The 72,089-nt window shown below is 40.8% G+C and overlaps 1 long non-coding RNA gene across 1 annotated transcript; it reads right to left on the reverse strand.

Moving 5' to 3' along the window:
- Positions 1 to 15,468: 15,468 nt before the first annotated feature.
- LOC138838686 (uncharacterized) lies at positions 15,469 to 38,530 on the reverse strand. The gene is made up of 3 exons (XR_011375716.1): positions 38,447 to 38,530; positions 25,676 to 25,726; positions 15,469 to 15,508 (listed from the first exon to the last, which is right to left on the reverse strand). It is a non-coding gene; the product is annotated as an uncharacterized lncRNA (long non-coding RNA).
- Positions 38,531 to 72,089: the final 33,559 nt, after the last annotated feature.

The raw sequence follows: 72,089 nt of genomic DNA on the forward strand, positions 1-72,089 counted from the left end.
AAAACTGGAGAGAGTGGACATCCTTGTCCCCTTCTTTTTTTTTTATTGTGAAAATACTTTACAGAGGGGTTACAATTACATGGGTAAGATAAGGAATACATTTCTTATCAAGCATTGTAATCTCCTCATTTGTTTCCACTTCTCATCCCTACGCATCCTCGCCCCGCCCCCACCCAATTCCCCCCTCCCCGGCACCAAAGTTGTAAAGTTCATTTTCAACATTAAGACTTGTACGTCTCATTGTTGCAATGGGTACACCTGTATCCCTATTTAAACGAATTGTTTTTCCCCTTCCCCTCTACAAATTATACCGACATCAAATACAGTGAAAGCAGGGGTTATACTGTTGGGGAGGGACATACAAAGCAACAAAGAAATAATTTTACAAATGTGTTAGAAACAATCGCATGAAGGAAAAAATAATATTTGAATACATACCTTAGGGTTCATTTCCCTAACATTAAATTATCTGATCTTTTCTGTTTGACTCAGACATATACTAGATACTGCTAATAAGGGAAACTATGGGACCTATGTTTCTTTGGGCCTGGCTTACATCACTTAATATAATTTTTTCCAAGGCTTTCCATTTCCTAACAAATGGGGCAATATCATTCTTTATGATGGAGGCATAGAATTCCATTGTGTGTATATACCACATTTTCTTGATCCATTCATCTACTGAGGGGCATCTGGGTTAGTTCCAGATCTTAGCTATAGTAAATAATGCTACAATAAACATAGTCGTGCTGGTAGTTTTAGTGTGGTCTTGTTTGTGAACATTTGGGTAAATGCCGCATAGGCTGAAATATTCTTAATAGAGACCCAGAAACACGACAAATCAAAGAAAGGTTGGACAAAGGGGATTGCATGAAATTGCAGAGCTTCTGCATGGCAAAGGTCATAGTTAGCAAGATCAGTAGAAAGCCCACGGATTGGGAGAAGATCTTCACTAGCCATACAATGGGCAAGGGTCTCATATCTAAAATATACCTGGAAATCAAAAAATTAAATCCCCCAACAACAAATCTTCAAATAAACAACTGCCCAATAAATAAGTGGGCTAAAACCTTAAATAGAAACTTCTCTGAAGAGGAAAGAAGGATGGCCAATAGATATATTAAGTAATGCTCAACCTCCCTAGCCATAAAAAAATGCAAATTAAAACAACATTGAGATACCACCTCACTCCAGTTAGAATGGCTAAAATCAAGAACTCTAATAACAACAGATTCTGGAGGGGATATGGACAGACGGGAACCTGACTGCATTGTTGGTGGGAGTGTAAATTTGTTCAACCACTTTGGAAAGTAGTATGGAGGTTCCTCAAAAGACTCCACATAGAGCTTCCCTATGACCCAGCAATCCTTTGTCCCCTTCTTGATTTAAGAGGAAATGGCTTTAGTTTTTCACCATTAAGTATAATGCTGGTTGTAGGTTTGTCATATACAGCCTTTATTCTATTATGAATGTTTCCTGGATTCCTAATTTTTCCAGAGCCTTCATCATAAAGGGATTGTTGGATGTTGTCAAATGCTTTTTCTCAAACAATTGTGATAACCATGTGGTTCTTATCCTTGCTCTTGTTGTTGCGATGTATTATATTAATTGATTTGCATATATTGACCCAACTTTGCATCCCTGAAAGGAATCCTGTTTGATTGTGGTGTATTATTTTTTGGATGAATTGTTGAAGTCAACTGACCAAAATTTTGTGGAGAAGTTTTGCATCAATGTTCTTCAAAGAAATGTGTTTAAACTTCTCTTTTTTGATGAGTCCCTGCCTGGTTTTGGGATGAGGGTTTTAATATCCTCATTGAATAAGTTCTGTAGTGAACTTTCGCTTTCAATTTCATTGAAGAGTTGGAGTAGTATTGGTGTGAGCTCTGCGTTGAAGGCCTTGTAGAATTCTGATGTAAATCTGTCTGGTCTTGGGATTTTTTTTAGATAGGGATTCTCTTATTGCTGTTTCTATCTTAATGCTTGATATTGGCCTGTTAAAATGGTTTAAATCATCTCGGTTTAGTTTCAACAGCATGTCGATATTTGCTATGAAAAGGTCCATTTTTGCCAAGTTCTCAAACTTATTAGCATAGTTTTGAGAAGTATAACCTTATAATGTTCTGAATCTTGGTTGTTTCTCTAGTGATGTTTCCATTCTCATCTCTGAGTTTATTTATTTGGGTGATTTTTCTTCTTTTTCTGGTAAGATTTGTTAAGGGTCTTACAATTTTGTTAATGTTTTAGAAGAACCAACTCTTTGTTTTGTTGATTCTTTCTATTTTTTTGGAATCTAATTCATTTAATTCTGATTTAATTTTAATTATTTCTTTCCATCTACTGGATTGGTGTTTATCTTGCTGCTCTTTTTCAAGGAGGTTCAGATGGCTCATTAAATTGTTGGTTTCATATATCTCCAACTTGCCCCTGAGTACTGACTTTTCTGTGTACCAGAGGAGCTGGTAATTTGTCTGCTGGTTTTTGTTGAATATCATGAACATTTGAATTTCCTTTCTAATCTCTTACATGACTTACTCGTGATTCAACACTATGTTGTTCAGCATCCATGTGTTACAGGACTTTCTTTGGTGGCTTTTGGCGTTGAATTGTAATTTTATTTCCTGTGGTCTGAAAGAATGCAAGGTATAACTTCAATGTTTATGAATTTATGCTTTTGTTTTGTGACCCAAAATGTGGTCAGTTTTTGAAAATGTGGCATATGCTGCTGAGACAAAGTTGTATTCTGATATTGCTGTGTGAAATATTCGTTAGATGTCTGTTAAATCTAGTTGATCCTTGGAGCTGTTTAGGCCTGAAGTTTATTGTTTTTGCCGAGTAGATCTATCTAGTGTGGATAGTGGTGTGTTAAAGTCACCAACAATTAATGTCTGTGGATCTACGTGAGCTTTGAAGGAAAGTAGTGTTTCTTAGATAAATTTGCGTGCTCCATTGATTGGCAAATAGATATTTAGAATTGTAATATTTTCCTGAAGGAGCAATCCATTAATTAGTATGTAGTGACCTTCTTTTTCTCTTCTCACTAATTTTAATTTGAAGCCTATTTTATCTGATATTAGGATTGCAACTCCCACCTGTTTATGGGGGTCATTTGCTTGGTAGATTTTGTTCCAGTCTTGCACTTTCAAAATGTGTTTGTTTTTATTGGCAAGTTGTGACTCCTGAAGGCAGCAGATGGAAGGATTTTGTTTTTTAATCCAACTAGACAATCTACGTCTCTTAATTGGAGAGTTAAATCCGGTAATGTTGAGAGATAGTACTGAGAGGTATTTTTTTATTGTGGAAATGCAGTACAGGTGGTTTACAATTACATGGACAAGATAATGAGTACATTTCTTATCAAGCATTATTGCCTCCTCCTTTGTTTCTGCATCCCATCACTTCCCAGACTCACCTTACCCAATCCACTCCCCCCCACCAAAATTGTAAAGTTCAATTTTCAACATAACGACTTGTATATTTCATTGTCGCAATAGTTCCACCTGTATTCCTATTTAAACAATTTGTTTTTTCTCTAACCCTATTCAAATTATACCAACTATAATACAGTGAAAACTGGAGTTGTTTTTTGTTATGTAGAAAAACGAACATTACAACTTTGGCCAGGGAATGGGGGAGGGAGGGAGTGGGGATGAGTGTGGGGGGGAGGTGAAAGGGATGTGAAGAGGAAACAAAGGAGGAGGCAACAATGCTTGAAAAGAAATATATTCACTACCTTGCTCATGTAATCATAACCCCTTTGTAGAGTATTTTCACAATAAAAATCTTCACTTATTATAATTCAAATACCAAGCAAGAGTAATTTTATATAATCATTACAAGTATCATTTTATCACTATCATAAAACAGAATAAAAGAGCAGTCCCAATTATTACCTACCTATCATTATGCTTAATTTCTAATCATTACCTAAATATCTTAAACAATCTAAATAGTCATGTCTTTAACATAGACATAAATATTCTATAATTTTACCTAAACATTTCCAGGGTCATACATTCATGATTCTAAGAAATGTGCACAGCAGTTAAAAAATGCTTTTGTGAAATTAATGTGAGACATGTTGTTGTTGTTGTTGTTTGCAAGTCCTGGGCATTGTCCCTAAGCATTTTTGTGCTCAAGGCCAGCACTGCACAACCTGAATCACAGGGCTAATTTCTGTTTTTGAATGGTTAATTGGAGAATAAGAAACTCAACTGTAGTTTTCTGTTTGGGCTGGATGTGAAAACAATTGTTAGATTTCAGCCCCCAGAGGAGCTAGATTTACAGGCGTGAGTTACTGGCACTTGGTTTGATGATTTTTTAATTTTAATTATGTTTTAAGGTGTTTGTTTCACTATAATGCACATAATTCTATAGATAAATTTATATATATATGACGACAAATTCCCTCTAAAAATGTATGACTTTCTACACATAACATTTATACACACACACATATAGATGTTTCTGAATATATATACTTCCTCTAAAACTTTTATGCTACTATTTTTTTACCCTTTTCATTTCAAAGATATAGTCTATTTTTCCAAAAGTTTCCTAGAGTAAAATGACTAAAGTTTCAATAGAAAGTCGAACATATTATTTTTAAGGTAATTTTAGATATACACATGATATAGTAGTAATATTTATAGTATATTAATTGAAAAATTCTGTTCAAACCCTTAAATATTTGTTTGTAATGGCAGGAAGAGGGGAAGTTAATTCACACTGGTTAGAAATGTGCAATGCTTCTAAAATCTGTTCAATAATTTGTTATAATCACATAATCAAGCTACCTGTTATGATTTAGTTTTTTTTGTTTCTTATTTATTCAAAAATTTAACACGGATGCATGCACAGTGGTAATAATAAAATTATTAATAAAATACAAATAATACAAAATCATAGGCACATACCAGATTTTCAATAATTAGCACTTAAGATCCTAATAATAATTTTGTTGAAGATGATGATAAGAATGACTTTGATAATGGCAATGTTATAATTGAAAAGGAATACATTTTAGACATCTTTGAATTTAGATTTCCCACATTGAATACATAATAATAAACAGTGTTGGATTACATACAATAAGGAAGCAGTAGGGAGGTTGTCAAAAGACTTCACATAGAACTCCCCTATGACCCAGCAATCCCACATTTGGGCATTTACCCAAATGTTTACAAACAAGACCACACTAAAGCTACCAGCACAACTATGTTTTTTGAAGCATTATTTACCATAGCTAAGATATGGAACCAACCCCGATGCCCCTCAGTAGATGAATGGATCAAGAAAATGTGGTATATATACACAATGGAATTCTATGCCTCCATCAGAAAGAATGACATTTCCCCATTTGTTAGGAAATGGAAAGGTTTGGAAAAAATTATATTAAGTGAAGTAAGCCAGGCCCAAAGAAGCATAGGTCCCATGGTTTCCCTTATTTGCAATATCTAGTATAGGTATGAGTCAAGCGGAAAAGGTCAGATAATGTGATGTCAGGAAAATGAACCCTTAGATGTGTACTTTAATGTTTTTTTTTTCTTTCATGCATGAGGTTCTAATGCATTTATAAGATTATCTCTTTGTTGCTTTGTATATCCCTCCCCCACATTATAACCACTGCTTTCACTATATTTGATGTCAGTATAACTTGTGGAGGAGATGGGGAAAAACCAGTTGTTTAAGGATACAGGTGGACCTGTTGCAACAATGAGAAGTACAAGTTTTCATGTCCAAAACTACCTTTACAATGTCGGTGCAGGGGGGGGGAAGAGAAGGATTGGGATTGGGGGGAGGGGGGAGGCTGGGAAGGGATGTGAACAGTAAACAAAGGAGGAGGCTGCAATGCTTGGTAAGAAATGTATGCATTATCCTGCCCACGTAATTGTAACTCCTCTGTACAGTATGTTCACAAATAAAACAAAATAAAATTAAAAAAAAAGAATAACAATAGGAGAGTTTCAATATCAAGAAATAACAATCACATAATCATGTGAGACAGTAAATCCCTAATGTTATTCTTGTAGTCTCTCTAATGTATATTCACTTTTCTTGGTGGTATTGTTTTCTTATAAATAAAATTGTTTATTTTCACGTTTATTATCCCACATAGATAAAATATAATAAGCTGACTGCTTTGTTATCAAATGATCTTGTTTGTTCTAGCCTTGGGAACTTAGGAGAAAGCCTTTCACCACCCACATAGCCAGTGGCTTAGTTATATATCCCTAGAAGGTAACAACACATGCCACAAGCATGCTTCACTCATTAGGCAGAAATCCTTGGTCAGTTTTAGTTTCTATCCAGTTCACTGAAGAAAATCTATGTATAAATTTATGAAGCACACTTGGCAGCACATAAAGCAATAAGAAAATTCTGATGGACTAAGATTAGTTTTCAACCTAGTGTGATTAGTTCAAGTAACTTCTCATATACATACTATTCAATAACCAATGTTTTTCAGAGATATGTTGAGTATGTTCTTCAATACAAATGTAGACACATGACCTACTTTACATAATATCAATTACATATCTGTGGTTGCCTTAAAAGGACACAGCCCTTAGAGCGAGGAGGTAAAATTTATTTTTATTTCTGCATGAAGCAATTTGTGACTTCATACCAACAAACTGAATTTGACTCTTTCCTTATTTGTAAGCTAAGGTGGAAAATGTAAGGACTCTTCACTTTTCTTTTTTCTTCCTCTAGGAGTAAGCAAAGTATTCTTCAATATTTCTGGTAGATTACATCCATTTATAGATGAGAAATGTAAGGCCAACAGTCAATTTAGTGAGTAAATAATGATACTAGAATTTGTGTCTGAGCTCTTCCCTCTGCACACTTAACAAGGAACAGTAATTTGTTGATGGAGAGGACCAATATGAAAACACTATGTGGAAAAAATATACTTTGTAAAAAGTTGTTTAAGACTAGGTGACCAGTGATGAGTACATGAAACAGACTTGTGTCAGGGGCATAAAAAGGAGTACATAGAAATCATATTAGTGCTGGGCACCAGTGGCTCATGCCTGTAATCCTATCTACTCCGGAGGCTGAGATCTGAGGATCATGGTTCAAAGCCAGCCTGGGCAGGGCTCAATCTCAGGTCCCGGGATGGACCTAACCCTCTATTGGCTCACAGAATGTTGTACTCACCATGACCCATTCATCACTTTGGTTTGCTAGGCCTTGAGTTAAAATCCCAGAACTGTCAAAAGATGAATACTGATGTGAGAAGCCAAGTGATCTTCCTCTTTTCCTGTGCTGTGAGAGTCCTGCTTCTCAACTAGGAATGGAACATTCTATATAGGCAAATCTATAGCCATGAGAACAGGTTGACATCCATGTCAGCACAGTTATACCTGGCACCATACTCAGTAAAGTACACAATACCTCCATGAATTAGACACAAATTAAAGAGAAGTGCACTGAACACAAGATGCTGTCTACACATGTATATCAATAGAGGTCCTATGTTTAAATTATGAATTTATGATCATCCTGGCCCTCCCTGGTGCTCAATGTCAGGTCCTGGAAATGGTCTAGCTCCTCAGTTGATCACATTCCAGTGTCCTCACCTTGACCCTTTCACCAATTCGGCCTGCTAGGTCCTGAGTTCAAATCGTAACACTGTCAAAACATGAATCCTGATGTGAGCAGTACATCAGTTCACCTCCTTTCCAGTCCTGTGAATGTCCTGGGTCTCATCTAGGATGGACAAGGCATATGCTACTCTATAGACATATGAATATGTTGTCATGCATGTCAGCACATTTATATCTATCATCACACTCAATAAAATACCAAATTCATCTCTGACTTAGACACACAACAAAATAAATAACTAAACTGAAAGCATGATGCATTCCACACATGTATGTAAATAGAGATCCTATGTGTAAAATAGGTAGGCATATGATTTTTGTCAGTGTTGGGCTTTAATTCAGGCACTGGGATCAGGCCTGAACATGTAGTCTTCAAGGAAGGTGATGTTCCCCTTCTTCCACAGTGCAACAGAGTTACCCAGACCTGAGTTTTAATCCCAGCTCTGGCAGTAAAATGGGGAGTATTCGGACTAGGGTGCTTCCTTCATAATTTTTTTTAACAGAGTCAGAGGTTGAACTCAAGTTGTGGCAACTCTGATCAGTTCCGAACATCTTAGGCTGCAACCTCTGGACCTACAACCCATCATCGGATCCTAGGACCCCAGGGCTTGCAGGAACAAAAAAAATAGCCGCGAAGGGAAAAGAAAAGTTGCAGGAAGTTCCACCTGGCACTTTTATGTTCATTTTCCTTTGCATGGTGATCATGCTGGGTCCGAACTCAGCGGCCTGCAGAGTGAAGGTGACCTGGAGTGGCTGAAGGTCTGCTGGCTCTCGCGGAAGCCCAAGGGCATCGGGGTATCGGAGACCTCAAGGTCGAATCCGAGTCAGTCCCCCTCCATTGAGGGAATGGCAGGAGATCCTGAGATACTCTTTTCCAGCACTTGGAAGGGTCGTGGAATTTGATCAATCTCATCTGTGAATGAGTACTTTTTGCAGGATGCACCTAGGAAATGATAAGCAAGACTCATTGTGTATAGATTATTTTCAATGAAGAGTTGATGAAGCTTGACCATAATCATCACAGTCATGAAATGGAGGCATCGGGGAAGATCCAAGAATCGGTAGTCATGGGGTATATTGGATTCCATCACAGGTCGCCATCTCTCCTAATGTATGCAAATATGCAGACTACCTTCAGCTTATGAAGGGATGAGTATTGTGCTCTCCCTCTGCCACTCCTGGGGCTCAATCTCAGGTCCTGGGAACAGCTTAGTTACTTTTTAGCTCTCAGCATGGTATCCTCACCTTGACCCTTTCTCCTGTTGTGTTTGCTAAGCTCTAAGTTCCAACCACAACAGTGCCAAAAGCGGAATGCAGATGTGAAAATCCAATACATCCACTTGTTTTCCTGCCCTGTGAAAATTCTGGGTCTCAGCTAGGATGCAGAAGGCTTAAGCAATGTTACAGACATGGGAATTAGTTCTCATCCCTGCCAGCACAGTTATATCTCTCATCATAATCAATAAAATACAAAATGCATCCCTGACTAAGATACACAATAAAAAGAATAACTACAGTGAACACATGATGCATTCCAGACATGTATTTAAATAAAGATCATATGTTTGAAATAGGTGGGTATATGAATTTTGCCAATGCGGGGGCTTCAATTCAGGCCCTGGGAGCAGACCTGACCTTGTAGTCTTCAAGGATGGTGATCTTCCCCTTCACCCACAGTGCTATAGTGTTACCCAGATCTGAGTTGGAATCCTAGCTGTGGCAGAAAAAATGGCAGTGCATGGGAGAGCTGAAGATGTCGGCTTCTGTGGTCAATGATCACAGAATGAGACTGAAATATTCTCTGAACAGCTGCATGATGTGAACCTTCTGCTCAAGGAAAAGGCCAGAATCTTTGATTACCTGGAGCAAGTAAACTCAAAATTATAGGAGGAGCTGGAAGTGCTCTGGACAACAGGAAGAAAGGAATCTGCAAGTTCCAACAAGCACTGGTGGGCATGAGGTACTGAAGAGACTTCTGGACAACTTGAGCTGACTGGTGAGCACAGTGAATCTAGAGAGAGACATCTTCACAGAAGACCTGAGCATTGAGAGGTCCACGTGGAAGGAGGAGGCCCGGCTGCTGACCCAGTGGATGAACGAACTGACAGAGGAGAAGGAGCAAAAGGGAGAGGGGCGAGGCAGGTGTTTGGCCTAGAGAACAGGCTGGAGGAACTATGGCCCATCTCAGGTCGAGTGACAGTTGCAGGCCCATGCCTACTGCACGCACATGGAGTTGAAAAACCAGGAGGAATAACTTCACATCCAGGTCCAGGAAAACCAGAGGCTCCGTCTCCAGAACCCGGAGCAGCAGTAGCAATGGTGGAGACTGGAGGAGAAGGCCAAGGATTGGCAGGAGATCCCTGAAACCCTATGATGCGCACATATGTGTGACGGACAGCTGGAGGAGCAGCTGGCCCTGCTGAGGGATGCTCTCCACAGGGTGAGCGGTGAGAAGGAGGAGCTTGGGAGCATCCTGGACACAGAGCAGCAGGTGAAGAAACACCTGCGGGAACAGCTGGTCCACACAGAGGAGAAGATAGAGGAATGGAAAGAAGTGGCTGAGATAGAAAGAAAGCCAAGCATCTCAGGACCAGCAGGAACAGTCTCTGGCCCAGCTGCAGGAGCTCAGAGCCACCTGTGAACAGCACAGCATCTCCAATTAGCGGCTGAGCTCCAAGAAGGAGGCCCTGCAGCAGCACCTAGAGAGGCAGACCCAACACCTGTAGCAGCTGAAGCAAGTGCACGGCCCGACCAACTGGGGAGACTAGGTGGTGCCACCAAAGTGGCAGGACACTCTCAAGTGCTTGAAAGCAATCAGACCACAGGAAGAGGGGCGGCAGGCCCAGCTGAGCTTCCTGGCTTTCCCTGGGGAAAGGGAAGTCAAAAACCCTGGAGAAGCAAAAGTTGAGGAGTCGACTCCCCCCATACACATGAACATTGCAGAGGATGGAGACATTCCCCAAATTGATAGGGATGTGGATTTGTGAGCACTCTTAGTGGCTGAAATCCACAGGGGGAAACTCCTGTAGTGGGAGTGGCAGGCCTGCTGTGGGCAACCGGTTCACCTGGCAGCTCAAGTGCCAGAGAAAGCTTGAGCCACAGGCCCTCCATCCCATGAGCTGGCACCACAGCCTGTGTGGGGATGGGAAGAGGGACACCTGGGTGTCCGAGAAGAAAATATACTTTGTCCACGACCTACCTGATGAGATGGACTTCCATAGTCCAGCGGGTGATCCTCAACATAGATACAGCCAGCTCGGCACACATTGCACTGTTGAGGAGTCCCTCGTGGCATGTAAAGAGCAGATGTTCATTCTGGCTGAGCTGTGTCAGAAGAAACCTGAGCGTGTGTACCAACTGTCCTAGGAGAAGATGGAGAAGAGGAGAGAGCTGCAGGACCCGCTGTCACTCCTCACAGGGGAAGACATGGACAACGGGCTCCAGATGCCAGCACAGGCTGAGCCTCCTGTCGCTGCCGCCGCTTTGGATGCCTCCATGCTCCAGGGCGGGCGAAATGAGGGGGGAGCAGAAAAGTTTTGAAGAATTACCACTTCAACACAGTGTGGAAACTGCAAGAGGAGAGATCGAGGTTCCCAACCCCATAGAGGACTCCCCCACAAAGCACATCCTGCCGCGGCTGCCCCACATCTAGAGACACCCACAGCTCATGGGCTCAGGTGAGGAGCACTCCCTCCCTTTCTTCTGTAGAGTGATGCAGATGATGACTATGTGACATGACTCTTCAAGGCCTCAGCAGCCAACATATGTAGGTGGCCAAGTGGCCTTCTCTCAGGCCTACATCTGCTGGGTCATGGTAATGGTAAACTGCGGTTTGGGTAGGGCAAAGGCTTCTGGGAGGTGGCCCAAATTCAAGGGGCATCTAGTGGCCTATTGGTGGCCAGGGAAGAGGGCTATGTTACGCTTATCACAAAGAATAAATTGTTTTCAAAGGAAAAACAAGCCTCCAATAAAGAAGGCTGTGTGCTGAGTTATCCCAATGGGTGCAATATGCTGCATCCTTGAGAAGAGAAGAATGAGGAGAGTGCTGTCTGCCGAGTCCTGTAGACTGTTTGCTCTGTACTGATTTTCAAATGGTGCTGTGTGCTGAGTTCTTCCACAAGGTGTTATGTGCAGAGTCCTTCAAAACTATGCTATATGCTGAATTTTTAAAAGGGTGCTGGACACTGAGTGTTTTACACAGGGTGCTACATACTCAGCCCTTCAAAGTGTGGTGTGTATGGAGTCTTAACACAGGATGCTATTTGCTGAGTCCTGGGAAAGAGTGCTACGTGCTGAGTTTTTCAAAGCGTGCCATGCACTGAGTCCTATACACTGCGTGCTATGGACTCCCTCATTCAAAGGGTGCTGTGTGCTGAATCATCCCAAAGGCTACTATATGCTAAGTCCTTCAAAGGGCACATTGTGCTGAGTCTATTACTCAGGGTACTTTGTGCTGTTTTTTGAAGTATGCTGTGTGCTGAGTCTTCTCAAAGGATGCTATGTTCTGAGTCCTTGAGTCTGAGTATCTCTCAGTATCTCAGTCTCTCAGGCTCTCTCTCTTTCTTTCTCTCTCTCTCTCTCTCTCTCACTCAGTCACTGTGCACGTTCTTGATATGTGGAGTGGAAAGGCTTGGAGGAGTGTCTCCTCTAGTAGTGGAGCTGAGGGGAGATTCGATCCCCTGAGCAAGTGCTAGGGTTGGTGGGGAGTGATGAGCTGAGGTGAGGCGAATGAAATGGAAGGTAGAGTGTCAGATACAGAAGACAGAATACACCAACTGGACCAAAAAGTGACAGATATGGAAAAATCACTCAAATTAAACCAAAGGAAAATTCAAGACCAAGCAGATAATGCCAAGAAATTTAACCTTCGTATAATTGGAGTGGAAGAAGGTGAGGAATTCCAGAGCAAGGGAATGCAACACCTATTGAACAAGATAAAAAAATTATACACTATGAACAGGTAGGCTTCATCCCAGAGACTCATGGATGGTTTAACATACATAAGTCAATAAATGTAATCCAACACATCGACAGAGCCAAGGTGAAGAATCACATGATTATCGCCACAGATGCAGAAAAGGCCTTTGATAAAATTCAACATTCATTCATGCTAAAAGCTCTGGAGAAAATAGGAATAGAAGGAACATTTCTAAAAACAATAAAAGCCATTTATGACAGACCAATAGCCAATATTATACTTAATGGGGAAAAGCTACAACCAATTCTCCTAAAATCAGGAACAGGGCAAGGATGCCCACTCTCTCCACTCCTCTTCAATATAGTCCTGGAACCCTTAGCCAGGTTAATAAGGCAAGAAATAGACATTAAAGGGATCCGCATAGGGAAAGAAGAAGTTAAACTACCACTTTTTGTAGACGACATACTATACCGTCACGATCCAAAAAACTCCCTCCACAAACTCTTAGAAATCATTAATCACTTCGGCAAAATAGCAGGATACAAAATAAACCCACAAAAATCAGTGGCCTTCCTGTATACTGACAATGTACAAGAAGAGAGGGAAATAAAGGGAGCATCCCCATTCACAATAACCTCCCAAAAAATAAAATATTTAGGAATTAACCTAACCAAAGGTGTAAAAGAACTATTTAATGAAAACTATAAAAAGTTAAAGAAAGAAATTTCAGAAGACACTAGGAAATTTAAAGACCTCCCATGCTCTTGGATAGGCTGACTTAATATAGTAAAGATGGTAATACTTCCAAAACTAATATACAAATTCAATGCAATTCCTATTAAAATCCCAATGACATACATCACTGAAATACAGAAAACAGTCCAAAAATTCATATGGAACAACAAAAGACCTAGACTAGCCAAAACAATTCTAGGGGATAAAGACAATATGGGAGGGCTATCCATGCCGAACTTCAAACTCTACTACAGAGCTATAATAACAAAGACAGCATGGTACTGGCACAAAAACAGACCCGAAGACCAATGGAACAGAATAGAAGATCCAGAAATAAATCCACAGGCCTACAGCCAGCTGATATTCGACAAAGGAGCCAAAGACATACAATGGAAGAAACACAGCCTCTTCAACCACTGGTGCTGGGAAAACTGGGTGGCCACATGCAGAAAACTAAAAGTGGACCCCAGCCTATCACCATGCACCAACATCAACTCAAAATGGATTAAAGACCTTAACATTAAACCTGAATCTCTGAAACTACTGCAGGACAGAGTAGGAGAAACGCATGAACTAATAGGCACAGGAAGGAACTTCTTGAACAGAGTCCCAGGGTCACAACAAGTTGGAGAGAGACTCGACAAATGGGACTACCTTAAAATAAAAAGCTTCTGCACAGCTAAATCTATCGCAACTAAGCTAGAAAGACAACCAACTAATTGGCAAAAAATATTTACCAGCAATATATCAGACAAGGGGTTAATATCCTGTATATACAGGGAACTCAAGAAACTAATCCCTCCCAAACCTAACAAACCAATTGCTAAATGGGCAAGGGAACTAAAGAGGGACTTCTCAAATGAAGAAATAAAAATGGCAAAGAAACACATGAGGAAATGTTCATCATCCCTGGTGGTGAAGGAAATGCAAATAAAGACAACCCTGAGATACCACCTTACCCCAGTCAGAATGTCCCACATCCACAAATCAGCCAACGACAAATGCTGGAGGGGATGTGGAGAAAGAGGAACCCTATTACATTGCTGGTGGGAATGTACACTTATACAACCACTTTGGAAAGCAGTCTGGAGGGTCCTTAGAAAGCTAAAGATTGACCTCCCTTACGACCCAGTCATACCACTTCTAGGCATCTACCCTGAACAACGGACACATGCACCTCTATGTTTATTGCAGCACTATTCACAATAGCTAGGATATGTAAACAATCCAGATGCCCCACCACGGATGAATGGATCCAAAAATTGTGGTATCTATACACAATGGAGTATTATGCAGCCATTAGAAATGACAAAATAATGGCATTTGCAGGGAAATGGATGGAGCTAGAAGGAATCATGTTGAGCAAGGTAAGCCAAGAACGATGAGACAAATGGTACATGGTCTCCCTGATAAGTGTATGCTAAATCCAAAATGTTAGGTTATACGACAAAACCAACAGGACTTAAGAAACAAAGAACTCCCACTCATCTGGTCGAACCACTACTAAATAACCCATGCTGCTGATCACATGTATGGTGTATAACATGTGAACACCGTTATATGTTACAGACTGTGATAGACAATTTGCTCCAGGAAAGTTAGAATGAACCTATGACTTTAAATGAGCATCATTATTCCATAATACTGTGAAATATGGGAAATTATGTAATCACTTAATCCCAATAAAAAAAAAAAGAACCTCGGGGAAGGTAGGGAGGGAAGGGATGGTAGAAGGAAAACAATGGAGGAGGTAACAATGCTCAATAGGAAGTGTACTCATTACCTCACTCATGTAACTGTAACCCTCTGTATAGCATCTTTACAATTCAAAAAAAAAAAAGTTCTATAGTTTATAGGCAAACACCCGGGGAGATTTTCTCCTGATAGCGTTATGCAAATTGGAGTGGTATCTGTCATTCCTTCATAATTAATTGTTTGAGAAATCATATGAGAATTAGAATAGTCCTCCAAACCCCCTAGCAGGTCACTATTATTTGTCATTACCTGTATTATATCCTTATCCCTCCCATCCCACGGGATGTAGAAGAGGAGGATTAGGAACATAAGTCCAGTATTGTTCTCCTGAAACAGACACTGCCTGCACAGCAATAATGGCAAGCATAGCAAGAAACATATTTTCAACAGTGATAGTCTTTCCTGTAGAAACAACAATCTCCTCCGCAGAATGGTTGAGCTTCTTAATTAGTTCCCAGGTTGGTGGTTGGGCTTCTTTTGTTGTCTTCGCCTGTTCAGGAGAAAGGTGAAGAATTTTGAGCTTTTGCATCGCTTTCTTCATTTGCATCTTCTGTTGTTTTTTTTTTCCCCTGGGTTTGTGATTAATTACAAATAAAGCATGATGGTTTCTCTAGTTAATAGGTCAGCCATCATATTTCCAAATGAAAGAAGACCTGGTAAATTTGTATGTCTCTTATGTGTTCAATAAATAATTTTTCTTTTCTAAGTTGAATTAATTTTTGTAACTGATGTAACAAGTCTATAATTTTTTATTGTCATGATAAAAGAGCTGTCTCTATGGCGGGAAATAAGTTAACCACATGCTTACAGTCTGTGTAAATGTTAGGCTGCTGGGGAAATATGGTTAAAGCTAAAATTACAGCAATAATTTCCGCCTGTTGCTCTGAAATGTCGGATGCCCTTTTAGTAATGGGGAAGTGGTCTGGAATGTATACCACCGAAGTTCCATTTGAGAACCCATCAGTAAAAACTGTTAGAGCTCCTTCTAAAGGTGTTCTTACCACTAACGGAAAATGGTTTTTATCTCTTCCACAAATTTTAATAAAGGATGTTGAGGAACATGAAATTTTTTTTGTCCTGTATAATTTAATAATGCTAATCCCCAATTCTCATCATTCTGTAATAATATTTTAATTGTTTTTTATAATAAGGTATAATTATATTATTCATTTCTTTCTCAAATAACTCTAGGCACCTACTCCTTGCCTTGGCAATGAGTTGGCTGCACAAATATACAAAAGAAGCTATCATTCTTGTCTGACTGTGAGGCAAGTGAAGCCATTCCAGGAATGCATCTTGCCATAAACATCTTGTATGGGTATAAGATGTCTTTAATATTATAAAATCCCAGTCATTATTATAGTCCAATTGGACCACTTTTGCTTGTAACTTTTATTCCACCAATGAAATTTTTCTAACATTATTGGAGTGAATCGTCTCTTAGAGTTAAGATTAGAATCACCTTTTAGGGCTTCAGACAATGGGTGTAATTCTCCTGTGATAATTTTCAAGTAGGGTCTAACCCAATTTATGTTTCCTAGTAATTTTTGAAAATCATTTAATGTTTTTCATTTATCTAGCCTAATACTCATTTTTGTGACATGATGTATTATTTTTCCTAAATAATTTAAAGGTTTATTATGTTGAATTTTATCTGGAAAAATAAGCAAACCAAAGTTGTTTAATTGCTCAATGGTTAATTGTTAAAATTTGTTCTGTTAAATGTTTACTTTCAGCAGCTATTAAAATATCTTCCATATAATGAATAATATAAGCATTAGAAAACTCTTCCCTAGTTTTTTGTAAAGCTTAATCCACAAATTTTTGACACAATGTAGGAGAATTTTTCATGCCTTGTGGCAAGACCTTCCACTGATATCTCTGCCAGGGCCTTTTCCAATTACATGAGGGCACACGAAATGCAAATCTTTGAAAATCATTAGGATCCAATTTTATTGTAGGAAAAATCCTGAAAATAAATGATTATTATATAATCTCCTTTAGGAAGAGCCACAGGAGATGGAAGTCTTGGCTGAAGAGTCCCCATGTCATACATGGTGTTATTAATGGCTGTGAGGTCTTGTAACAACCTCCATTACCCAGATTTCTTTTTAATTACAAAAACTGGAGTATTCCAAGGGCTATTGGATTCCTCTAAATATCCTTTCTGTATTTGCTCATTTACCAATTGTTCTACAGCCTGTATCTTCTCTTGAGTTAGGGACCACTGATCAAACCACACTGGCTGATCATTTTTCCATGATATTGCATCAGCAAACTTCTCATCAGCGGCCCCTATGAAAAATTTTGTACACTAATGTAATCTGCGGTAACTAATTTTAGTTCCATGTTTTGCATAATGTCTCTGCCCCATAATGTAAGGGCAAAGAAGATATAATATAAGGTTGAAAGTTTCCAAATCTATTTTCACACTCCCACTTTAAAAATTTTGAAGTTTGAGCAACATTGTTAGCCATATCCAATCCCATTAATGTAGATTCTGTCTTCATAATTGGCCAGGAGGAGGGCGAGTCTTTTCCTGCAATAAATGTTGGGTCTGACCCTGTGTCCACGAGACCTTTAACAGGCTTTGTATCCACTTTTTTGGTTTTCATGGGTCCATCCTTAGAAATAGATTGTACCCAGGCCACAGTTTCTGTGGAACTGAAACCTCCTGTACCTCGATCTTGTTTTAGGATTTCATTTCGAAGATGGACATAATTTAAAATTAAGATTTGAGATAATCTTTGATCCATATGTATTTACATATTTTCTTTTAAAAACCTTACCGTTACTTTAATTTCCCCTTGATAATCTGCATCAACTACTCCAGGTAATATCTCAAAGTTTTGTTATAATTTGAGCTTCTACCAATTATCAAGCCCACAGTTCCTTCAATTACAAGACTGTAAACTTGAGTGTTTATTAGCTGAATACCATACATGATAGAGACAATGTAATCTCTTTTTTGCTGCCAGATCTAACCCTGCACTTCCTGGAGTAGCTCTTGGCAAATCCCATACTGCAAATGAAGGTGACAAGAGATTTAATGGAACTGATCCCTTAGGGGATTTTTGTGTAACAGTAGGTGCTTCCCCTCTTTCGTTTACGGGGCTGAGGGAGCACCCCTCTTCTTGTTTTTTGTCTCCTTTTCTTCTTCTGTTAGGAGAATTCTATCCTTATGATATTTTGATCTACACTCATTTTTCCAATGATTGCCTTTATTTCATTGTGGACAAAGTCCAGGCGCTTTACCCTTTTTATTGTTACTAGGCTTATTTTTCTTTTGTTGAAAATCTTTACTCATGTGTTCTGACTGGTCACATGAGAAACAGACCCCATTTCTGGCCTGAGGTCATTTCTTATGTAATTTTTGTACATAAGCACTGAAGGGTTCTCCTTTCATTGCTGCAGCATGTGCCATTCCTTGAATGGCTGCTGGTGAGGCATCTATGCATGCTTTAACATTATCTTGCAATGATCCTGTCAGTAATTTTAAAGTACTTAATTCATAACTTTTCATACTTCTTACCTCCTCCCTCATTTTTCTCACAGTTTTCCTTTTCCTCAATACCTCTCACAAGTTGTTATGTACATTTCCCCTATATTGTCTTGTGAGCATTGCTATTGCATTGGTTTGCCTTTTGTCTTTTTTCTCACCATTTTGTTTTTCCTCTTCCATTCCCTAATTAAGGTAAATGTATACACAAAATACAGGGCACCAAAATCAAATACAGCAGGGATTAAACTATAGGGAGAAAACCCAAAGCAAAATAGAAATCACATACTACATTAAAAACAGCAAGCTAATAAAAAAGCCTCTGTTTCCATATCTTGTAGTTCATTTTGCTCGGCATTAGCTTCTATGGTAATATATATGCATAACAAAGCCACTGGAAAAGAATAGTTGCATGGACACTATATCATAAAAACAATGTTAGCTGTTTCTGATGGTAAAGGTGGAATTAGGATTGGTGAATTCGCGATTCTGATAAAGGAATTTCAAAAGAGTTTTACAATTATGACAGGTAAATTTTAATTCTTCAACATTTTTAACAACTTAGCCTATTAAGAAAATTTAAAATTGTGGAGTTCCAGGAAGATGGCGGAGGACAAGCTGGAGGCTAAACAAGCTCTCACATATTAAGCAGTTTTAGAGTTCCAGTGAACAGTCCTAAACCAGACAATCACGCCAAGTGTGCCATCACACAACAGAGAGTTAGGCCAGAGAGGAAAAATCCAAGCAAGGGGACAGATCTGAGCTCTTCCCAGCAGCTGCCACTGCGGCAGCAGGGGTGGTGGCGGCCTTACTGCCATACCTGAAATAGTGAGAGTCCAGGAGGAAAGAGCCATACACAGCGGGTGAGCAGATTCTACTCAACACCAGCAAGAACCGACAAGGAGCAGACATTTTCATCCTGCAGTTCACAGACCAGAGATGATCCAGGAACCAAGATTCGGCAAGAGTTGAAGCCTGATGTCCTCACTCCTTCTTAGGGAGCAGAGGAGGGAAGGCCACCCTTCCCCCCTCCCCAGTACCGGAGACTCCATCTTGGATACCGACAAAGCTTGGCAGAGCTGCTAGCTCCAACTCAGGCCTTGGAATAAAAGGAGTCATTTAGCAGGTCACAAGAACTTAACGGCGTGACATGCCAGACTCAGCTCCACCCAGGGAAAAGTCACCCAGTGAAGAAAGCCACTCAACAACCATGAGAAGGAATATTACAGAGCTAAGCCCTGGGATACACAAGTATGTAAAACATGACAAATGAAGAAAAACAGTAATACGTATGTAATGCAGACTTATATGGGTAGGTATTTTTAATGTTTAAGGCTATGAACTGATTGTGTGATGACCTAAAATTAAGAAATTGATAGGTTCAACTATCCTTTGGTCCAACCATAGCTGATAGTTTAAGTGAAACGGGGCCACAGTAGTGTGCCTTGATTTACCAAAGTGAAAATAGGCCAATATTTGGAAAGCTACCATTTGGACATGTGGTTGGAGTGGCAATTACTTCAGTTTGTTGAAGTGTCAGTAGAAAGCTACAGTTTTAGCCCAATGATAGAAAACTTTCAGGGATCTGGTAGATTTTCCCTTTGTCTTCATTTTCCCTTTTTATCTGCGAGCTAAAGTATCATTACTGGAAGCCTGTCCAAATTGTGCCTTTGGCAAGTTAACAGATAGTCTGTCACATGCCAAATAAAAGAGAATTGGAACAGGTCTATATTGAGCACCACAGTAGACGGGTCTCTGGACATTCTCAGGAAGAGCCTTCTGCCATTGTGGGATAGATAGGACTGGATAATATGCAAAATAGACACCATAGATTGAAAGTATTCTGCTAAGTTGACACTTGAGATATCAGATGTAATGCATTGTATTAATTTTTATGAATCAGTTAATCAGATTCATCATACCATATGATGTTACTAGACTGTCATATGCATGCTTATTGCATTTCCTTTGTATAACATATAATATGTTTTGAAATTTGGTATAAAATATTTGCATTTTCACTTATTTATTTTTACTCTGCATTACTTTAGTTCTCATGAGTAGGGAAATGCCCTGGAACTTTGTAATTTGTTGTCATATGTAATTTTTTTATTCTTATTTATTGTCTATTACAGCACCCGGCTATGTGTAATTTAAACTGTAGTTTTCTTCAAGTGTATCCTCCTACACTGAAGTTTTTTTTTCTTACAAGCTTTCTAATAAATATGTAATCTATTCAATTTTGAAAAGTACTGCTGTACCTCCCACTTATATGTGGCATTTCTGAAATCCAAGTTCCTCTGTGTGTCAGAGTGGATACTTTTGCCTGTAACAGTTTTGTTATTGAATACATAAAATCTGGCTACTTAGGGAACAAAGGATGTGAAGCTACAGTATTCCAATAAAGAACTTCCAGGACAATTCAAGGGCAACTCATGTACTCTCTGTGTAGGTGAATAGGAGCATAGAAAAGAAATTCTTATACATGAAAGTGACTGGGAGTGTGTGCACATAGGTGTATCTGTTGTTATAGTTTTACATATTCCCTATTATTAAACGATATTTCATATATATGAATACACACACACACACACACACACACACACACACACACACACACACACACACACATATATATATATATATGATCACAATTTCCAAAATCCAGAGAACCACATTCATGGGCATTGCTTTCCTATGTTGCTCTTTGGGTAATAAGAATGAAACCTGGTATTGTCCTGTGGTAGAGAAATAACTCAGAAATTCAAACATTTTTCTTTCAATATGTTGCCTGTTCCTACATCTAAAATTAGGAAGTCTTTTAATACATAATACATGTTATAATATATTTAATATATTATATAATGTATAATATATTCTATATTATAATATATATTATATATCATAACTGACAGTGTTATATATTTATAAGGAAAAATACAACAAAAGTATCAATGTCCATACTTTCCTAGCCATGATTAGGTTCAGTAGAGTCAGGTGCATTACATCTCAACAGGAAAAGTCTACTAAAGTTCTGATGACCTTGAGCTAGATTAGGAGAATTTCTGTAAAAGGAACCTCTCTTCAATTTTGAGAAAAGATAAGTTTGGAGGTTGTTTCTTTTGTTTGATTTTATATTTTTTTGTTTTTATTTAGGCCGGACAAGGGGCCTGAACTTTGGGCCTGAACACTGTCCCTCACCTCTTCAATTCAAGGCTAGTTCTCTACCACTCGAGCCATAGCAGCACTTCTGGCTTTTTCTGCTTATGTGGCACTGAAGAATGGAAACCACGGCATCATGCATGCAAGGCAAGCATTCTACCACTGAACCACATTCCCAGCCCAAGTTTGAAGTTTTTGAGAAGAGGAATTTGGCATTTGATTTGCATCCTTCATTAGTAAAAAAATAGATATCATTTTGCCCCAAATTTTGTCTCCTTTTATGTTCCCTAAACAGTCACACATGATCATCATTCCATCGCATATCTTTAAGTCCTTCTTTTATTTCTTTTATCATTATTGTTTCTTGTTGTTTTGCTGATCCTAAAGCTTGCACTCAGGGCCTGGGCATTGTCTCTGAGCTCAAGGCTCATGCTCTACCACTTGAACCACAGCACCACTTTTGGCTTTTTCTGCCTGGGCTTCCTTTGAATCATAAAATTCAGATCTCAGCCTGCTGGGTAGCTAGTATTATAGGTCTGAGCCACCAGTGCCCAGCAAGTCCCTCTCTTTTAGATATTATTCTAAAAGCCTCCTATCAAAGGTCACTCCTAAGATAGTAAATGGACCTATGCCAATAGATCCTTCATACTCTCATCTCTTCTTATGGCTATGGTGTGTCTTTTCCATTGTATCCTGAACCTACTTCACTGTTGCCTTCCTAATCCATAATTCTAGATGTATTACTAATAATTACCTAATTTTTTGTGGCTATAAACCCTAAATTACTCAACTATTAATTTATTTTAATTTTTTTCAATATGATTGTTTTTTCTGTACAAAGCTTATATTCACTTCTTGCATCTACCTCTTGGCATGAGGAGAGCCTGGGCCTATTCTACCTTAAATGCAAGAGGTTAGCCAAAGAATAGCCTACAGTATTCCTGCCTAGGAGTCAGGACAAGTAGTTGAGTGCCTGAAAGAAGCAATGCATTCCTGACATGAGAGGGGGTCAGAGACACAACAGCCTAGAGAGCAAACTGGCATTCACAACATTTAACAACTTCTCCTTTGGGTAACTGACCTCCTGCAAAGTGGCAGTGAGATAACTTACCTAGTGAATTTTCTTATATGAAGGAAGTTGTCATGTCTCACTACACAACTCACTTGTAGTCAAAGAGAGGGTCATTCTTTTGTTTCTTCCTTAGGCCCAGTCTCAGTTTATCTCTATCTTAGATTTTGCTCAGACTCTATTCCTACCAGAAGGTCCCTGATGAGGAGGAAAGTGTGATCTCTTGGTTTCTGACTGGCCCTTTGGGACCTGAGGTCACTTTTAGTTTTCAACCTGTTCCTTCTGACAATGGGAAAGCTCATTCTTTGAATTGTGCCCTAGTATCAAAACTTCAGAGAAAGTCAAGAAATGACAGATTCTGCCTGAGGGAGTGAGTTTCTCCATTTTCAAAGATGTCAATTAATATCTGATTCTGAGACCAAGGTGGAAGTCCTTTACCAGATCCTCCAAGCTGGAGTGGATGTTAGCTCAGACTCCAAGCCATCTTCATCTTTCTCCAGCTCTTTCTCATGAACCAAAATGTTACAGGAGTTTAGTTCAGAAACAAGGAGAAATGAGAGTAGCAGAAGAACCATTGGCAGAGTGAGGAATTAGAAACTGTTGGTGAAAAAAAGGCCTCAGAAAACCTAGGATCAGGGGGCTGGGAAAGTGGCTCAGTGGTAGAGAGCTTGCCTTGCATGCCTGAGGCCCTGGGTTTGATTCCTCAGCACCACATAATCAAAAAGAAAAAAGCTGGAAGTGGCTCTGTGGCTCAAGTGGTAGAGCGCTAGCCTTGAGCTGAAGGGCTGAGGGACAGCGCCCAGGCCCAGAGTTCAGGACCCACCACCGGACCCCCCCCCCAAGAAAAAGAAAGAAAATCTAGGAACACTCACATCATTTGGGAATCACATCATAAGATTAGGGAATAAAAGTAATAAATTACTACCTAAATTACTAACTCCACTACTCTACATTACAAGTGTTCTGTCAAAAGTTAGCTGTCCTAGCTCTATTGTGATAAGGAAAACGGAGCACATTCTTTCCTCACAAAGTTCTACTGAGTATCTTTATCCATACCCCAGGTTGTTCTTACTCTCTACTTCTCTGTTACTTTCCTTTGCTGGATTAAATCAATGACACTTGAAAGTGTTAGCATCTTCAGACATGTAGTTACACTTTCTTCTAATCCATTTGTTATAAAGTAAAACAAATTATGGGGAAACGTATAGCAATGGTACATTTTCTTCCATGGCATATTTATTTGATATTATTAAGTATTATTTTAATAGTTTCATTGTTAAAACTTGAGGAAAATGTTTTACTATTAGCAGTAATTACTTGCACATTTTTTGTATTTTTCCATGTCTGTGTATTTGTTAAGCTTCTAACAACATCTTTTTCCCCAACTGTTGCCTTCTTAAAATTGCTTCAAATCATAAACTATATATGATGGTACTCTATATGTTCATTGATATATTTAAACTTTAATCTAATATCCACATATTATAGGATATCTTCAACCTATTGTAACTAGTCTGAAAATCAATATGGACATTCTTCCTTAAAGCAAAAACACAATGCCACAAAACGTCGTGAAAGTAAGATTAGGTATATATTCAAAATATTTAGCAATGATACAGTAGAAACATTCACTTCTCATATATCAGAACATGTTTATAGCTATGAGTAGCACATTTTCTTCATTCCTTCTTTCTGGTGCATCTAGGTTGATTACACAGCTTGGTTGCTAGGAATATTGCTGCCATAAACATGGATGTTCATGTTGATTTATATTCCTTCAATATGTATCCAATTGCGGTAAAGGACATCAACACATCTGTCTTTTTGATATTGTGTAAATTTCCATTAAGGTATCCCTATGGTTTGCGCTGGTTTACAATGCCACAGAACCAGATATAGTTCCTGATTTATTTCAACCTCTCCAGCAGTTTATTTATTTGAGTGGTGATAGCTATTCTAGTGTGTAAGATAGGATCTCAGTGACTTTCCTCTATTTTCCTTTGTATTTGCTACATGGATATGAATCTCAAACATTGTATTTATTTATTAAACACTTACATTTGTACTTCATTCCTGATTAGTGTCTTTCTTTTTATTTTAGTACTTGATCAATTTTCAAGGTTTGTAACATTTGATTTTTCCCATTACAAATACTCATTTTAGTTTAAAAAGATTTTTTTATTAGAGTGGTGCACAATTAACTAAAAACAACAGATAGTACATTTATATCACTGGATGTTTTTGTTTGTATTTACAGCCAGGAAATTGTTTCAATAAAGATACTGAACTTCTTTCACTGATATACCTGAAAGTATAGTATCTCTTATTCGCCTAAACTAATCTCAGAATTAACAGTCACAGCCTGGGGCACCACAGTCTGGGCTAAGTAAAACCATTAACACAGCACAAACCATTTAAACAGAGCAATGGGCTTCATACAAGTTAGAATAAAGGCATCACCTTCATGAAGCCAATGTTGAAGTTCACAGGCAGACCTTAGGAATCTGAATATCAAGAAGATCAAAGGATAAATGTATTTAGAAGGCAACTTTAGAACTCCAGATTGGGGAGGTGGGACAAACAATAGATACCAAAACTAAATGCTGAAGGGAAGAAGTATTTTATCCCAAACTTCACCTCTGTCTGACTCTCTCACACAACACACACACACACAGACACACACACACACACACACACACACACACACACACACACACACACACCAATTAAACCCTCTACTTAAAAAGAATTTTGTAGTATCCTATAGAATATGATATTACAAACAAAACCGAAATATTTATTTGAAGTCTAAACTCTAATTTAGCAAGTTCTATAAAGACCTACATTAGATGAACTTTGCTATTCCTCCAGGTTTATGCTTTTGTAATCCTTCATCTTTCCTTGGAATCTAACAGAATGATGATTACTTTTTCAAATTTTGGATGGGAATAATGAACCATTTTGCATCTAGGAATATTCTGTAATAAAGAGAACATTTAAACACAACTGAGGATGATATACCAGTTGCATTTCAATAGAAATCTTGGCTTCTCAAAACATAATGAAGAAATTAGCCCAAATTTCCAACTGTGTATTCCTTTCTTGTTTGGTTTATTTTATTAAGACAAAATTATACTACCTGGTCTAGGGAAGGTATCAGTAGAAATTCCAGTCCCTAATCTCCTGTCAGTCTGAGTGCTAGAATTCAAGGCTTGTATCACATTGCCCAACCATAGTTTCTTGGTTTATTTATTTTGTTTGTTTGTTTGTTTGTTTGTTTGTTTGTTTTTGGGTCCAGTAATGGGGCCTAAACTCTGGGCCTGTGTGCTGTCCCTCAGCCCTTCAGCTCAAGGCTAGCGATCTATCACTTGAGCCACAGAGCCACTTCCGGCTTTTTTCTTTTTGCTTATGTGGTGCTGAGGAATCGAACCCAGGGCTTCATGCATGCAACACAGCACTCTACCATTGAGCCACCTTCCCAGCCCCTTCTTGGTTTATTTAATCTAGATACTGACTAGCAATTCTGAACTTCTCTAGTGATATTATCTGCTAGAATTCTCAGACTGTTCATGTACTATTTTCAAAGATGTTCTAACATTTGACACAGGGTATGAACATTTTCAAGTGCACCTGCGGGGTCTCTGATTCATTCCTCCATGGATCCAATCCTTTTAATATTGATTACTTGACTCTCTTACTATCTCTGGTCCCTACCTCTCTAATATGCTCAAACATTTTGAAGAAAGTTCACTTGAGGATTTTCTAATTTTAAAAATTAGCACTTGATTCCAGTCTTACTCAGGACATATTTTCTATTGTTTTCTAACTTTTCTACATATTTTGAGAGTTGCTTCATTTTTGTATATGTGTGTGCACATATAAGTGCCTCTGTGTGTATGTATATGTTTATATGTATGTATGCAAAAGCCTCAAGCTCTTATTCATCATTCTTGCTCATGACTGTTATTCCATCACCTGAGCCATTTTTCCAATCCAGATTTTGGGTGGTTAATTATAGATAGTGTCTCAAACACTCTTCTGCCCAGGCTGGATGCAAACTGAACCTCCTAGACTCCTTTACATTCTTAGGTTTCATTTATCCAGTAGAATCAACTTTTAAACTACAAACATTTTTTGAGTTTAAAGTCTAAGCTGTAGTCCAGATTTTTAACTCAAGATTTCATATGTAGATAGATGAATATACAAATTACATATGCTGAGTGTACACTGTTAGAAATGTGATCCTAAGCTACGTTGTGGTGAGATCTGAGGATTGGGGTTCAAAGCCAGCCCAGGTAGGAAAGTCCCGGAAACTCTTTTCTCCAATTTACTGCAAGAAAACTGGAAGTGGCACTGTTGGCTCAAGTGGTAGAGCATTAGCCTTGAGCGGAATAGCAGAGGGACAGTGTCTAGGCCCAGAGTTCAAGTGACAAGACCACCACCAACAAAAAATATATAACTAAAGGAAAGAAAAAATGTGATCTTATCCACCAGTTCATGGCTAGTATAATCCCTGCTCTCTCAAGATGGACTCTTTTTTTCCAGACAAGTCCATGCTCTTATATCTGCCTTGCATTGGAAACAGAATTATTCTTCCATTCTTCTTTCTACAAAGATGTGTCGTTAGCAAGTGTGATTTAGAATACACTTCGTGTTCCACGTAGGAGTAATGCTTTCTCTATATCACACTCATAAATCTACATACTGGATTTGGCTTTATTGTTTCAACGTGGTCTTATTTGTAGAGTCTTAAACACAGAATTTCTCTTTCTCTTATTATTGTTATAGTTAACATGAGTTAACAAATTTATGTAAACTTGGGAAATAATGCGCAGCATATACACTCAGAAAAAAATTATCTGAGAACCATATTCCCCTTTAAAATTCACCTTAATTTACAGAGAATTTACAAAGTTTGAACTCAATATACTCATGGATAATGTATTTATAAGAAATGTCAATTTCATATTTTCTCTATACTAAGTTGTCTCTGAAACACGTGTTACCTCAGGTCCAAAGGTGTCCTTGGGTTATTTCGGTGAAGCCAGAAAACATTCATTATACCTTAGACAGCACCATAGATTGTTCCTGGAAATAACTATTACTGGATGTGGAAACTGATCCCAGGAGAAGAATGGAACATAGAGGATTGACAAAGTTCAAGTTAACTTGTGCTTTCCTTTTTACTGTAAAAGAAGAGAATCCGAAGGCTTGAAGGAAACTCTGTCCCTGACTTTTTTTAGTGTGTTTTTACTCATATATAATTTTTCTGTAAACTTCTAAATTGAGAATATTACAAAAAGATATAATGTGCCATTTGATGGCCAGCATAGAACAAAAGGAAATAACGTTGTTTTAAATATGTTCTACTGCAGGGACTGTGAAGGTGGCTCAGTGATAGAGCATTTGCTTTGCATGCTTGAGGCCCTGGGTTCGATTCCTCAGCACCTCATAAGCAAATATAAGCCATAAGTGGTGCTGTGGCTCAAGTGGTAGAGCGCTAGCTTTGAGTTGAAAAGTTGAGGTAAAGTGCCCAGGCCCAGATTTCAGGCCCACGACTGGACCCCCCAAAAAATCTACTGCAAAGAAACAAAGACATGGAGGTTTTAAAGTGTTTTATGGATGGATATTTTACCCCTGAGATGATTCTTTTGTTGCAGGAGTCAGTTATCAATTCCTTTTGTTTGGTCCTGAGTTCTCCAGAGCAATAAGGATTCCAAAAAAGCAACCAGTATGTATGAACAGCAAAAGGAGCCATTTCTCACACCAATAGTCCTTTAAGGAGGGTTCCAATGAAATATCTGTTTTTTTGTTTGCTTTTTTGTTTAGCTGGTGTTGGTTCTAGGGCTTGAACCCAGAGGCTGGACCCTGTCTCTGAACAGTTTTCTTTCCTGCTCACCTAGTCCCAAAGCTAGTACTCTACTGCTTGAACCAAAACTCCACTTCTGGCTTTTTTCCTGTGTAATTACAGATAAGACTTTGACAGACTATCCTGCCTGGTTTGGCTTTAAACTAAGATAGTAAGAAAGCCAAGTGACATCAACTGTATAGACTTCTCTTTTCAAACGAGAAATATTATATGAATTTTATTGTAAAGCTAATATTTGACAATTTTTACTTCCTTTTTATTGTGAGCATACCGTACAGAGAAGTTACAATTACATGGGCAAGATAACCAGTGCATTTCTTATCAATCATTGTTGTCTCCTCTTTGTTTCCCCTTCCCATCCCTTCCCATATACCCCCTCCTCCCAGGCGACCCTCCACCCCCCACCAACGTTGTAAGGTTCGTTTTTCAACATGATGACTTGTACATCTCATTGTTGCAATGGTTCCACCTGTATCCCTAGTTAAACGATTTGTTTTTAAAGAATATGTCCAGCATAGAATCCATAACATAACTCAGCAAAAGTAGGCCCACTGAATCATTTTGGAATTTTTTTTTTGCTTGGGAAGATTATTGATCTTGTCGTTCCTTTTGGGGAAACTTAAAGTCATATTTCACCTTTTTATAGGTTGTGGGGCTTGAACTCTGATCCTGGGTGCTCAGCTACAGCACCAGCTCTGGGTTTCTGGTGGTTAATTGAAGGTTACGGTCTCATGAACTTTCCTGAACAGGCTGGGTTTGAACCACAATCCTCTGGTCACAATCTCCTGAGTAGCTAGGATTACAAGCGTAAACCACCAGCACCTGGCTCATATTTGCATTTATGTGCACTGAATGACACAGTGTAGACAAAGAATGGAAATTTTAACCAAATGATGACATTAAAATTGAAGTCCTCCTTTTCCATTTTCCGACATTAATAACTCATGAGCTATGGGACCCTTACATTAGCATCCTCTGCCATCTGTATAAGTGTATTTAGTATCAGGAAATGTTCATAGAGAAATATAGAAAGAATGAGATTTTTAGAAAGTAAAGGAGATAAGGTATGGAAGAATAGCATAGGCGATACATTTATCACACAGAGATGAAGAGCTAGCCTAAGAGATTTGGAATTCTAAAGGCAATGAGGAAAAGCCTAGTTAACAACTAGTTCTACAATAACCAAAAATTGTTTTCAAGACCAGTTTCTGGTATACCTTAATTACTATCATTTATTCCTTCTATCTGGAGTTATTCCTTATTTTCTGTCACAACTATTAATTAGCCTCTGCCTTTTTGGTGCCATAACGGACCAAAAAAATTTCAAAATCACACTTAGCCTACCCTTCTTTTTGTGATTTTCAGTGATGACACAAATCCTGGAATCGTTGAATTTCCAGAATTAAACTTTACCTGGCATCTAAGCACATTCCTAGTATTAATTGCTGTGACTTAATGAACAAAGCTTTTTTCAACACAGTATCCTCATATAAGTAAAGTACATGAATTAGGGACTGTTGTCAGGTGTCAGTATGAAAGGAGCAATTATATATTCCAAGTATGGGTTCTTTATTTTTGATTTACTAACTAAATGGTTTATTTGTTTTGTTTTGTTTCGTTTTTGTTCTTTTTGCCAGTCGAGGGGCTAAAACTCAGGGGTAGGGAGTTTTCCTGAGCTTTTTTTTTTCTTGCTCAATGCTAGCTCTCTACCACTTGAGGCACAGCACCACTTCCAGTTTTTCTTTTATGTGTTACTAGAGGAATTGAACCCAGGCTTTTATGGATGCTAGGCAATCACTGTACCATGAAGCCACATTCCCAGAGCCCTAAATAACTTTCTTAAGATGGCATTACTTTTTCATTCCATAACTACGTATCATAATTTTGGCCAGGTGCTAGAAAATGATGTAGAAAGCAATACAATACGTCTAGTAAGGCAGGAGGGACAATGAATAACTGTCACGGTCTAGCCAGAGGGGCTTATCCCATGGAGCTGTTTCAATAACTGAGCGAGACAGCTCCTGACCCACAGCCAACCTCCAGAATGAGAGGGCCACCTCGGGTTCCAGCCACATGGGGATCAGTACTTTTGAAAGAGAGAGAGAAAAAAAGTCAGAATTACAATTAAGTCTGGTGCTAGTGGCTCAGAATTCTAATACTAACTACACAGGACGCTGAGATATGAGGATCATGGTTCATAACCAGCCCAGGTAGAAACGTCTGTGAGACTCTTATTTCCAAAGAACCACCAGAAAATCAGAAGTAGTGCTTTGTGCTCAAGTGGTAGAGCACTAAATAGCCTTTTGCTGAGGCTTTCGGGAACAGTGCCCATGCCTAGAGTTCCAGCCCCACAACTGACAAGAAGTGAACTTCCTAACACAAGAAGTGGACTGAATAGCATCCATTCTCCTAGGGAGCAGGGTATCAAAGTCAGGCAGAGCTTCCTGTGAAATTGAAGTCATAAGTAGGTCAACTGGCTTCTCTGTGCTTTGGTTTCACCAGCTACAAAACTCAACATAGTGAAGGATCCTCTTCCTCATGGCGATAGGGTAATGATGAAAGAGAGCCATGTTTTGTTTCATAAGCCCACATCTGTTGGACAATTAATAACAGGCCCCACCTGAGCCCTTCCCAGCTATCTTCCTGTCATTTGCTCACAGAATTGCGGAGAAACTTATCTGAAGGCTGCTCCCTCTGTGCCTAGCCATGCTCCAGAGTTCCCTCTGTATAAATCCCTTGTTTCCTCACAACTGTCCTGAGAGGAGAATGAGGTCTGATGGTTGTGACCCTACCCAGAGCTTCACCTGTGGTCAAGAATCATCTGCTGTGATTATTCTGCCTGCTCAAACTGACTTAAGAAACCATTCAAGCCACAGGAAAATCAAAAACCACAAACAGACCAGAGACTGCAACAAGAGACAGCTTAAGGACACAAGGGAGATACATTATATTACCATCCCCACCCAAAAATATCAAAGAACTCTTTTTTTGTACCTTTATAAAAAATGTTTTTCTAAAAGTTTTTTTTTTTTAATTTTGAATTTTTTACTTTAATTTTTTTTGTTTTTTGTTAACATTTTTTTCTTCCTCTCAGAATTTTCATTTTAGGGGTATATGTGTGTGTACTTTTTTCTCTTGTCTTCTTAAAAATTTTTTTGTTTAGCTCTACTGACCATTTGCCCTTTGTTTCTTTCCTTCTTACTCTTTTCACTTTTTCTTCTTTCCTATCTTCTTTGCGTGACTTAATTGTTACTCTGCTAATCCTCAGATATGCCAATAGTCGATTATTAGACCTTAGCCCCATTGTGTACACCCTTAATCCAGAAATTTCTCAATTTAAAACCTCTTAGCCTTAAATTTCTTAATAGCAGTACTACCCTTTTTACCTGTATAATATTTTAAGAATTTTTATTTTTAAGTTTTTCACATCTCCTTTCTATCCATCCCCTTCTCTTATTCTATCCACGTTCTTCTCTGAATATTACGTTTTCATTTTGCATAATTTTTAAGTGTTGAACTTCTTAATTTTTATTTTTTTGTTTTTCTATTTTTCTTGTCTTTTTTCTTTCTCTTTCTTCTTATTTCTCTCTCTACTATCATTCTATCCAACCTATTTCCCGCTTTGAGATTAGGATTGAGTTAAGTTAACTATCCCACTGCCTTTCCACATACTTATGTGCCTATTTTCACCCATATCTCTCCCTAAACTTAATCATTTCTGTTTGCCAAATTCTTCTTTGCGGTTTGTAGCCCATTAATACATAGTTGTTTGATGTTGAATAGGTATATCTGTAGAACTAGATTGTATCTGCAGATTTTTGAGTGTGGAACTACAGACTTTGGTTGATGCTTGCCTTAAAATAGTGTGCTAGCACAAAACTGGCATTACTTTCATCCCAAATGGGCAGAGCAACCTGGAAAAACACAAGAAAAATGACAAGTCCGGGTATCTCAACTCCCACTCATGGTAATCAGGGGTCAGAAAAGATAATCAATAATCCAGAGGAGAGTTCTCAAAAAGCTCTATAAACACTACTGGTAAATATAGTAAATGAAAAGAGTGAAAACCTGCAAAGGACTCCGCATGAGCGTGATAGGGAGAGAGAGGAGGCAAAACAAAGATTAATACAAGAATATCATGAGCGTGAGGAAGCTACTCAAAGATTGATACAGGAATTGCATGCGCAGATGGAGAGCACTCAAAGAGAAATAAAGGAATGTCATGAGCAGGCTGAGATCAGTCAAAGAGAACTACAGGAACTGCGTGAACGTGAAGAAGCTAATCAAAAAAAATACAGGAATTGAGAGAGTGAGATGAGAATGCAGAAAGATCACTAAAGGCATTCATGGAATCCATAAACAGAGAACTGAAAGAAGTCAGAGAGACCACAAAGGGAATGCTGAATGGAACCCCAACAGAAGGAATGGGAATAACAAATCAACTAAGGGATTTGAGAATAAACACTGAAAACCAAATTAAGGAAGAAAAGAAGTTCATACAAGTTCTAAAACAATGCTGCAACAAAGAATTTGAAGCCAACAAAGTTGACCAACTAGAAGAAGAAATTTAAAACAAAGTATAAAGTCTCTATTGTAGGTTAGACCATGCAGAAGATCGACTCTCGGGGATTGAAGAGAGCCTAGATATTATAGAGAAAGAACATACAACTATTTAAGACAAATCCAAGAAATATGATAAATCTATCCAACATTTGGAAGACACCATCAGAAGGCCTAATCTGAGGCTAACGGGTGTAGAGGAGAAGCTAGAGACAGAAGTTAATGGTCTAGGAAATTTGTGTAACAGGATCCTAGCAAAGAACTTCCCAAACACGCAAAAAGAAAGTCCTATTCAGATACAAGAAGCTGGTAGAACTCCAAATAGACCAGCCCAGAATAGGACATCCACCATCAAATTATAATCCACACAGGATCAATTCAGACCAAAGAAAAGATCCTTAAAGATGACGAGGAGAAAAGATCAATCACCTATACATGGAAATCAATTGGAATCACCTCAGATTTCTCAGCGGAAACAATCATTGCAAGAAGAGCCTAGAATGATGGATTCCATGCCCTAAAAACAAACAACTATCAAACAAGAATTTTGTACCCAGCTAAACTCTCCTTAACTGGAGGTAAAATAAAAACCTTCCATAGCAAAGAAAAATTGATACAATATATCTCCACAAAACCAGCCCTACAAAACATTCTTAAAGATGTCCTACACATAGAAAACCAACAAGATCACAATAAAGGCCAAGAAATCGCACCCAAACTGAGAATCCAAGAACCATAAGAAGAACCCAGTTGACTCAGTACTCAAGAAGGTGGATAAAATGGCAGGTACTCCCAAATACCTCTCAATCTTAACTCTCAACATTAACGGACTTAACTCTCCAATTAAGCATCGTAGACTATCTAGTTGGATTAAAAGCAAGATCCTTCTATCTGCTAGGATCAGGAGTCACATCTTGCCCATAAAAACAAACACATTTTGAATATGAAAGGCTGCAACCAAATCTACCAAGCAAATGGCCCCCATAAACAGGCAGGAGTTGCAATCCTAATATCAGATAAAAGAGACTTCAAAATGAAATTTGTGAAAAGAGATAAAGAAGGTCACTACATACTAATTAAGGGATCTATCCTTCAAGAAGATATTACAATTCTGAATATCTATTCGCCAAGCAATGGAGCCCCCAAATTTATCCAAGAAACACTACTTTCCCTCAAATCTGACAGAGATCCAAAGAGATTAATTTGTGGGGTATTTAACACACCAGTTTCCTCACTAGATAGATAAACTCAGTAAAAACTCAACAGAGAAAACGCAGATCTAAACAACTGCATAGATCAACTAGATTTCACAGACATCTACCGAATATTTCACACAGCATCATCAGAATACACGTTTTTCAGAAATATTGAAGTTATACCTTGCATTTTCTCAGACCACAAGGAAATAAAATTAAAACTTAATACCAAAAGCCACCAAAGAAAATCCTATAACACATGGAGCCTGAAAAACACACTGCAGAATCACGAGTGGGTCATGGAAGAGATTAGAAAGGAAATTCAAATGTTCTTGAACACACAAATTACCAGCTCCTCTGGGACACAGGAAAAGCAGTACTCAGGGGCAAGTTCATCGCTCTGAGTTCCTACATCAACAAATTCGAGAGATCTGAAACCCACCATTTGATGAGACATCTGAGCCTCCTTGAAAAAAACAGCAAGATAATCCCCCATCCAGTAGACGGTAAGAAATAATTAAAATTAAATCAGCATTAAATGAATTAGAATGCAAAAGAAATCATCAAAAGAATCAACAAAACAAAGATTTGTTACTTCAAAAAATTAACAAAATTGACAGACTCTTAGCAAATCTTATCAGAAAAAGAATAAAACACACGCAAATAAATAAACTCAGAGATGAGAATGGAAACATCACCACAGAATCAACCAAGATTCAGAACATTATAAGGAAATATTTCTGAAAACTTTATGCTAATAAGTTTGACAACTTGACAGAAATGGACCTTTTCCTAGCAAATATTGACATGCTGAAACTAAACCAGGATGAGTTAAACCATCTTAACAGGCCCATATCAAGCATTGAAATAGAAACCACAATAACAGACCTCCCATCTAAGTAAAGCCCAGGACCAGATGGCTTTAGAGCAGAATTCTATAAGGCCTTCAAAACACAGCTCACACCAATACTCCTCCAAATCTTCAATGAAATTGAAAGAAAAAATTCACTACCGAACACATTCTATGAAGCCATCATAAGCCCCATCCCCAAACCAGGCAGAGACTCATCACAGAAAGAGAACTATTTACCCATTTCTTTGATGAACATTGATGCAAAACTTCTCAACAAAATTTTGGTCAATCGATTTCAACAATTCATCCAAAAAATCATACACCATGATCAAACAGTATTCATTTCAGGGAGGCAAAGCTGGCTCAATATACAAAAATCAAGTAATATAATTCATCACATCAACAGGAGCAAGGGTAAGAACCACATAGTTATCTCAATTGATGCTGAAAAAGCATTTGACAAGATCCAACTCCCCTTTATGATTAAGGTTCTGGGAAAACTAGGAATCCATGGAACTTTCCTCAATATAATAAAGACTATATAGGACAATCCTACAGCCAGCATTAAACTTAATGGTGAAACATTAATGCCATTTCCTCTTAACTCAGGAATGAGACAAGAATGTCTCCACTTCTCTTCAATCTAGTGTTAGCATGCCTAGCTACAGGAATAAGACAAGACGCAAACGTAAAGGAGATCCAAATAGGGAAAGAAGAAGCAAAACTCTCCCTCTTTGCAGATGACATGATCTTGTATTTAAAGAATCCCATAGACTCCATTCCCAAATTACTCTAGCTGATTTAAAACTTTGGCAAAGTAGCAGGGTATAAAATTAACCCTCAAAAAACAATGGCTTTTCTGTATGCCAACAATGAGAAAAGTGTGGCTGAAATTAGGAAAGCATCTCCATTCGTAATACCACACAAAAAATAAAATACCTAGGAATTAACTTAATCAAAGAAGTGAAGGACCTCTATGATGAAAATGTAAAAAACCTGAAAAAGGAAATCAAAAGAAATCTTAGAAAGTGGCAAAAACTCCCATGCTCCTGGATTGGAAAAATCAACATCATGAAAATGGCAATACTTCCCAAGGCTATCTACAAATTCAATGCAATTCCTATGAATATTCCAACCTCATTCTTCAAGGAAATAGAAGAGGCAATCCAATAATTCATAGGGAACAATAAAAGATCCCGAATAGCAAAAATGATCCTCAACAGAAAGAACAGTCCTGGATGAATATTAATTCCAAATTTCAAACTCCTCTACAAAGCAATAATAATCAAAAGAGCTTGGTACTGGAACAAGAACAGACCACAGGACCAATGGAATAGAATTGAAAACCCAGAAATGAACCTACAGACCTATAGCCATCTAATATTCGATAAGGGAGCTAAGAAAATAGAATGGAAGAAAGAAAGCTTCTTCAGGAAATGGTGCTGGCAAAATTGGTTAACTACTTGTAGAAAACTAAAACTAGACCCTTATATATCACCCTGCACCAGAATCAACTCCAAATGGATCAAAGACCTCGATGCCAAAGCAGACACTCTGAAAACATTACAGGATGGAATAGGAAAAATCCCAGGTCTACTTGGCAAAAGCTGAAATTTTCTGAATAGAGACCCTGAAACACAACAAACCAAAGAAAGGTTGGACAATTAGGATTGCATGAAATTGGAGAGCTTCTGCATGGCAAAGGATATAGCTAGCAAGATCAATAGAAAGACCACAGACTTGGAGAAAATCTTCACTAGCCATACAACTGACAAGGGTCTCATATCTAAAATAAATCCCCCAACAACAAATCTTCAAAGAAACAACTGCCCAATAAATAAGTGTGCTAAAACCTTAAAGAGAAACTTCTCTGAAGAGAAAAGAAGGATGGCCAATAGACACATGAACAAATGCTCAACCTTTCTAGCCATAAAAGCAATGCAAATCAAAACAACTTTGAGATACCACCTCACCCCAGTTAGAATGGCTATAATCAAGAACTCTGATAACAACAGATTCTGGAGTGGATTTGGACAGATGGGAACTTTATTGCAGTGTTGGTGGGAGTGTAAATTTGTTCAACCACTTTCAAAAGCAGTATGGAGGTTCCTCAAAAGACTCTATGTACAGTTCCCCTATGACCCAGGCAATCCCAATTTTGGGCATTTACCCAAATGTTCACAAACAAGACCACATTAAAGCTACCAGGACAACTATGTTTATTGCAGCATTATTTACGATAGCTAAGGTATGGAACCAACCCAGATGCCCCTGGGTAGATGAATGGATCAAGAAAATGTAGTATATATACACAATGGAATTCTATGCCTCCATCATAAAGAATGACAGTGCTCCATTTGTTAGGAAATGGAAAGACTTGGAAAAAATTATATTAAGTGAAATAAGCCAGGCCCAAAGAAACATAGGTTCCATGGTTTGCCTTATTTGCAATAACTAGTATATGTCTGAGTCAAGCAAAACAGGTCAGATAAGTTGATGTTAGGGAAATGAACCTTAAAATATGTATTCAATATTTTTTCTTTCATTCGATTGTTTCTATTACATTTATAAGATTATTTCTTTGTTGTTTTTTATGTCCCTCCCCCACAGTATAATCCCTGCTTTAACTGTATTTGATGTTGTTATAATTTATGGAGGGGAAGGGAAAAAACGAATCATTTAAATAGAGATTACAGGTGGACCCATTGCAACAATGAGACATAGAAGTCGTATGTCGAAAATGAACTTTACAACTTTGGTAGGGGGAGGTGGAGGGACAGAAAGGGAGGCGGGGAGAGGATGGGATGAGAAGGGGAAACAAAGGAGGAAGCTACAATACTTGATAAGAAATGTACTCATTATCTTGCCGATGTAATTTTAAACCCTCTGTACAGTATTTTCACAATAAAAAAAAAAAAAGAATCGCCTGATGTGGACTAAAAGTTTGGGATAATCCATCTAAATTGATGACTGAGCATGTTGCTACATATCTACTATACCAACGACAGAGGACCAGGCCTGGTGGAGCATACATGTTATAGATAGGAGGAGAGGACCTCGATCCAGCCCAGCCAGAGCATATATTGAGGCTCTGTTTCAGGAATGCCCCAAACAGAAAGGTGGCTTCTCAGAGCCAGGGATTGGACAGAAGTAGGGGGTCATGGTGCCCCCAGAAGGGTGTCTGACCCGGGGTAGGGGTAGTTTTGGGCCAGCCACTCACATGTGCTGCTGTGAAAAGTTGCTTGAGGCTGCTCCAGGTGGGGCGAGCAGTGATGGCAGTTGCATTTCAGACACATGGCCTCAGAGCCAGGGACCAGGTTGGGCTTTACACGGCCTGGCAGGGTATTGCCTGATGTCTGAAATCCTGAACCATGGGCAGGGAGGGCACTGGGGCATGGGTAGCCATATCATTTTCGTTCAAAATTCCAAAGTTGCCTTGAGTCTCTTCCTCACCACTCAGCCATCTCTACCTTCCTCAACTGCTGGTAGTGGTGTAAACTAACAGAGGGAATCCCGGTGCTACCTGGCAGCATGGAATGTGAGCGTGGCCACCATTCTTGTATCTCATTGGTCAGAAAGAACCATGAAATAATTGGGGTGTGGCCAGAATCCTGTGATGCAAGCAGCATGGGCGGAGTCAAGAAGATAGCAGCTCCCCCAGTCCTTTTCCTGGGGAACAATGTCCAATTCAGTTGGAGACAAGAGGGTGACCTGCTTTAGCGGGATGACCACACAGATTGTTGTGTATGTCTGTTTGTTCCCAGTCCCAGACGTTGAACTGAGGATATGGGCACAGTCTGTGAGCTGCTTTGGCTCAAGGCTAGCCTTCCACACTGGAGCCATAGGGATTTTGGCTTTGTTGGCACTGAAGTTGGACTTTCCTGCCTAGGGTGACTTCGACCATGATCCTCCCATCACAGCCTTGTAAGTATCAAGGAAGACTGCTGAGAGCCACTGGTGAGTGCCTAATCATTGGTCTTACTGATGTTCTTGGACAGACTGGTGAGCTCCCTATCCTCGGATTTAAGTGGTGGGAGCTGTAGCCCATAGATGGAATCCTGGTTCTGCCACTTCCAAATGGAAGGAGATCCTAAGAAACTTAATCCTGTCCATATGATTACCAATGGAATATAATGTATGTCCTGATTGAAAGAGCAGTTCCTGAATGATTCTATGATAAAATTATATACAATTGCCGGGCGCTGGTGGCTCACGCCTGTAATCCTAGCTACTCAGGAGGCTGAGATCTGAGGATCGAGGTTCAAAGCCAGCCCGGGCAGGAGAGACCGTGAGACTCCTATCTCCAATAAACCTCCAGAAAACCGGAAGTGGCGCTGTAGCTCAAGTGGTAGAGTGCTCGCCTTGAGCTGAAGAGCTGAGGGACAGCGCTCAGGCCCAGAGTTCAAGCCCCACGACCGACAAAAAAAAAAAAAAATAAATAAATAAAAATTATATACAATTATGTTATAGGAAACTGATCGATGTGAGTTAATGTTTATGAAGCATTTAAACAATCACATTCATAATACGGAATCATAATGCAATACCTAAGAATTACTATTCTATTACATAATATAAAGGTGCCATTTTTCTGCCAGGAATGGGATTGGAACCTATGGACTTGGTAACTCTCTTGCAGTGTGTGGGAAGGGGAAACTGGCCTCCTTGAAGTCAAGAAATTCAAGTCTGTTCCTTAGGCCTGAAATAGATCACCACCACTAGAAAACATCCTATTCATGTACAATTTACATATGATTTATATTTATATACATATATTGACTCCATATTGCATTCAGTGCAGTTATTTTTTTTGTTTTATTCATGTATTGACCATTTATTTTTACTATTATGGCACATAAAAATTGATTACATTGATTACATAAGATACAGGTCTGCATATGTATTCCACTTCATACCTGACACCCAGGACATTCACAGAAAAGGAAAACATGTGTCACGATCAACTTCTTATTCCATAATTCATTTTTGGGGAGTGCTAGCATCTGAACTCATGGCCTACAAGCCTACAAGGCCCAATTCATGAATGGGTGAGGGTTACCATGCCATCCTGGGGCAAACTGAGCTGACAGGCTGTTCCCAGGGCCTGAGATCAAGCCACAGGTGTTAGCAAAATAAGAACAGATTGACAGGCAGATGGCAGAAAGCTAATAAATATGTATTTTTATAGTTTTTAGAGATGTCTATATATTATTCAGTTATATAGACTACATTCCTTCCAATTCCTGGGTATTAATCATGCATCCATGTAATTAATGTTATTATTTTCATCCTTACACTATTAAAGAAATCAATCAGTGTCCTGAAATTATTGTGTTCCTTTAAGTAATAATACTCTTTTTATGCTTCACAAATATTAAATAAAATCAATTAGCCTCCTGAAATGATGCTGTCTAAATTTATAGGAGCATCATTCATGATCAACTCATTGAACTTTGACATTGATAACATTCCATTGTTCTTCCTATGGATGGGAACCATTTTCTTAGTATTTCCTGCCGTTGATTGGTGTTAGGAGGGGGATTTGACATCAGGGCCTATGTTGCCACGTAGGCCTATGGATTCCCAGATAGTCTGTCAGCCCTCAGCAATGCAAGGTGAAGTACCTTTTGCAACAGTGTCATTCAGAGCCATGAGGATCACCGTGCAAAGGAAGAAAATATAAAAAGGCCACATTTTTTCTGTGCATTGCTTTCTCTGCAAGACCAGGGGGTCTAGGATCCCAGAAGCAGCTGTAGGTCTAGTGGCTGCACCCCAGCCTAGGGTGATTGAACCTGAGGCACAGTTGCCACAACCTGACTTCAAGCCCGTACTGAGAAAAGTAAAATAAAAAATTTAGCTCCCTCCCTTGCAATTCATGATGTATATTCTTCTAGACTTTGGATTTGAACTCAGGATCTGGGTAAATCAGCAGCAATGTGGATGAAAGGGAAGATCACTGTACTTGAAGATAAGAAAGTCAGGCCTGTTTACTAGTCCTGAATTCAAGCCCCAGCCCTGGAAACATAATATTTATATACATTGTAAAGATAGGATTTATACTTACCTATAGATGTTCAGTCCATACATGTGTGTGGTTATTCCTTGAATTTTTTGTTTTATTCATTTATTTACCATTGATTATACTATGATGATACCCATTCCGTTTATTACATTGATGACATCCTATCAGAGACCATCTAGATTTGTATAAATGTTCTCCATCTTGTCAGTGTTCTCAGGTTCACAAATGATATTCAAAGAAAGGAAGACAATTTCACCCTTGGCTTTTTACTCCACAACCCACTTGTTGGTAGTGCTGGGATCTTAGCTCAGGTCCTAGTAGGACCAATTGGCTAAGAAGTCAAGGTGAACACACCAACCTGTGAGCAACTAAGGATGTAGGCCATTCCCAGGATCTGACATTGATCCCCAGAGTCGTCCAGTATAGTCATAAATTCATAATTTAAACATACAATCTATATTGATATACATGTCTAAACATGTTGCGGCCGTCTACTTGACCAGCGAGGAAGAACGACCACCACACCAGGAGTCTTCTCAGATCACACTTTATTGGAGAGCCTTTTAGTTGTAGGAGAGCTTGGGCGCGAGAGAGCGAGCACAGAAAAAATGGCCGCTTATATAGGGAATAGGGACACGTGTCGTCCTATCATTGGTCGTCTGCCTTTCACCGTCACCAAGTGCCACGGGATTGGCTGGGGACTCTACGTGGCTCGCGCATGCGCAAAGCCCAGGACCCACCGTCCCGCCAAGCACTGCCTAATATGGAGTTGTTTACCTCAACGCTGGAAGGGAGTGGGCGGTGGGCGGAGTCTAATTGCGTTCGCCCCGGCTCCCCACAGTTCCCCCTTTTTGTTTTTTGGCGACAGGTAAGAGTAGAGGTTGGGCCTCTGTCTAAAACATTAATGAGAGGACCTTGCACTGGTCTTCGCCTGAGGGGCGCCTTCCCCAGTGATGACCAGGCCCGTCCGATGCCTTTTTGCAGAGGTGGGATCTTGGGCATCATCCCACATGCAACCCAACATGCTCTTCTTGAGGCAATGGTCCTCCTCAAGTGCAGTGCACTTGCCTCGCACCCTGTCCCAAATTGCAAGTTGCATACCTGTCCCGGTGCAATGGGATCCCCTGATCCCTCGGGGTGCTAAGGCTATGCAAAATGGTAAGGCTTAATTGCCTCTCAGGGCCGACAGCCAGATCTGGGGTGAGGATCCACTCTCCAAAGCGGCTAATGCTTGTGAGATAACAACCTTGTCCCTTCTGGTTTGGGCTCGAAGGCGACAGACCAACCATAGGCAGACCACGCATCCTCCCAAGCAGCAGGCCAAAAATAATCCAACTCCCACCCACTCCTTAAACCAGGAAACAGCAGAGGAGATCCAAGATTGAAGTCCCTCCACGAATTTAGGGTCCACGCGTGTAGAGTTTACGGTCACAATGGCAATCCTCAGCTGGTCAAGCATATCATCAAACTCGCCAGACCAGTTACCTAGAAGATAACTTGACAACTGCTTAGACAAGTTTGCAGCCTGCGTAGCGTTGTTATACTGTACGCTTGTTACACATAACCCCTCATACTTCCACTGACATCCCAGCTGGGCAATCTGCCACAACGTATCTACCTGTTCTTGGACTAAATCAATCCTCTGATTAACCACCATCAGCCCTCCCCTCAATTGTGAATTAATCCCTTGTTGTACATCCAAAGCATGTGCTGTATTGGCAGAAAGGTCATTTAGCGTTTGTGCCATTTGTATTGATTGCCCCATGGCAACAGCTGCCGTTGCAGCTCCCACGGCAGCTAACGAAATAGCTGTCACCACGGCAGCAGTAATGCCGAAATCTCTTTTTTGGCGTAAAAGGGTCAAGGCACTGGAAGCTTTAACAGGTACTGGCACCCAGCGAGGAATGCGAGCAATAAGCGCATACTCATATTTAGAAGCATTCCAGCATGAAGTATAAAAACAAGAATCATTAGTACAGGTCTGCAGACCTTTGTCACTGACTATAAAAACAAAAGGGGGATAAACACAGACTGGGGTAGCCTTATAGCTAATATTATAATATGGTTGAACTCCATCCCCCCCACAACCCACGGTGGATGACCAAGCGACAACGCTATCGGTCCTGGTAGGGCTCTCGATCTCTGGATCCCAAAAGGCCCAAGGTTTGGAAGTGCTCCACCCAAACCGACTCACTCCAATCTTTCCCCCTCCTATCATTGCCATAGGCTCTAAATTTATACAACTGCCTTTTACGCCACACAGCAACCAAATATCAAATGGATTGGAAACATAGGCCTGTGAAGGGTTTTGGTCAGTATAATTCTTTCCCTTATAGGTTTGATTAAAACTTGTGCTAATGCCGGGGGAGAAATAAAAGGTTTGGTCTTGCGTAACCCAGGCCCCCGTACGGGATTGACAGCCCGTCCAGGGCCAAGTGTCTCCAGAGTGCCGACCCATGCAAAAGGGGGCCCACTTTGGAAAGCTAGGCAAACCCTTTTCCTGACGCTTTGCCGGCCACCAGCCGGAAAACCAAGTGGCATTGGACTGTTTACAGGGGCCGCCGCCGTGGGGAACATCAAACCAGCCTGCAGTCTGAGATAAAAGCAAAATGCATGGGGAAAAGGAGGGAGCCGACTTGTCTTTCAATAACTGAAAACAAAGACTCCCCCCCAAGTGGAAGGATCTATTTTCCCCAATGGGGGCTTCCTCTGGGTCCAACAAAAGATACGGAAGGTCCATGGTCCTATTGGTGCCAAACAGGCGGGGAAAAAGTCTCGCATCATGTAGAACCGGCAGCGGCCTCGGGAACGCCAACAGAATTGCCCATCTGTGTTCCTCCCTGCTGAGATGAGTCTTGATCATCAATTGTATCACCAACAGCAGGAGCCTGGTCATTTTGTTCAATTTTTTCTTGACCTTGTAGGACCGGCCGCGTCAGCCGACTCGGGACCCAGTGAGGTACTTCTTGATCCTGTGGAAAAACACAAACAACTCCCCTGGATCTCGTTATTACCGGATCCGGTCCATACCATTTGTTATTAATAACATCCTTCCACATGACCATGTCTTTAGTATCCATGGAGTCTCTTGTCATATGCCGATCTGCGGCAGACTGATCATTGTCATTTAAAATCAGAAAATTGAGGGTAAAGAGTGTAAGAGAAAGTCTTTCCCTGGGGGACGCAGACTCAGCAACTCCCCCTTTTTGTTTTTGAAGCACTTCTTTTATGCTTCGATTAGCTCTTTCCACTATACCTTGTCCTTGAGGATTGTAGGGCAATCCGGTGGTGTGGGCAACCTGCATTTGTGCGCAAAAGGCGCGAAAACCATGGGAAGTATAAGCAGGGCCATTATCCGTCTTGAGTCTAAGGGGCTTTCCCCAAGCTGCCCAAGCTTCCAAGCAGTGTATTCTGACGTGGGACACCTTTTCTCCTGCCAGAGGTGTGGCATGAATGACACTAGAAAAGGTGTCCACAGACACATGTAAATATTTCAATTTACCAAATTCCGTCAGATGAGTAACATCCATTTGCCATAGGGCGTTTGGTCTCAACCCCCTGGGGTTTACCCCCACATGGGGAGGATGAAGAAAGGTAACACAAGATTTACAGGCCTTAACAATATCTCTTGCCACATGCCTGGACAAATTATATCTTTTCCTAAGGGTATTAGCAGGTACATGATACAATCTATGAAAGTCTTTTGCCAATTCTACAGGATCAGCAGCAACCAGAGCCACAGCCCGAGTTGCCTGGTCCACCAAATCATTACACTTTGTCATTGGGCCCGGCAACATAGAGTGGGCACGAATATGTCCAATATAAAAAGGGTATTTTCTGTTTAAAATAAAGGATTGAATCTGTAACAAAACATTAGAAATTGTACTGGCCTGCTTAACTGAAGCAGCAACTTCAAGAAAGGCAACGGCATTTACAACATATAATGAATCCGAAAACAAATTAAAAGGTTGATCAAATCTTTTAAAAACTTCAAGCACAATTAAACATTCAACAGCCTGTGGGACATTGGGCCGAAAATTAAAAACTACCAGCTGTTTGTGTCCTTGAACAAAAAAGGCACCCTGTCCGGATTTTGATCCATCCGTAAAGATGGTCAGAGCATCAACCAAGGGCTCCTTTGAAGTGACAACAGGAAAATACACTAAATTTTTGTTAACTATGGCAAGCAGAGGATGCTTAGGATAATGATTATCAATTACATTTGGAAATGAGCAAACAAGAATTGCCCACATATCCATTGTGGCTGCTAAAATTTCAACTTGCTCACGGGTGTAGGGAATAATCAATTTATCTGGAATTTTTGAAAGTGTATCAAACAATACTTCATACCCAAAATTGCCTGTGTTGCCACTAATTCAGGAAAATATTGAACAGTTTTTGCTCCCACAGAATTACCATGGAGCCACAATAAGGGGCCATTTTGACAAAGAACCCCAGTGGGATAATTTTTTGTTTTCAATATACATAAATCAATAGGTAAGTTTAAATCAACCCGTGAAAGTTGAGCCCTAGACAAAGCTGCCTCAACCTTTTGTAGGGAATTTAGTGCTAAAGGTGTCAGGGATCTAGAGGAGGTGACTTCAGGGTCGCCCTCCAAAATAGCAAACAAGGGTAACAGCTCTGACCGAGGGAGATTAAGAAACCCCCTTATCCAATTAATATCCCCTGCCAATTGTTGAAAATCATTAAGTGTTTTAAGGTGATCAGTCCGAATGGAAAGTTTTTGTGGTTTGACCTCAGTAGGAGAAACAACGGTTCCCAAAAATTGAACGACACTAGTCTGCTGAACCTTCTCAGGGGCAATAATTAATCCTTTATCAGCTAAGGTCTCCGTTACCTGCCCAAATGCCTCATGAAGAGTCTCTACCGAGGGAGCAGCCAACAAGATATCATCCATATAATGGACAATCCGCACCTTTGGAAATTTTTCCTTAACAGGGGTTAATGCAGCCCCCACGAACAATTGACAAATTTTTGGGCTGTTAGCCATCCCTTGGGGGAGGACTTTCCACTGATAGCGAGCATCCGGGGTTTCATGATTAACAGAGGGCAAAGTAAAGGCAAAGCGCTCCCTATCCTTCTCATAAAGAGGTATGGGAAAAAAGCAATCCCTAATGTCTAAAGCCAAGATAGGCCACTCTCTAGGTAATGCTGAGAGCAGTGGAAGTCCCCTTTGGATGGGTCCCATAATTTGCATCTGGGCATTTACTGCTCTAAGGTCATGCAATAATCTCCATTTTCCGGAGGCCTTTTTGATCACAAAGATTGGGGTATTCCAAGATGACACTGAAGGCTCAACATGCCCCAACTGTAGCTGTTCCCGGACAAGAGTTTGTGCCGCTTCCAACTTTTCTCGAGAGAGGGGCCACTGTGGAACCCACACTGCCTTTTGCGTTAACCAAGGTATGGGCACCGCACCTGTGCTGGAAGCTTTATTTTCAGAGGCCCCTAAGAAAAACCCAAACCCTTTCGATCCTGTTTGGGGAGCGGCTCCATCGGCTCCTTGCATCCTTGGAGACGCCGACCGAGCCCTAGGGCGGGCACAAATCCTTGTTGTTTCATCATGTTTTGGCTGGCCTCAGAATAATCATTTGTTAAGGTCAACTTTAGCTGCTGCTGCACATCTCTCCCCCAAAGATTGACAGGAACGTCTACCACAAATGGCTGCATTTTTCCAACCTGGCCTTCGTCTGTTCTCCAAGTCAATTCCTTTGCACTTAACTGTGGGGCATCGGCATAGCCCAGCCCTTGTAAGGTCTGGGAGGATTTCTGAGTTGGCCATTGCTTTGGCCACTCTCCTCTTTGGATGATGCTTCGATCTGCCCCTGTATCCACCAGTCCCTCAAATCTTCTCCCTTCCACCTGGAGAGTTAGCATGGGTCTCTGGTCTAAGGTTATAGATAGGCATGTTAGGTCAACTCCAGTGGAGCCTAGCCCCTTATCTCCCCTCTCTATCGCCTTTGCAGTGAAGTTGTCATGAAGGGAAGGCAAAAGCAGAAGCTGTGCAATTCTGTCCCCGGGGTAAATAGACACCACCCCATGGGGGACATGGCAGAGGACCTTAATAGTCCCCGTATAGTCCGGGTCAATAACTCCCGGAAAAATGATCAAACCTTTCATTGTAGAGGAGGAACGTCCTAAGACTATTCCCACAGTGCCTTTATCTAAGGGTCCTGTCATGTCTGTCTCCACGACCTGGACTCCCATTTGTTGTGTTAATACCAGTCGGGAGGTGGCACAGAGGTCCAACCCTGCTGAGCCTGTGGTTGCCCTCCTTGTGGGTTGGGAGTCAGATCCTGAGCTGCCCCATAAATTTTCGGGCCCTGGGGACGGGGGCCCCCCATCCCGTTTTTTTGATCCTGATCTGGGTTAACATCTTTGTTGGCCTGGGGAATAAGGTGGCCATTAATGTCTCTGACTGACCTGCACTCATTAGCCCAATGCTTCCCTTTTTTACATCGAGGGCACACCCCAGGGGTCCTAGCGGGTCGGGACACTTCCTGGGGAAGTTTTTCCTTCTGAGGGCATTGTCGCTTAAAGTGGCCTAACTGGCCACAGCGAAAGCATCCCTTTTTGCTGTTATCCCGGGCCGCTTTAGCGGCCGACAAGACCGCAGCAGCCAGCCCCGCGTTGGTTAGGGGACCGCCAACCTCCCTGCATGCTTTTAACCATGCCTCCAAGCTCTGAGTTCTTACTGGGGTAATAGCCCGCTGGCACTCTTTAGTACTCTGCTCAAAAATGATCTGTTGTACAAACGGCATGGCAGTCTCTAGGTTTCCCAAGACGCGCTCTGCCGTCTCCAACATGCGAGCAACAAAATCAGAAAATGGCTCACTAGGGCCTTGGGTAATTTTTGTTAAGGGACCCGCCGTTTCCCCTTTATTGGGGAGGGCTCTCCATGATTGGTAAAAAAGGGCATTTACCTGTTGATACACCTCAATAGGGTACCGCGTCTGGTTTTCAGTATAGGGCCCTAGCCCCAAAAGCATGTCCACGTTCCATTCGGGGTGCCCATCTCGAATGTTTTGTCTATACTGGGCCTGGGCTTTATCCTGGGCAATGGATCGGAAATCTAGGTATTGCCCATGATTAAGGCAAGTCCGGGCTACCTCAAACCAATCAGTGGGTGTCATATCGTGTACGGTCAATCTCAAGAGCAGGGCTGTAGTATAATTAGCTGTTACCCCGTAGGATCGGACTGCTTCAACTAAATCTTTAAGTTGAGTATAAGACACGGGTTCAAAAGTTCTCTCATTGGTGGTAGGATATTCAAAGACCGGAAACGCGGCCGCTAACCGCGACCAAGTATTGCCTTTTATAAAATGGCTCCTCCCCGTTTCTGGGTATGGGGGGGGCAGATGGGCAGAGGCCAGTCTGGCCGCTTCCCTTTTGTCGTGGCCTTGGGTCTGTTGTCAGAGCACGCCACCCCCCATATCTGCCTGCCTCATACTCGGCTGCTACCTTTTCTAGATCTTCAGCATCGCCCGGATCGAGCTGACTTTCCTCTCCCTCTGAGTGACTTTCAACGTCACTTTGTGGGTCCCGCCCTTCCACATGTAGGGCGGAGAACCGATTAGAAAATTCCTTCAGTGAAGGGTATAAAGAGTTTTTTATTGGAGTCTCCCTTTCAGGGGTTTTGTCAAGGCTCTTTTCCTTTTGAGCTTGTGAGGGCTGCAGTCCCTCCTGTTTTGACTCTCTAGAGTCCTTTCCTTTTTTCTTTTTTCTTTTTTGCCTTTTTTCTTCCTCCCTTTCCGATGCTGACTCTGAAAGGCTATCCTGGTGTTGCATCAAAACCCTACGCCCCTCCCGTATTAGATCAGAACCACCCTCCTCAAGGCAAGTGCGAATCATTCGCCACAGGGGGAGAGTCGCACCTGTCACTTGACCCTCTTCCTGGGCCCTAGCCAGGTCCTTACCCAGCTTATCCCAGCACGGGAGCGTAAGGTCTCCCTAAACTGCGAACCATGGGGCCTGTCTGTCAAAATCACTCAGCACCTTCTGGACCGTGGCTTTGGAAACTTTAAGCCCCCGCTGCCTTAACAAGGCCTGAAGAGGTGCATAAAAGTCCGTTAAGCCGCAGGGCTTGTCTTGTCCGTTTCCCATGTCGCACCCTTATGTACGAGTGACTTATCTCTCGGGGCGAAAACCACGTGATCTACCGTGGCTTTACTTTCGCTTTACAGTTGTTTGCTATTAACAGCGGCAGGCCTTCCCAGGTTCGCTACAATGTAGGCAAACGCAGAGAACCACTAAAAAAACAAACCACAAGGGAAGAAGCAACGCAAGCAACCAGTAATCTACCGTGAACAGCATTCCGGGGGGATACTTACCGACGTCTCCTCTCCGTGTGTTGAGTTCTGGCTCCTGTTCAGCCTCTCGCACGGGTCCCGGGTTTCGGCACCACTTGTTGCGGCCGTCAACTCGACCAGCGAGGAAGAACGACCACCACACCAGGAGTCTTCTCAGATCACACTTTATTGGAGAGCCTTTTAGTTGTAGGAGAGCTTGGGCGCGAGAGAGCGAGCACAGAAAAAATGGCCGCTTATATAGGGAATAGGGACACGTGTCGTCCTATCATTGGTCGTCTGCCTTTCACCGTCACCAAGTGCCACGGGATTGGCTGGGGACTCTACGTGGCTCGCGCATGCGCAAAGCCCAGGACCCACCGTCCCGCCAAGCACTGCCTAATATGGAGTTGTTTACCTCAACGCTGGAAGGGAGTGGGCAGTGGGCGGAGTCTAATTGCATTCGCCCCGGCTCCCCACATAAACAGCATCTTGTATTTAGTGAACTTCTCTTTATTTTGTCTCTATTTCATGGAGGTATTGTGTATTTTACTAAATATGGTGACAGGTATAACTTTGCTGACATGGATGACAACCTGTTCCTATGGTTATAGGGTTGCCTATGAATTCCTCTTCTTGGTTGAGATTCAGGACTTTCACAGGAGAGGAAAACGTGTGCAACAACTGGCTTCTGACCCAGAATTTGCACAGCACAGGAAAACAGGTGCGACTGGCTTCTCACATCAGGGTGAATTTTTGGCAGTGCTGGGTTTTGAATTCGGGGCCTAGGAGGCCCAACTGCCCAATCAGTCCATGTGATCACACCAGACTTTGAGCCACTAAGGAGATGGGCTCTTCCCAGGAACTGAGATTGAGCCACAGGGAGGCTAAAATAGTGCTCAATGCATCATTGAAACATGGGATATATATTCACATTCGTGTGTGGACTGCATCGTTCATTGAGTGTACTTATTGTGTTTATTTTGTATGCTATTCATGGATGTATTGTGTATTTTCTTATGTATATGATGACAGGTATAACTGGGCTGACATGGATAACAATTTATTCCCATAACCAGAAGGTGGCCCATGCATTCTCCATCCTAGCTGAGACCCAAGACTTGCACAAAAAAGGAAAACAGATGCAACAATTGGCTTCTGACATCAAGATGAATCCTTTGGCAGGGCTGGGATCTGAACTCGGGGCCTAGCAGGCACAATTGGTGAATGAGTCCACATGAGCACACCAGCCTGTGAGCAACGAAGGAGCTAGGCATTCCCAGTACCTGAGTTTGAGCCCCCCTGGGGGAGAGTGGGGAGCACAATAGTCATCCATTCATAAGCTGAAGGTAGAATGCAAATAAGTACATATTTGTATAGAGTAGGATTGATGGTGACCTGTGGTGGAATCCAATCTGTGAGTACCTATATTTGGATCTTTCCTGATTTATCCATTTCATGTCTGTGATGATTATTGTCGTGCTTTTACTAACTCTTCTCTACAAATAATCTATACCCAATGAGTCTTGCATATTATTTCCTACTCACATCATGCATGAACTACTCATTCAAGGATGAAATCAATCGCATGCCATGACTCTTCCTAGGTCCAGAAACAAGTATCTCAGGATCTCCCGCCATTTCCTCCTCCTAGGGAAACTCAATTCAAGCCTTAGTCCTGGAAAACATACTCCTTATACACATTTTAACGATAGGATTTATATTTCCATTCAGATGTTCAGTCCATATTGTGTTTGGTGCATTTATTCATTTTATTTCTTGTTTTATTCATTTATTCACCATTTATTTTATTGAATTTGATGACACCTATACCATTTATTACATTGTTTACATCCTAACACATAGAATCTAGATTTTAGATGTGTTCTCAATCATGCCTGGCAGTGATGGAGAACTCAGTGCCTAGCAGGCCCAATTCATGAATGGGTGAATTTGAGCATGGGAGCCTCTAGCCAATGAAGCTGTCAAGTGGTTCCCAGGCGCTGAGATCGACCCTCACTTTAGGCCAAAACAGCGATATATGGATAGGCAGACAGTGGTATACAAATAAATATATATTGTTAAAGAGTCCCAGAGCCATCTATCTATGATTGAATGACACCTACTACGTTCCTACCAACTTTTAGGTATTTATTATACCACCATTGAAGGAATATTATTCTTTTCATGCTTAATGAACTATACGTTAAGATCAATCAGCATTCTAGGACAATTGCATCCAATTTTAGATTAGACGGATGCATGAACTCATTCAATTGGTATTCCCATGAATAGGAATGAGTCTCTTGTGTTCTCCTGCCATTGGTGTCAGGACTGGGATTTGAACCCAGGGCTTATGTTGACAGGTTGGCCTATGGCTTCACTGATAGCCCACCAGCCATCAGCAATTGCAGGTTAGGTCCACTTTGCAGCCATGTCATTCAGATCCAGGATGGTCACCATGCTAAAAAAAAAATCATAAAGTGCCAGCCCTCTGCAGCTCACCACTTTTTGTGTTTTCCAGCTTCTTTTTTCTTCCTGCAAGCCCTTTGGGCCTAGGATCTCAGGATCAGCTATGGGTCTGGAGACTGTACCCCAGCCTAGGGAGATCCAAGCTGAGGAAATGTTTCCAGGACGTGAGTTCAAGCCCCATGGATGGCCAAAAAATAAAAATAAAAATATTAATTATTTAACTATATAAAAAATAAAGCTCCCTGGTTTGGAATTTCTGCCAGTTTTTTTTCGTAGCCTGGGATTTGAACTCAGGGTGTTGACAAATTTGTAGCAATGTGAGGGAACAGTTGCCACTACTTGAGTTCAAACCCCATGCCAAACAAAAATGAAAAACTAAGTCACTGACCTTGGCAGGGGAAGTAGTTGTGGAGATAGGAGGGAAGGGATGGCAGGGGGAAAACAAAGGAGGAGTCAATAATGCTCAATAGGAAATGTACTCATTACCTTGCTCCTGTAACTGTAATCCCTCTGTAAAACACTTTTGCAATAAAAAAGTACAAAAAAAGAGAAACAATGTTGTTCTCAGAGAAGCAATTTAGAAGTAAGGAAAGGATGTCTGAATAGCTGTACAAATTCCACACTGCTTTTTTTTAATGTTCAGTATGGAACTGAGTAACCATAAATGTTTCCATTTAAAAAAATGTCACTGTCTTGGAACTGGGGCCAGTATTTCTGCCATTGCTAGGATTTGAGATCACTGACCAGGTAACTCTTTTACACCATGGTTGAAGGCGAGGTTCACTGTCCTTGAGGAAAAGAAATTCAGGCTAGAGTTCCCAGGGCCTGAATGAAGGCTCTGCAATGCAAAAAATGTTTCTATACATGTTTAATATATGATATACACTTACATATGTATGTTAATTTCATATTAAGATTTTTATTATTGATTTTGTATTTTATTTATCATGTATTCATTTATTGATTGATTATTGTATTTAGTATTATTATACACATAATATTTATTACAATTTGCACATCTATAATAAAATTCTATACAATAATTTAGGATATGTACTCATTTTTATTAATATTTTATTAAGTGTTGAAACATAATACATAATTAAATGGAAGCATTTGTCACAGTCTTCACATGTTTAGAGTCTCTCCCAAGTATGAGCTTTGTGCAATCTTTGAATATCTTCCTATTGGGATTTCTTTCAATGATTTATAGTCAGAAATCTTTTCCTGAGTATAGGCAAGTGAGGGATAAAATTGTAAGAGTGGGACTAGAAATGTGGCTTAGTGGTAAAGAGCTCGCCTAGCATGCAGGAATGCCAGGGTTTAATCCTCAGTGCCACATACTCAGAAAAAACAGAAGCTGTGGAGGGGCCTAAGTGGCTAACCTTGAGGAAAAGGAGCTCAGAGACAGTACCCATGCCCTAAGATCAATCCCAAGGACTGCCAAAAACAATAGATGAGATGTCAGTGGCTCACACATGGAACTCTAGCTTTTCAGGAGGCTGAGAGCTGAAGATCACAGTTCAAAGACAGCCTAATCAAGGAAAGCCTGTTAGACGCTTATCTACAGTGAACCATGAAAAGACCCCATGTGGCACTGTGGCTCAAGTGGTAGAGTGTTCGCCTTGACCTGAGGGGCTAAGGGACAGTGCCCAGGCTTGAGTTCAAGACACACTATTGGGAAAAAAAAGTGAAGGTTAATCCAGGTACTTTTCTAATTTTGCTAATTATTATTTGCTAATTATGAGATCATACTTTGGAAAATGAACACTGATGTATACCAGAATTGGATTCAGAGCTTAAGGTTCAAGTGTAACATATCCATTTGCCCAGCCTCTCAGACTGTAGCATTGTAATCTTATGTCCTACAGGGTTCTGAAAGGTCAATGTTGAAAGGCTTAATATGCTCCTCAAGCCCTTTGTGATAAAGTCATTACAGTTCTGAACCTAGCAGAACACCAGTAGTTCAAGCCCATCATCCTAGCTCAGGAGGCTGAGGACTGAGGATCACAGGGTGAAGCCAGCCAGGCAGAAAAGTCTATGACACTCTGACTTCCACTTCTGAAAGGTCACATATTCAAGAGCTTCCTGTGTTTCCTTTGGTGATGAGAAGTACTTGCACTCTAAATATTCTTGGAGTTTTGAGCTATAGAAGCAAGAAAGAAACATTATTGACCCATCCTGGGTTCAGATGAAGTTCTCAGGATCCAAGCCCTAGCCCTGTTAGCAGGAAGAACTCCAGTGTAACACTGTATTTGAAGGACGGAAAACAGTTTCAAATGCCAGGCTAGGTGCAGAAACAGGCCTACAGGATTAGGAGGCAGAATGTACACATTCAACAGGTAAGTGAGCAGCAAAACCACTTCATTTATTCCAGGCACTGCCAGCAATGGGGAGAAACCTGAAACATTTGTTAGAGTTACACCAGGGTCAGGCTTTTCTCAGCCTATTCAAACAATTTCTAATTAACCTTCCTCCCACAGGTGAAGGGACTTTCAGGATATCTTTTGGCTAACAATAAAGAGCAAATTTAGTGGGGGAGAGGGGAGGAACAGAGTAGAAAAACCCTGCTCTCTGTTCTTAGGGAGTGGGCTTTTGACTCTCCATCTGTCAGATTTGAAGGCCGTTCTACTTCTGCCAGTCCTTTCTCCTTCCTTCATTTTCCACATAATTAATGCAAATCCCCAGACCCACTAGAGTCAGGGATGTTTCTCTTCTTTCTCCAAGCACAGGAGTTAGAACCTGGCTCTGACCAATTGTCTCTGGGGCCCTTGGCTACCTGAGAAGTGGGAAAGAGACAGTCTTCCTACTCTGTGGGTGTGTGAAGGCGATGCTGGTGTCCTGGCACACTGCATAAGGCCTAATGACTGGGAAATGTTCCCTTCTTTCCTCCTGAAATCCAAGACCAGATTCATCTATCATCTTTCTATCTTTCTTTCTTTCTTTCTTTCTTTCTTTCTTTCTTTCTTTCTTTCTTTCTTTCTTTCTTTCTTTCTTTCTTTCTTTCTTTCTTTCTTTCTTTCTCTCTTTCTTTCTCTCTTTCTTTCTTTCTCTCTTTCTTTCTTTCTCTCTTTCTTTCTTTCTCTCTTTCTTTCTTTCTCTCTTCCTTTCTTCCTTTCTTTCTTTCTTTCTTTCTTTCTTTCTCTCTTTCTTTCTTTCTTTCTTTCTTTCTTTCTTTCTTTCTTTCTTTCTTTCTTTCTTTCTTTCTTTCTTTCTTTCGTTCTTTCTTTCTTTCTTTCGTTCGTTCTTTCCTTCTTTCTTCCTTTCTGTCCTTCTTTCCTTCTTTCCTTCCTTCCTTCCTTCCTTCCTTCCTTCCTTCCTTCCTTCCTTCCTTCCATCCTTCCTTCCTTCCTTCCTTCTTTCCTTTGTTCGTTCTGTGTGTCTGTCTACCTACTTACCTACCAACCTACCTACCATTCTACCTAGGTACAGAGCACATGGGAAGCAAAGATGGCTCTGAGAGAATAGAGTGGGCTGAGCCCAATTGTCCTTATGTTCAGTGGGGAACCACCCCGTGAAAGCTTAGGTGCATGATAAGGTGTGACCTTGACAGTGATTGGTTCCTCTTCCTCCCCTGCCATGCCACCTGCCCTTTTTTGGCTTTAAAAAGGCTGCTCTCTGTTAATAAATGAGTTTTTCTTCCTGCTTGACTTGGCTCCCGGCTGTGTCTGATTGTCCCCCGGGCTGAGGGAGACTAGGGAATGGTCGAGCGCCACACTGACCTTTCTTCAGACCCTATCCATCTTTCATGGGATGGACGAAGACCCAACATCTGGTGCCCAATGTTGGGCATGAAAGGAAAATGCTTTATCACAGAAGAAGGAGGAGGAGGCAACATTAGGCCTAGAAGGAGTACAGAAGGACTTGGGAAGTGAGAAGGAAAAGGACCAGGTCAAATTCAACCAAGAATGCACTGAAACATGCCCAGTGGAAGTCAAAATGAGGATGAAAGTTAACCCCTCTGACTCGGGTGACCCTGAAGGTCTTAGGCCCCTTCCCTATTCCCCCGATTGGAGGGGAGGTACTGCACCCTACGAGATCTGCGAAAGGGACTTGCAAGACCCAGACCCCTACCCCATGGAGGGGCTGAGGGTTGGGGAAGTAACCTACTGGAAGACCTTCCCTGGAAAGGAAGGGCCACCTGAGAGCCCAGACTCTAGGCCACAGGATTTGCTTCCCCAAGCATATCCATTCAATCTGTCACCAGGGGCTAACAGGCCTTTGGAATGGTATCCGTGGGAAGCTAAGGATCTTAAAGAGCTCCTCAAGGCCGTGGCAGAGGATCACCCAAACTCTCCTTGGGCCCAGACCCTATTACAGTTGTCCCTAAGGACTGGCTGGATGTGGTCAAAGCTGTCCTTACTAGTTCTCAGTTTATTAAATGGTGTGCTTTCTTTGAGGAGGAATGCAGAGTGTGGGTGGAGAATAACTGGCAGGCTCAACCCATGATCCCTATTACTTCTGCCATGTTAGCAGGGATAAGGGAAGGGCATTCCACTGATGTCCAACAGGCCACAATAACTGGCCCGTACTGTGACCAGGTGAGACAGGCAGGACTTGCTGCCTGGTACAAACTGGATGATGGGCCTACCAAGACCCCCATAGCAGGAGTGAGACAAAAACACTGGGTGTGCCTCTACCGGATTTCATAGACTGAATCCAATTGAGCATTCACTGCAAGCTGCCGGTAGGGAACCTCCAAGATCAGTTTGTAAAGCTGCTGGTCTGGGAAAGGATGAATGCAGATCACCACATGGCCTGCAAGGGATTGAGAGAGAGTTCCCTGGGCAGATGGGTGGGGACCTCCCAGGATGTGGGAATCCAACAGCACCACTTACAAACTTTAGCTTTAACTTTACAGGCTCAGACATCTTCAATGACTGAGGCTATTACCCAGGGATTGGTAGCCCAGGGCCAAGAAACCCCAAGATCATCTGGGAGAAGGACTTGTTTTCAATGCAGGCAAGAGGAGCACTTTAAGAGGGACTGTTTACAACAATCCCGCACCAACCGGCCTGGGGGCAAACCGCCCCATACACTCTGCCCTAGGGGCAGAGAGAGATACAAGTTTGATTTAGATGGGAAGCCTTTAAACTAGGGGAAGGGCATCCTCCAGCCCCACTAACTCAAGGAGGAAACCCCTCTGCTGTGAGGCCCAGGCAGCCTTGTGGCAGGGCGACCCTAGCCCATTGGACCATCCACCTGGTGGAAGGACTCTGCCCTAAAATGAGTATTCACGTAGTCGGAAAGAGGTTTCACTGATTAATTGACACTGGGGCAGATGGAACCATACTCAGGGAGGTGGAAGTGCCCTTGGACTGGAAGCTTGCACCTGGGCCCCTGATATTGGTGGTAGGGGGCAACTCCCAGTCCCAAGAGATGGTTGACCTTATGACATGGACTAGCCCAGATGGAGAACAGGAAAAGATATGTCCTTTAGTGGGAAAACCTCACTGCAAATTTACTAGAACAAGACATGCTATGACAAATGGATGCCATGGTCCCTACAGATCATCAAGCATCCTATGATGATATCCTGGATGGGCATGAAGCACAAAGGCTTAAACAGGATCTAGAGGGAGGTAAGGTAAAGGATTTTTTTAACTTTCATAATTACAGAGAACAACATAGGGGACAATGCTTGGTAAGAAATGTACGCATTATCCTGCCCATGTAATTGTAACTCCTCTGTACAGTATGTTCACAAATAAAATAAAATTAAATTAAAAAAAAAGAAGAACATAGGGGACATGCTCAGGTGCACCCCCAATCCTAAAAGGCCACTGCCCCCGATAACCTCCCATTAGGTGGAAGCCAGGAAGCCCAATCTGGGTGGAGCAGTGGCCATTGACCAAACCTAACACCCGTATTTGTTATTCAAAAAGCCTCCGGGGTTTAGCATATGCTCCAAGATCTACATAAGGTACATGAAAGGATGGAGCTAGTAGGAACGCCCCTAAGAGGCATGCCCTGGACTCCTGCTGTACCTTCAGAATATACCTTGGTTGTGAAATATTGTTTTTTTTCTATCCCCTGACACAACAATGAAGAGGACCTGACCCCCTAGTTACTATGGGCAGGGTATTTGGATGCATTTTTTCCCATAAGGGAGACAGCCCCCATTTGGATGCCTGCCAGGAACCTTAAGTTTTTACCCATCTCCTCTATACAGGAGGATGCCCAAGATAAACTAACCAACAAGGAAAGAAAAACAGACATGGGCGAGGCTTGTGTTTAAAAGAGAAAAGCCAGAAAGATAACTAATAACCTTCCCCAAGGGCAACCAGCCCTTGAGAAGCTCTTGTGTTCTCTAATAACTGCACATGGCGATATTCCAGCTGTTGGCTGTCCTGATTCTCCCAGTTCTGGCAATGACCCTACGGAATCTGCATCAACCTCAATGGGTGACCCGGGCAGTGATCAGCGCTGGCAATGCAGAAATCATAAATAGCATCACAAGAGAAGCTGTCCCTTTGACCTGGTGGCCTAAAATTCATTTTGATCACCACCTTATATCATTTTAATATTACCTGCTTTAATTGTTCTTTTACTAATTGCTTGTATAGTGGCATTGAATCTATACTTATTGTTAAACAACCACCTTTTGTTACAAGCCCCACCTCTGGACTCTGAAGTGGCAAAGACTGCTATCCCATCCTTCACTAATGTTAAAGGACTGGTAATGACATTTCCTGGCCTGGTAATGCTTTTGCTAATGGTTTTTCTATGCCTTCCTTGCATTATACGTGCACTGTATAACTCTTATGAGCATAGACAGCCTGTTACATAAGATCAATCTCCAAGTGAATGAATTTCCCCCCAAGAGGAATCGGAGACAGAGACGGGTAAGAGGGGGTGTCAGTCTAACCAAACTAAGACAGGGCCTTCAGCTTCACTCTGAAGAAGTTTACGATGACGAGTAAGACAGACAAGGTGATCCACCCAACCTAAGACAGGCAGGTTCGCTTCTTTTAACAAAGATGGGGGGAGATGATTTTGGGAGCCATTGACAGTAAAGCTCAAAGGTCATTTTGACCCCTGTGCTAGCTTAAAGGCATATACAAGGAACTTGCTTACTTAAAAGACACCAGGTGCCCAGGATTGCTTTGCTATGTCTGCAGTTTTTTTAAATTTTCCTTGTTTTTCTGGACTATGGTAGAATGGCCTGAGTATGGGGGCCCACAAGGATGTAACAGTGCCACATGTGTGGAACTCCCAATATCCAGGCTATCCCATGTTCTAAAGAGGATGACCTTACGAGATACTGAAACTGACTTTTATATATGCCCAGGAAATAATGGAACTGTTTCAGACATTTCTAACTGTGGTGGGACTGATGTTTATTACTGTGCTAGGTGGGGATGTGAGGCAACTGGGACAGGCTCTTGGATCATGCACAAGTGCCCTCCCTATCTTTGTCTGGTGAATCTCAACCCCCAGACTTGCCTCAAACCCCCTGTGTGGCAAATGCTATACTTACCAATATAATCCTGTTAAAACAAACAAACAAAAAAGGTGAGGGGGAATCTGCAGGGCACATGGGCAGTGAAGATGGCGCTGAGAGAGTAGAGTGGGCTGAGCCCAATTTGCCTTAAGTTCAGTGAGGAACCAGCCCGTGAAAGCTTAGTTGCCTGATAGGGTGTGACCTAGACAGTGGTTCGTTCCTCTTCCTCCCCTGCCATGCCACCCACCTTTTTTGGCTTTAAAAAGGGCTGCTCTCTGTTAATGAATGAGTTTTTCTTCCTGCTTGATTTTGCTCCCTGCTGTGTCTGATTGTCCCCCGAGCTGAGCTGAGGAAGGCTAGGGAATGGTTGAATGCTGCACTGACCTTTCTTTGGACCCCGTTCCTCATTCATGGGACAGATGAAGACCCAACACCTAGGTATATTTTTGCCAGTTCTTGTTTTGAACTCAAGGCCTGGGCACTGTCTGTAGCACTCTACTACTTGAGCCACAGTCCAAATTCTGGCTTATTCTGTGTATGTGCTACCGAGAAATCGTACCCAGGGCTTCTTGCATGCAGACCAGCACTCTCTCAATAATCCACATTCCCTGCCCCCTCATCTTTTCCTTAATGGTAGTTTCTTACATAATTATACTGCCATTTTACATCCCCAAGTTTTATTTTCTGAATATTGCTTACTTCTACAAAACCTGATCTTCTCTTCCCACGCCTGGTTTGTTACTTTTCCTGCAATGGCCTCATAATAAAATGTAAATAAAAGCTTCTGAGAGCGTCAGTGTATCATATAAGGACACAGGACTGGAACCCTGGAAGAGAAAAGACATGGGCCTGTAATGAAGAGAATGATGCAGTATGCACAAGGAGTATATCTGAAAAATAAATCAGTAAATAAAAGGAGAAGCATTGCATAAGGTATGTTTACATTCAGGGAGGTAGTGTACAGACTAAGTAGGTAGAGCACTGAAAAATTTTTGTGGCCATACTAGGGCTTAAACTCAGGGCGTTCCTCAGCTGTTTTTCCTAATGCTGAGGTTTTCCCAGTGCCACAGCTCTACTTCCAGCCATCTGGTCATTAATTGGACATAAGTGCCTCCCAGGCTTTCCTTCCTGGTCAGGCCTGTGAATCCTGCTCGGCTTTCTCTCTTAAAGATGGAGCTCTATTCTCTGGACCACTGTACTACGTCTGGTTTTCTGGTGGTTTATTGGAGATAAGAGTCTCACCGAATTCCTGCTCAGGCTGAATTTGAACGGCAATCTTGCAAACAGGATTCAAGCTGCTTTCCTCAGGAAGACACCAAGGAGCCCCTCCACACAAACCCATAGTCTAAATCTCGAGAGGCACTAGAGAAAAAGAGATATATGAAGAAGCATCTAGTGTGTTCTAGATACTTAAAGTTGGAGACACACAACACTCATAATTATCAGATCATTTTATAGACAAAAGGAGCAATGAGGACAGCATGAGGATCACTCCAGCTTTTGGTCCTCTCATCTTGAGATGGCAAATTCACTGCAGCTCAATGCTAAGTGACAGAACTGGCGTGTCCTGTGGACATTTGCTCCCTAATCCTGTGACACTCACTTCTCATTTTTGGCTTCAAACCTGTGACTGAGAGGAGAAGATGAGGAGAGAAAATCCTTCTCAGAGAAACAGCTATAAAGAACATTGGGTAGTTAACTTATAAATTCAAACCTTTGGAATGACCCTGTTAAGAAGTCAGCTTGTCCAGATTAAAAAATGAAGAAGAAAAGAAAGAAGGTGCCAGTGGCTTCTCACTGTAATCCCAGCTTCTGAGGAGGCTGAGGTGTAGAGAATCTGAGTTTGAATCCAGCCAGTTTAGCAAAATCCATGATACTCTTGTTTCTAAGAGATCACAGAAAAACCCAGAAGTAAGGTTGTGATTCAAAGTTAATGCACTACCCTTGAGCAAAAGGAATTCAGGGACAATGCCTAGGCTCATAGTTAAACCCCAGGACCTGCCCCATCAAAAAGAGCCTGTACCTCCATGTCATTGTGTATGTATGGATGTATTCTTATACATGAAGCTGCAGAGTATTATGATGAACGGCACCAAGGTAGGAAATTTGTATTCAATAAAATGATTTCGTAACAGAGACTGTTTTCATGACAGTGCATAATCCAGAGCTCCCCTCACTGTTCCCAGAGTAGCCTGAGGGTTTCTCTGCATCCCAGGCCAGCTGGTAGAAGTCTCTCTTATTGTCTGGACAGGCAGACAAAAGCCCTCACTCCTGTACAGCTGTGTAATCAACAACTCCATCTGGGTCAGATAGTGAGGATGATTTTGGGCAGGCTCTGAAGGTCAGGCGAAAAAGGTCTCTTTGTTCCCCAAACTATCTCTCTCCCCAGTGCTCTGGTTTGACAGGAAGCCTTCATTTCTGCCACCTCCTGTGGCAGGCCAAGTCCTGTGCACTTATCCTGCCTTTGTGAGACTATATTCCGGTGCTCAGATACAGTGTTCAATATAAATCAAGATTCCTTCTGGCAGACAACTAGGACCCTTAACTTAATGAAATGTTTCATTGCCAGTGATGATGGGCCTATGATGCCTCTCTTAGGTTTCTGGAAGCTTGGGAAATCCAAGCACATATCTAATATCACAAAGCTTCCTCTCATCTAGGGCTGGTGAATTCAACAGGTTTTTAAACATTTGACCTCTCCTAGTTTGGCCCTGGGTGGCTAGGTTTTGGGGTTGAACACAGGGCCAGGGTGCTGACCATGAGCACAGTGCAGAAGCCCGGTGCTTTATCATTTTGGGTAACAGCATCACTTCTAGTCTGTGTGTGTGTGTGTGTGTGTGTGTGTGTGTGTGTGTGTGTGTGTGTGTGTGTGTGTGTGTGTGTATGTGTACACGTGGGCACACAGGGGCAGGGCACATACATCATTCTTTGAGGTTGAACTCAGGACCTGAGCATTGTACCTAACTTCTCTTGTACAATCATAGCGTTCTCCCACTTGAACCACAGAGCTACTTCAGGCTTTTTTTTTTTTTTTACTGTTGTGTTCCTGAGAAATGAAACGCAGGGTTTCATATTTGCAAAGCACTCTACCCCTAAGGCACATTCCCAGCCTTCCACTTCAGGTTTGTTAACTTGTTTCTCTCTCTTTTTCTATTGTAGGAGTTGATGTCTGGGCCTGGGTCCTGTCCTTGAGCTCTTCAGCTCAAGTCTTGTGCTCTACCACTTGAGCCAAACACCATTACAGCTTTTCTGGTGGCCCATTGGAGCTAAGTGTCTCAAGGACTTTCCTGCCCATGCTGGCTTTGAACTATGATCCTCAGATCTCATCCTCCTGAGTACTAGGGTGACAGGCACCTAGCTTCCACTTCAGGTTTCTTAGTGGTGAACTGGAGATAATATGCTCATGGGACCTTTTGTGTCTGGGATAATTTGGAACGCAGATCCTCAGATCTCTGCTTCCTGGGAAGGCAGGATGAGAGACCTCAGCTATAGACCTCTAGGCTGTGGCATCTGCTGCAAGGGGGTCCATGGCTCCAAGAGGTGGAGTGCTAACCATGAGCCCAAGAGGTAAGGGTCAGAGCTTAGGCCCCTATTTCAAGGTTTATGACTTTGAAAAACCAGAACAAAACAATATTGTCTGTAGTAGACAACTCATTAGTCTTCAGTAATACATAATTTTGTCCCTGCCATGGAGACATATCTGAGCCTCAATATTCTTGTCTGCATAATCATCTCAGTGGGGAGATCTTACAAGGACCCAATGAAAGAATGCACCTGGTGAAGGACACAGCACATTGCACTCTTTGCATGATTCAGCACACAGCATCCTGTGAAAGACTCAGAACCCAGCACCTAATGCAGGACTCAGCACACTGCACCCTGTGAAGGACTCAGCACATAGAACCATGTGCAGGACTCAGCACAGAGTACCCTATGCAGGACTCAGCACATAGCTCTGTTCCACAAGCTGTCATTAGACTTAGGGTGCTCTAATCAATATCACCATTCTATGAGGAACATTTCACAAACCACACAAGTTCACACCTTACAGTTTAGTGAGATTTCTTTGTGGGGGGGTTTAGTCATGGAGCTTGAGCTTAAAGCTTTGGGATATTATTGTTCTAATAACATTTGCACAAGGCTAGAACTCTACCACTTAGAGCCATATTTCAAAGAGTCTAGCAGACTTCCTGGCAGGTTTTAAAGCCCCAGAGAGGCCAGGATATCTGGGGTAAGCCAGGGTAAGCCAGGATGATGGGGGTAACCCATGGAGCTGGGTTGCAGCAGTTTATATCTGGCTAAGTCAGCATCAGACTCCTAGCTTGCTCTGTCATGTGGTATTTGAAGTCCTGTCCCTCTACAGTTGTAGTTAGAACATTGTAACTCTTTTTGGCGGCAGTCCTGGGGCTTGAGTAAGGGTTTTGAAACTGTCGCTAAGCATTTGTGCTCAAGGGTAGAATTCAAGTGATTGAAAGACAGCAGAACTTCCAGGTTTTCTGTTTATGTGGCACTGAGGAATCGAGCCCAGGGCTTCATGCTCACTAGGTGAGCACTCAACCACCGAACCCCAGGAGTGAATGAGGTATAAATAGATAGAGATTGATGTATATAAACACTATATACACAGAAAGATGTCTGTATACTATTAATTTATAAATATTACTACCAATTAATAATTATTAAATTATGTCTCCATTAATGATATGTCCCAGTTAACAATTAATAAAGCATTAACTAAATTATTCAATATCCTGTTATTGTTTATCACATATTGTACATACATCCATACACATAATTTCATATTTTATAGAATGAGACAGATATCTATATATTATTAAATTATGCATCATGTGTTATTACCAATTATTAGGTATTTATGTCTCCATGCATTTTTTATTCTGGTAATACTTAATAAAATATTAAACTTAATACACATCCTATAATTTTAGTGTCTAATTTTATCCTAGAATGATTCACTACTAATTCAATCTGTTTTTCATTTATTGTAGTGACAATTCTTCCAATTATGACATTTTTTACATTTATGACATCCTATTAAATATAGATTTGCATATATTACATATAGATTTTCATTTGAATTATACATCCTACCTGTCACCAAGCACTTTCAAAGACAAAGAAAACATGTGTCACGCTCAGCTTCTCACTCCAAGATTACATTTTTTGGCAGTGGTGGGATCTAACTCAGGGCCTAGAATGCTCAATTCATAAGTGGCTGACTGTCAGAACAGCAGCCTCTAGCCAATTTAGCTGCCAGGCACTTCCCAGGCCCTGAAATTGAACCCCATATGTTGACCCCATTTTATGCTTAGTGTGCTTGTTCATTTTATGTTTTGTTTTATTCATTTACTTACCATTTATTTTATTGACTGTTATTACACATGAAATATTTATTACATTTATTACATAGGATATGGATTTGCCTATGTATGAAACTTCACACCTGATACCTAGGACTTTCACAGAAAAGGAAAACATGTGTCGCCATGGGCTTCTTACTGCACGATTCAATTTTTGTGAGTGCTGGCATCTGAACTCACAGCCTACAAGGACCAATTCATGAAAGGATGAGTGTCAGCATGCCACCTGAGGCATTTTGAGCTGACAAGCATTTCCAGAACTTGAGATCCAGCTCTAGGAGTTGACAAAATTAGAACAGATTGACATGCAGATGGTAGTACAAAAATAATTATTGATTTTTATAGAGTGCTAGAGATGTCTGTACATTATTCAGTTATATAGGCTACATTCCTATCAATTTTGGGGTATTTAGTATACGTCCATGTAATTAATATTATTGTTTTCATCCTTAATTATTAATTAAATCAACCACTGTCCTGAAACTATTATGTCCATGTAATTAATAGTATTCTTTGAATGTGTCAAAAATATTCATTAAAATCCATTGGCCTCCTAAAAGCACTCTATTTATATGGTAGTATTCAGAAACAACTAATTCAACCTTGCCATTCACAATCTTCCATTGGTATCCTTATGAATAGGAACGAGACACTTAGGATTTCCTTCCATTGGTTGGGGTTAGGACCCGGCTTCAAACACAGGGCCTATATTGCCATATTGGCTTTTGGGTTCCCTGGTAGCCCGCCAGCCTTTCGTAATGCCAAGTTACCAACATTCTTCAACCGTGTCTTTCAGAAGCAGAATGGTCAACTAGCAAAGGAAACAAATATAAAACCGGTAGCCATCTGCAAGTTGCCAGTTTTTTTTTTATTTTCTGATTTGCATTAATTATTTTTTTTCTTGTCAGCCTTTGGGTCCCAGGAACCCAGGTTCAGCTGTGGGTCCAGTGGCTACACCCCAGCCAAGAGTGATCAAAGCTGAGGCAGAATTGCCATGAGCTGAGTTCAAGCCCGGTGGTTGACAAAATAAAAATACATACATACATACATACATACATACATACATACATTCATACATACATACATACATACATGCATGCATACATACATACATAAATACATTAAAAATGTTTTTAAAATTATGAGGCTCCTTGGCTTAGAATCCATGCCATTTTTTTTTGCCAGGACCGGGATTTGAACTCAGGGTCTGGGTAAATCCTCAGCACTGTGGGGGATGGGGAAGATCAACATTCTGGAAGACAAAAAAGTCAGGCCTGTTTCTAGGACCTCAATTCATGTCCTAGCACTCGAAAAAATAATATTCGTATATATTTTAAATACATGAATTTTATTGACCTACATATTTTTACTGCATATTGCAGTTAGTGTATTCATTTTATTTTGTGTTTTGTTTCTTATATATTTTAGTGAATATGATTACACATATAATATTTTTTGCATCCTATTACATAAGACATAGATTTGCCTGTGTATTCTACATCATTCCTGAGTATCATTCACCCATAATGAAACCAAGTGGGACAATTGGCTTTCCACCAGGATTAAGTTTTTGGCAGTTCTGTGACTTGAACTCAGGGCCTAGCAGGCCCACTTCATGAGTGGGTAAATGTTAGCACACCAGTCTGATGCAAGAGAAGTTGGTGGGCAAATCTGAGGACATGAGATCAAGCCCTAGGAATGGCCAATATATAAACAGATAGATGATTAGACTACAGTGTGTGTGTGTGTGTGTGTGTGTGTGTGTGTGTGTGTGTGTGTGTGTGTGTGTGTTGTGAGCTGTTTTAATCAGGGCTATCCCTCTACCACTGGAGCTACACAGCTCTACTTCTGCCTTTGTTGGCACTGAAGTTGGACAGGGATCTCAAGGACTTTTCTGCCTAGTGTGAATTTGACTATGATCCTCCTATCACAGCCTTGTAAACATCAATAAGGACTGCTGAGAACCACTGGTGCCTGCCTAATCATTGGTCTTGCTGATATTCTTAAACAAACCTGTGAGTTCCCTATCCTCGGATTAAAATGGTGGGAGCTGGAGCCCACAGTTCGAATCCTGATCCTGCCACCTCCAAATGGAAAGAGATCCTTAGAAACTCATTCCTATCTATATGAATACAATGGAACATGATCTATGTTATGTTTGAATGGGCAGCTCTTAAATAATTCTACGATAAAATTATACACAATAATATTATAGGACACTGATCGATTTTAATCAATACTTTATGAAGCATTTAAAAAATTACGTTCATTAAATGGAAGCATAATGAAATACCAAAGAATTGGGCGTCACACAGTATAAAGGTGCCATTTTTTCTGCTACAACTGGGATTGGAACTCATGGTCTGGGTAACTCTGTTGCACTGTATTGAAAGGGGAAGCTAGCCTTCTTGTCAAGAAATTCATGTCTGTTCCTTAGGTCTGAAATCGATCCCCAGTACTAGAATACATCCTATTTGTGTACATTTTAAATATATGACTTATATTTACATACATAGGTTGACTCCATATTGCATTCAGTGTAGTTATTCATTTTATTTTTTTGTTTTATTCATGTGTTTGTGGGGCACATAGGCAGCAATGATGGTGCTGAGAGGAAGTTGAGTGGGCACAGCCCAATTTTTTACCTTAAAATCTGATTAGATAAAGCTTAGGTGCATGATAGGGTGTGATCTTTACAGTGATTGGTTGGTTCCTTTACCTCCCCTTCCCAGCCTCTCAATTTTTCTCTTTAAAAGGTGCTTGCTGTGTAGTAATAAACGAGTTCTTGCTTGACTTGACTCCCCACTGTGTCTGAATGTTTCCCAGGCTAAGGGAGACTGGGGAACAGGCAAATGGGGCACTTACATTTTCTTGGGCCCCATCCATCTTTCGGGGGCAAACAAAGACCCAACATGTATTGACTTTATTTTAATGACTAATATGGCACATAGAACATTGGTTACATTGATTAAATAGGATGTAGATCTGCATATGTATTCCACTTATACCTGACACCCAGGACTTTCACAGAATAGGAAAACATGTGTCACCATCAGTTTCTTACTCCATGATTCATTGTTTGGGCATGATGGCATCTGAACTCAAGGCCTACCGGGCCAAATTCATGAATGCGTGTGTGTCAGCATGCCATCCTGGAACAAATTGAGCTGATAGGCAGTTTCCAGGATCTGAGATCGAGTACCAGGGGTTCACAAAATAAGAACAGATTGACACGCAGATTATAGTACACTAATAAATATATATTTCTTTACAGAGTGCCAGAGATGTGTATCCATTTTTCAGTTATATATACTACATTCTTACCAATTCTTGGATATTTCTTATGCCTCCATGTAATTAATATTTTTTATGTTTTTAAGTTTTTTATTGTGAAAATAATGTACAGAGGGGTTACAATTACATGGGCAAGATAATGAGTACATTTTTTATCAAGCATTGTAGCCTCCTCCTTTGTTTCCCCTTCCCATCCCTTCCCATCCTCCCCTCTGCCCCCCCACCCAATCCTCCCTGCTCCCTCACCCTCCACCAAAGTTGTAAAGTTCATTTTGGACATAATGACTTGTACATCTCTTTGTTGCAATGGGTCCACCTGTATCCCTATTTAAATGATTTGTTTTTCCCCTTCCCCTCCACAAATTATATTGACAACAAATACAGTGAAAGCAGGGGTTATACTGTGGGGGAGCAACAAAAAACAATCATAAATGTGTTAGAAACAATCACATAAAAGAAAAAAAACATTTGAGTACATATCTTAGGGTTCATTTCCCTAACATCACCTTATCTGACCTTTTCTGCTTGACTCAGACATATACTAGTTATTGCAAATAAGGGAAACCATGAGATAGGGCACTAGCCTTGAGCTAAACAGCACCCAGGCCCTGAGTTAAGGCCCCAGGATCCACAAAAAAAAAAATAAATAAATGTTATTATTTTTATCTTTAATAAAGTATTAAGTAAATCAGTGTCCTGAAATTATTGCATCCCTGTGAGAAATAATATTCTTTTAATGTTTCATAATATATTAAATAAAATCAATCAGCCGACTGAAATCATGAAGTCTGTGTACAAGTATCATTCATGAGCATGTCATTCAACTGTGACATTGATAACATTCCATCATTATTCCTGTGGATGGGAACGAATTTCTTAGGATCTCCCACCATCTGTAAGTGGCATGACTGTATTCGAACTGTAGGCCTATGTTGCTGTGCGGGACTATGGCTTCTCCAATGGCCCTCAATTAAAAAAAATATTTAGCCCCCTGGTTTGCAATTCATGACATTTTTTCTGCCAGGCCTGGGATTTGAACTCAAGGTCTGCGTAAATATGCAGCACCGTGACGGTAGGGAATCTGAACATGCTTGAAGACAAGCAAGTCAGACCTATACCCTAGGCCTGAATTCAAGCCTCAGGGTTGGAAAACATACTCCTTATATCCATTTTAAATATAGGATTTATACTTCCATACAGATAGTCAGACCATATTTTGTTGGGTGTGGTTATTCATTTTATTTTTTGTTTTATTCATTTATTTACCATTTATTTCATTGACTCTGATGACCCCTCTACCATGTATTACATTGTTTACATCCTATCACAGCATCCAGATTTGTAAATAAGTTCTCCATCATGCCTGACACCCAGGACTCTCACAGAAATGGAAAACATGTGTCACACTTTGCTTCTTACTCAACATTAAAATTTTGGCAGTGCGGGGATGTGAACTCAGGGTTTAGCAAGCCCAATTCATGAATGGATGAGTGTGAGCATGGCAGCCTCTAGCCAATGAAGCTTTAAGGTGGTTCTCAGTTGCTGAGATCCAGCTCCAGGTTTGGCCAAAACAGTGATAAATGGATAGGCAAAGGGTGGTATACAAATAAACATATATCAGTAAGGAACACCAGAGGCATCTATCTATGATTGAATGACACTACTACATTACTACCAACTCTTAGGCATTTATTATACCGCCATTGAAGGAATATTATTCTTTTCATGCATAATAACCTATTAAGATCAATCAGCATCATAGGATTATTGCATCCAAATTTAGACTAGACTCAAACATGAACTACTCTTTCAATTGGTATTCCTATGCATAGGAATGAGTCTCTTATGATCTCCTGCCATTGGTAGGTGTCAGTACTGGGATTTGAACCTGGGACATATGTTCACAGGTTGGCCTATGGATTCCCTGATAGCATGCCAGCCTTCAGATATGGCAGGTCAGGTCCACTTTGCAGTCATGTTATTCAGACCCAGGATGGTCACTGTGCAAAGAAAAAAACGTAAAACCCTCAGCCCTCTGCAGCTTGCCACTTTTTGTGCTATGCTATGTTTTTTTTTTCTTCCTGAAACCCCTCTGGGCCTAGGATCCCTACTTTGGCTATGGGTCTGAGGATGCCCCACCCTAGGGCGATTGAAGCTGAGGCAGAATTGCCATGACCTGAGTTCAAGTCCCATGTTGGCAAAATAAAGAATAAATAAAAATATTAATTAATTATTTAACTAAATTAAAAAGAAATAAAGCTCCCTCGTTTTGAATTTATACCAGTTTTCTTTCCTAACCTGGGATTTGAACTCTGGATCTTTGTAAATATGTACCAATGTGAGGGAAAGTGCATATTTGCCACTACTTGAGTTCAAACCCCATGCAAATCCAAAAATAAAAGTTAAGTCACTGAGCTCGGCAGGGGGAGTAGTTGTGGAGATGGGATGGAAGGAATGGTAGGGGGAAAACAAGGAGGAAGCAACAATGCACAATAGGAACTGTACTCATTACCATGCTCATTTAACTGTAACCCCTCTGTACAACATTTTTACAATAAAAAAATGAAAAAAGTAGTGCTCAGACAAGCATTTTGGGGTTAAGAGAAAGATGTCTGATAGATGTACACAATTCTACGCTGCTTTTTTAAAAAATTTTCAGTATGTAACTGAATAAACAAAACTACTTCCATTAAAAAATTAAGTCACTGTCTTGGAACTGGGGCCAGTATTTCCATCATTGCTGAGATTTGATCTGACCATCCAGGTAACTCTTTTGTATCATGGGTAAAGGCAAAGCTCACTGTCCTTGAGGAAAAGAAATTCAGGCTAGAGTTCCCAGCTACTGAATGAAGGCTCTGCAATGGAAAATACATTTCTATATATGTGTAATATATGATATATACTTATATATGTATGTTTATTACATATTATAATGTTTATTATTGATTTTGTATTTATTTTGTTTTTTTTTACTTTTCATTTACTTATTGTTTATTGTATTTTGTATTATTATACACATAACATTTAGTACATGTTGTACATCTATTATAAATTTATACACAATACTTTAGGACATTGATTTGTTTTTCATTAATATTTTATTAAGTGTTGAAACATGATACATAATTAAATGAAGCATTTGTCACAGTCTTCATATGTTTAGGGTCTTTCCCAAGTATGAAATTTGCCTTCATTATCTTTAGAACCTTCCTAAAGGAATTTCTTTAGAAGATTTTTACTCAGAAGCCTTTTATTGGGGATATGCAGTTGAGGGATAAATTTGTAAGGGTGGGGCTAGAAATGTGGCTTAGTGGTATTGAGCTGAGTCAGCATGCATGAATGGTAAGGTTTGAATCCTCAGTGCCACATACTCAGAAAAAGCCAGAAGCTGTGGAGTGGCTCAAGTGGTACAGCGCTAGGCTTGAGAAAAAGGAGCTCAGAGACAGTACCCAGGCCCTTATTTCAAGCCCCAGGTCTGGCAAAAACAGCAGGCCAGATGCCTGTGGCTCACAACAGGAACCTTAGGGTCTCAGGAGGCTGAGATCTGAAGATCAGAGTTCAAAGACAGCCTAGGCAAGGAAAACCTGTTATAATCTTATCTCCAATGAACCCCAAAAAGACCACATGTGCTGTGGGTCAAGTGGTAGAGTGTTCGCCTTGAGCTGAAGGGCTCAGGGGCTGAAGGGCTCAGGGACCGTGCCCATACTTGAGTTTGAGACACAAAACTGGAAAAAAGTGAGGGTTAAGCAAAGTACTTTTCCTATTTGCTAATTAGGAGAACATTCTCTGGGAAAAAGTATGGTCATGCACACCAGAATTGGAGGTAGAGCTCAAGGTTCAAGTGTAGCCAATACATATGCATAGCCTCTCAGACTCTAGCATTATAACCTTGTGTCTGAATGGTCCAATGTTGAAAGGCCTAATATGCTGCCCAAGCCCTTTTT

The sequence above is a fragment of the Dipodomys merriami genome, unplaced genomic scaffold (genome assembly GCF_024711535.1).
Source record: "Dipodomys merriami isolate MVZ:Mamm:240054 unplaced genomic scaffold, mDipMer1.0.p SCAF_288, whole genome shotgun sequence".
NCBI classification, from domain to species: Eukaryota; Metazoa; Chordata; class Mammalia; order Rodentia; family Heteromyidae; genus Dipodomys; species Dipodomys merriami.